Below are 60,932 nucleotides of genomic sequence, written 5' to 3'. Positions count from 1 at the left end.
TCTTAGGTGGTTAAATCCAAAAAAGTCTTAACACTATAAACTGTATTATAATATCTTAATATATGTAACGTGTGATCAAAGACCATATAAACGTAAACGTGGCTTAGTCACCATAGATGAGACAGTGCAGCTGTATTTACAGATGACAGTCCATGAAAGCATCGGAGAAATGACTGATGATCCAGAGACGCGTAGAGACTCAAATCAAGTCAAAAACAGACACTCGATGTTCCGTAATCGCGCTCGGTGTCACGCGGAACACGCGTCCTCTGTCAGCCTTCATCACCGGAACAGACGACTAACGTCAGAGCCCCGAGAGCCGCCGCTACAGGCGCATCACAGCGCGATTCGGTGAGAAATGCCTCAGATTCTCCGGTGAGCGCGTGATGAGATGAAGATAAAAGGAGGCGATGCCGCGAAACCTGCAGCGCGGGAGTGAACCATCATCTCTCACTGGAGGGGTGCTTCAGTCACCGGAACGCGCTCCACACTAAACAGCACATGACTGGAACATGCTAAGTCGAGAAAAAGAACAGCAATCTGTAGAATATAATGTTTCCGGGATATTGTCCGTGTCGCTGATCAGATTAGAGAGCGGCGAAGCGGGTCTGTGCGCGCGCGCCCCTGTCACCAACCACAGATCCATCGATGAACCACAGCCTCGCAGTGATGAGCTCTCATGCGAATATGCATTTCAGGAATGTTTTTCTATTGGATGTGTGTGTGTGTGTGTGTGTGTGTGTGGTGTGTGTGTGTGTGTGTGTGTGTGTGGGCATGTTTTTGTGTCATATCAGGACACAACTCTGTAAATGACATGGGTATGACACAGGTATTACAAGGAGAGGGTGACTTATGAGGACATAACCCATGTCCCCATTTTTCAAAACACTTATAAATCATACAGAATGAGTTTTTTTGAGAAAGTAAAAATGCGCAAAGTTTCCTGTGAGGGTTAGGGTTAGGGTGTAGGGTTGGTGAAGGGACATAGAATATACAGTTTCTACAGAATAAAAAACCATTACACCTATGGATGAACACACTTTACACAGAAACAAACATGTGTGTGTGTGTGTGTGTTGTGTGTGTGTGTGTGTGTGTGTGTATGTGTATGTGTGTGTGTGTGTTTTGGGACAATTTATATATATATAATATATATATATATATATATTATATATATATATATATATACATATTCAGTAGACAAGATTATAATGGTATTACTACTTTTTCAGAATAACTTAATTACTGAATTTCACTGGAAAGGTTTATATTTTTATATAAATAAAGAACTGTATTTCTTTGTCAATTATTAAAGTATTACATGTTACATTGCATTTGGGATTTCAAGAACAAGTGGAATGTGCTGAATGTTCATTTAATCCAAGAGAAATTAGCAAGCCAATTAGACTGAATTTACAAATCTTTTTTAAACGCGGAGCCAGGCGCGAGCTGACGCGTGCGGTGCGTCGAGCCTCATCATACTGCCAGATGCGTATGGGGTGTGGTTTATGCATTTGATTTGCAAACTAAGCAATCATCGTGTCAATCGTCGCGTACCTTGCCGTGACCAAAGACGTGTGATAAGAAGCGCGACACTTTCGTCGCCCCCCTTCTCGCGTGAGAAGCTACGTGACGTCAAGCGCCTTGTCATTTTTAATATCTTTTTTTTTTCCATTTGTGTGTGTGATTTTGTCAAATGTCTTAAGTGCTGTAGTTAAGTGTTTTTTTTTTCGTTTTTTTTTTTTGTTCGGAGCAAAAAGAAAGAAAAACTTGCATGTTATAACAATTAGCTCCTCCAAATCCCCAAATATTTCATAATCTTCATAATGCTGACGAAAATATGATGAGTAAAATTTAATTTACACTGCAGTATATCTAATCAATGAACTTACAATGTTATTTAGAAGTGCACATGTAAAACAACAACCAGGAACAACCAATTCACAGCTTTCTTGTAAGCATCATATATAACTAATGGCACCAAGATAAGGACAGTATAAACCAAAAAGACAACATTTGTATAGGTTTAAGTGTTTTGTCCACCAGAAAACATAAATTGAAAAATGGCTTAATGCATTAATAGTTAAATCCAAAGGCCAAATTTGAAATTAACAATGGACCATGGGCCATGAGTAAACACTTCAATCATGTAATGTTTTAATAATTTTGTAGTTTAGAAATTATAAAATTCTATAATATTCATATATAATTCATATATACACACATTACAATTTTTTTTAATGATTTCTCCAAAGTCTCATTCATAAAACACAAACACATCAAATAGTTAACTCTATTGTCACAGTGTGAACTCAAATAACACACAATTATCCATAAGCAAGCATTCAGTAGCATCTCAGGAAATTATGAACAGGAGCACAGGTGACTGCTTTAAAAATGCATCCTAGCACTGGAGAGAGAGCTGAAAGAATCACACAGTGTAGTACAGTATAGTTACAGTACTTTATTACAATTACAGTGTTTTGAATTTATCTCACTAGTGTGCACTGGGCAGGGAGCTTGTCTGCACTGTAAATTATAATGAGTAAACCTTATTTTAAAAAAAGCATGCAAACCGATTGCCTTGAAAAAAACAAGTAAAGTGAAATAAGAATAGTAATTTGTACTAACAAAGGTTTATTTATAAGTGTTGTAAACGTGTAACTCAGAATTACTATTTTCAACAACTAAATTAAGTACATTATACTATGTACGTATTTCAAACAACTCATTTAAATTTAGCTAAATCAAGAAACATTTCCTGCAACTTGGAATTTCTAAGTTGTATTTACTTGAACAGAAATCTAGTTTTGACCAATTGCCTTTAAAAAAAAAAGTTACCATTAATCTAGTAACTTAATTACTTCAAAAATCTATTACAAATTCATGACAACAATGTTCTATTCTTCACACACATAATTACCCTAAATCAAATGTAGTGACAGTTCAAAGTTAAAGATGATATATTTTTTTCAATGTAGTTTTAACTCGTATTACAAAAATTTTGAAACAAAGCAAAAACAATCTGCTTTTAGTTATGTTAAACAATGGAGGTAGCGGTACAATGATTTTAAATACGGCAATGAGTTGGCCACACAAGTTGCCAATGTTTTTTTTTTCTGTCCCAAGTCAAGCATCATATTGTAGGTTTTCTTCACAGTATCAGGGTAACCCACATGTAGTGATGCAAACGTAGCACATGGTGGTCGGGAAGCAAATGTTGGAGGCAGACCCTGGAGACTATTCTTTGCAGTACTACCCTGAACAATGATGGCAGAAGACACTGGGTCAAGATTTGGAGAAGTACTTCATCGTCAGTGATAGTCAGCAAGCCAACAGATACTAGTGCCCAGACTGCATCAGCATCAGACACCTGTATAAAACCAAATAAAAACAATATTAGCATGGAAATGTGGATGATCAGTTTTCAGTGTTTTCTGTCTTGCCTACACTGCCATAACATTGGGTTAGTTCACCCAAACTTGAAATTCATGTCATCATTTACTCACCCATGACTTTAAGTTATTTTCAGAACACAAATAAAGACATTTTCAGTGAAATAAATTTCTGTCCTTTAACTGAATGTCTATTTACCCAAAATTTTAGACACTTGATCATATAGCAATTACGTCTCTTTCAAGATTTGAGCCTCTTTTCCACTGTCAGGCCAAACCATTCTTAATTCTCAATGCTTAACCATTCCATTCTGTGCTAATACGGATATGGTTTAATTTTTCACTGTTGGGCTGTCAACAGAGCTCTTTTGAATGCAACATAAATGTGTCAGTCGTTGCCTTAGTAATGCAATAGTTAAGATATCGAACCTGATGTAAAAAGCACCCACGTTACGAAAGATTAAATATTACTTTTAATTTTAATATTACCTAGTTTACTTAACTCAAATAGCATGTTGCCCAGCTGCAGAGAAACTGGTGGCTAGGCAAAAACAAACGACCAACCCTGAGCAGTGACTACCATCTAGGCTTTCTACAGCACGTTCAGTGTGTTCAGCTAAGAGTTCTGGATCAAGAACAGTTCACCAGTCCATGCCTAACAGAGTTCAAGTGGAAATATAACTGAAACTGCTCCTTACAATTCATTGAACAGTTTGGCCCAAAAAGTAGATTAATCGGCTCCATTCAAATGGATTGATTTGATGGTTTCTTGGGTGTCAGAGATTTGGGTTAAATGTCTTCATTCGTGTCAGGAAGATGCACAGTTTTTTATGGAATAGATTGACAGGAGGGAGATTAAATGGCACATTTTTCATTTTTATTGAACTAGGTATGTAATCAACATTAATCTTTATAAAGGTATCTCAGTAATATACCAGCAAATACACAGGCATTTTTTTTCTAAAATGGTGTTACTAACTATGAGAATTACCAAGCAGGTTAGTTGAACAGGTTACTAACAGGTTAGTTATCCGGGGTGATCATGAATTAAAACAGGTAGGCCTCAGATGGGTGTGTAGTTCTGTCAAATCTTTTCTAAGTGTCAATAAAGAAGTCATTGAAGTCAATAAGCGCTGTTATTTTAATATTATTAATAAATATAATAAAACTATTAACATTTAAGGTAGCATCATACATTTTATGGGTTCTAGGATGTGAATGTCCTCTTAGATATGTGAAAAGAAACACAGTTACAAATACGGAAATCTGGAACTGCAATAAATTATTTGAAATTGCAAATAAAGCATAGCACATGATTGAGTCAAAAACTGCTCTTACTGCTGTTGAAATATCTCTCACCTTTATTATACTGAGACCCGGTGAATCACAAGACCGCTGCTCAGAGAAGACAGCTGACACAAGCTTTTTTCCTAAATATGAAAAATAATTCTTCATATAAAATTCAAGTTCCACTAAATGTTGTGAATTGTAGAACAAGGACACCATTCATTTCTTGATATTGCATTTTTAAACAATAGAAATAATTTTTCTATACATCTCTATTTGAGGCATCAGTAATAAAACCAATTCAAAGGCAGCATTTCTTCTGTTACAGTACTCGGTGTTTTTAACACAGCAAATAATTAATTACTGCAAAATAACGAGCTCATTCAGTTTAAACCTTTTAGTCTGGTTACGCAATGACTATGATTGTATTAAAATGATGAAAATACATTTGTAAACTGAAAAATGACTTTAACCTAAAAAGTGGCCAAAGCCTCACAGTGTTATAAAATTATAGAGGAAATTTTGCAAAAGATTTACTGTTAACAATTAATACTATAAGTGGCACATAAAGATCATATTGACGACTTCTTGCATGTTCTTGAATTGTTTCTCGGAATTTACATGCTTTCATTTTTAACTAGTAAAACATTTTTCAATTTGAGAAATGAAATAAAAAAAAAAAAGTCTCTAAAAGTTTTACCTTTACCAAATGTGCCACAAGTTGTGTATTTCTATAGTTTTGTTCTAATAGCAGAATAGCAAAGATCGTTGCTCCTGTTAGCTGACACTGGGTGCTGACAAGGAGCAAATGTTAGTCAGTTCAAATTAGCAGCACACAGAAAGATACATCCACACACTATTTTTTTTTTTTTTTACTTACCTTATTATTATTGTGTAGAAGTAATCAATCATTCTTTGTCCAGAGGTGAAATGTAAACAGTCTTTCTACTTAGTTTAAGCAAATTCAATGCAGCTTCAAAACTTTGCTTGCTGTGCATGCTCACCGTCCTTATTTCTTCTTCTGTTGTTTTGTTCCTGTTGCACATTAGCGCACTGCTGCCTCTCACTGGTGAATTAATGTCATCGGTTTTGTTGTAGCTACTTGAATATTTTAAGAAAGAATTACTCATTGCAGCATGTTGTTCTATTCGCCTTAAAATTAGCAAATTGTGTAACTTAATAAAACCTAGTAAGTATAACAACTAAGTAAAGATAACTTATTATATTTAAGGAAGCTAAACAATTGTAGTGTGTGTATTTGTACTGTAGGTTTTGTCATCTGAGGCCAAAGTTTTGATAATGATAGATGTAAGGGTTTTTGACTGGAGAATTTGATTTTGACGTGGAAGTTTGCACAAGTTTGTGGCCTAATGGTTAGAGACTTGGACTACTTACAAGAAGGTATCAGGTTCAAGTCTCTGTGCTGGCAGGAGTTGTAGGTGGGAGTGAGTGAATGAACAGCACTCTCTTCCACCCTCAATACCCATGGACTGAACTCAATACCCTGGCACTGAAGCCCCAGTTGCTCCCCAGCGCTGGATCTGTAGCTGCCCACTGCTCCGGGTGTGTGTTCACTTCTCACTGCTGTGTGTGTGCACTTGGATGGGTTAAATGCAGAGCAGCAGTTCCGAGGATGGGTTACTTGGTAAATGTCAGGACTTTCACTTTCAAAAAGGCCTAATCCATATAATTTGGCTCTCTCTAGTGGACAAAATGTATATCACAGCTTTTAGTCTCAGGTTATGTCATCACATAGGGTCTAGGCTTTGATAATAAAATAAACTGCATGACATAGTTTTTTTTTTGCGCTCATTATGAATCACTTTTCAAGCAATATCACCTGAAAATCAATTTTAAATCATGTAAGTCTAATCAGTGACTAACATGGAGTGTCCAAATATATTCACAGTTACATCTTAAATAAAATAATACAATAGTAATATAGGCTAATTTTAATCTGAGCACATATGAACTTACACGTCTCTAAAGAAAAAAACGATCACTTTACATTAGACCTTATTTCTGAAAACTAGATAATTGTATGATCAGCAGATGTCTATTATTTTACAGTTCAGTTCATGTCATAAAGCGGCTTATTACAAGAGCAGTTTCTTGTAGGCTACTCTACATGTTCAAATTAATAGCCTATATATTGATAATTAATTAATACGTTTATATATGCCTATTTGAAATTTTTTTAAACTGTTTTGACACATTTTCATTTTCAAGTATTATGTCTATTAAAATAAGTCGGTACTATATAGTAGCCTACTTTTGTGTTGATGTTTACTGAAGCCTTATGATCACAGGCAGTCTGTCTTAGCGAGTCAGTTCAGGTGGTCAGTTCCGGACATATATGCAAAAAACTACGTACCAACAATAAACGTCTTTTTTACGCTTTTTATGCTTAATTTAGTGAGATAATTTGGTAACTGCATATGAATCAATTATATTTTCCTCTTCAATATTTGCAGCACGAAATAAACATTACTATTTGAATGAATGTTGAAAAAAAACTGGGCTGAGTTTCCCAAAAGCTTCGTAAGCCTAAGAAGTTCATAAAAACGATCATACTACTGATCTTAATATCACGGTCTGTTTCCCAAAAGCATCGTAACTTAAGTAGCACTTGAAAATCATCGATCTATGGGTGCTCTGGAGTAATGGTTAAGCCCTAAGTGTATTTAAGAAAACAGATTTATGCGGTCACCTGCAGGACAATCAGCAGATTACACCTTTAACTTGATTCAAGCGAAATGTGATTATATTTACATTTACATTATTCATTTAGCAGACGCTTTTATCCAAAGCGACTTACAAACGAGGACAGTGGAAGCAATCAAAAACAACAAAAGAGCAATGATAAGTGCTATAACTCAGTTAGGTTAACAAAGTATAGCTACGTAGCATAGGTTTTTAAATGATATAATAAATAAAAAGAAGTGTTAGAGGTAGTGTTAGAGGTCTTTATATCTTTATACATACATACATACATATAATTGCATAATACATGAAAAGATAAGATGGAAGAGATGGATTTTAAGACGATTCTTGAAGATGGCTAAGGACTCAGCTGCTGGGATTGAGTTGAGCAGGTCATTCCACCAGGAGGGAACATTTAATTTAAAAGTCCAATAAAGTGACTTTGTGCTTCTTTGGGATGGCACAATCAAGCGATGTTCACTTGTAGAACTCAAGCTTCTAGAGGGCACATAAGTCTGAAGTAACAGATTTAGGTAAATGGGTGCAGAGCCAGTGGTAGTTTTGTAGGCAAACATCAATGCCTTGAATTTTATGTGAGCAGCTATTGGAAGCCAGTGCAAACTGATAAACAGAGGTGTGACGTGTATTCTTTTCGGCTCATTAAAAATTATAATTATAAGGATTTGATTATGCTTTACTGTACACTTTATGACTCGTTTTCTTAATTTTTTTATACATTTAGAAATTAATTAATTAAAAGGGGGAGGAAAAAATAGAAGCACATCTAAATTAAATGACTGAAAATAGTAATAAAAAAACGAATAAAATAAATAATGTGGGAAATGCTTCAAAGACTCGGGGGGGGGGGGGGGGGGGGAGGACTTCATAAAACCAATAACGTCTCTCTCTCTCTCTCTCTCTCTCTCTCTCTATACTGTATATAAAGTACATTATATATGATTATGTAAAGTATAATACACTATAATATAATATAATAGTGTACTGTATTATAATTAATTATAATTATTATATCCAAGTTGTCTGTCTGGAACGCAGCATTAGGTTAACATCAATAAGCAATCGTGCACTACTGTTACGAGCCATTCTAAGGTGAGATTTCAGCACTTGACAAACGGATAGCAACTCCTAAGTAACACTTAAAGCACGGCTACGTGAGATTGCTTTACGTGCATATTTGGGAAATGCACGTGAAACAATAACGAACGATCGTAAAATTACTCGTAGAAAACGCTCTTAAGCGATAAGATCAATCGTTAACGGGAAACCCGGCCCAGAACAGTTTAATACAAACGAATGTCTCGTGAATCGATCAGAGTTAGTTAAAAAAAGTTAAAAGAATGATGGATGCCACAGACTTTTTTTTACTTCACAATATAACATAATTTTATTATCGTAAGCTTGACTTTATTCTTAAATTATGACGTTAATCTTATTTATTCAGTTATATTTGAACGTGGGCAAAAAATGCTGCCTTAGGCTGCTGAATGAAAACACAATTTTGGCACAGCGAAAAAAAAACGAGAAATGTAAAACCAGTGGCGATATATTTGTATTATTTATTAATAAAATAATGTCTTCAGAGTCAATGTTGCAAAAATGAATTTGACGAACCTGACTTGCCATCTCCTCATTGTACATGCCTTTATAGAGAAATGCATCTTTAGAATTACATGATGAAAGAGATTTTGTTTTCGATTTGAATTATTACGTTTTAAAATAGTAATTTAAAACGCAAAAAGCATTCTATAGATATATTTATCATGTCGGTGAAGCGCTCCTGCTAAAGACCAAGAAGAAATCGCATCCTGTTTGTTTTCCTTATTTTACAAAAGCATAAGGTTTTGTTGATATTGTGAGTGCACACATATACAAGTAGACACTTCGGAGTTCCAGATGATGCATACTCTTATCTTTATGAGCAAAAATGACGGCGCATTTTTAATTTTGTACTGTCATTAAAACAAAAAAGCAAGCTGGCTCCTCCATGTCCTGCAAAGCGCTCACTCTCCGCACAAACGATTGGATATGCGCCTGTGCTCATTTTCCTAAGTTAAATGTTTAAATTAATAGGCCTACTGTGAAATGCATGAAGTGTAGGCCTATTATGTCTGTTTTTTTTAGGCAAGTCTTGTTGGTTTGAGAAGGCTAAATTGATCAAACATCTAATGCTCAACTTACTGTCTGAACGAGCTGCAGCTTGCTCGTTCCTTTAAAAATCAAAAACTCGAATTTACCAAACGCAAAATTTTCCAAACATATTTCAAAATTAACTTAATAAAGAAACAAATAGAAATGACAACTTTTCTATTAAAAATCAAAAGTGAACTATTTTAATAGCTGTGTAATAAGGAAGAGAGAGAGAAAAAAAGTCACGGTATCCAGTCGACTCCGGCAAAGAATTCACACAAGCTGTTGGATAAAGGCCGGGCCCATTCATGGCTCTATTCGTTCCCTTGTTTTAATTAGAAGTTCTCCCCCAGCTATGTCCCAAAACTGCCAGGGCTCATATGCACCTGCATATCCTGGACCCAGACTATTCCACTGAGGAGACAGATGTGTACTTTAGGTGCTGTTATCATGATTATTACCTTAAAGCCTTACTTAGAGCAAAATAGGACAACGCCAAATTATTATTAATGTACTTATTCACACGTACGTCACCCATGCGTACGTTATCCAGACGCTTATCCACACGTACGTTATCCAGACGCTTACCCAGACGCTTATCTACGCGTACGTTATCCAGACGCTTATCCACACGTACGTTATCCAGACGCTTATCCACACGTACGTTATCCAGACGCAAAGTAAAAAAAATCATTTTTTTGCTACGCCGCCGCCACGCCGCCGCCACGCCGCCGCGCAGTTTGAGCGCAGCTCCAACACGTGACCGTGACGTCTGACGTCTCATATCTTACGTCTGACGCCTGAATACTATGGGATTTTGGCCAGACGGCTGGCGAGCGTATACACGTTAGTTCTCCTCTCAGTTTGCTTAGTGAGTAGCAGATTTTGCACAAGATACACCTCATAGATGCGAGCGTTAACCGAGCGTTCCTAAACAGGCTGCGTGAGCGCGGAGAGTGTGAACGCGGGATTCGCGCCGCGTGGGGAAGAGAGGAGCGAGTATGAGAAGCGTTCAGAGACACAGGCTGTGTGTGCGATCTTCTGAACCGGAAATAGCGAACATAGGAATAACGGATGCTCTTGATATGCAATGTGACGCAGCTCTTGCAAATTATCTTTTTTGTTTGTTGTCGGTCTTTTCTAAACTTAATTTACATAACTTTTTTCTTTTGTTTTAATTTGCCTAACTATTGACCTGACCCTGTAGACGCCATAATCCCACTCGGTCTCTCTCGGTCTGTTTTTTTTATGGTGGGCATTTACACAGTTGGTTAGAGCAGAGCTGATTGAGGAAAACGGAGGTGCGCTCACTCTATTGGTCAGTAAAACTGTCACTCAAGGCTGCAGTCAATTTGAACAGAGTAATATCGCGTCCACATCGCAGGCTAATAGCAACGTCTGAAATCGCAATTTCGATTCGATTTCGACAGCCCTATTGAGAGAGAGAGAGAGAGAGAGAGAGAGAGTGTGTGTGTGTGTTTTCACCCTGAGGGTTTCATTCTCACTCAACAGGTTCCAGCGACTCTGATCTTGTGTTTCTGCGTAACTTTGTGTGTGTGTTTGCTCTACTGCTGTTGTTGTTTATGCAAACACACATTAAGACTGGTGATCCTGATCTATTTGAGGAACAAAACATCAGTTCATCACACACACAATAGTGACCACATCTGAAGTCTCTCCCTGTTTGCTCGTGTATCTGAGAGACACAGACCACATGAAACCCTGATGTCTGATTCTCTGAGGAAGGAGTGTATGGTTTGTTTGTGACTCATGCTATTTAATATGTAATTGTGTGTAACAGTGCGCTGTGATCTCAGGTAAAACACATTATGTTAGGACAAACAGAACTAAAAACAGCATTCAATAGTTCAGCCCTTTTTGTATTGTAGATGTGTGCCTCTATTATTCCCACAGTGCACCTGTCCTGTTACCACGGGAACAATGATTGTGATTTTGAAAGATGGTCCTCACGGTTACAGAAGACATCAAAGATTTTTCAAAACAATGCAGTAAAATAACTTAAAGTAATCATACTCTGATTTGTGACAAATCATTCAGTGTCAATCCAGTGGATTCAGCTTCATTACATTTGGAATTCAGTTCTAATTCTGTGGAGGAATGTGCAGAAAGTTTCTATACGTTCATGTTCCTTTAAAAGTGCTCTAGAGGTCAGATTTCGCTCACAAAGCTCAGATCCTGAGTCAAGACATTTAGATTTCCATGAACATCTGTATAAGACAAAATGTGTCGTGGATCATGACAAAGACACAAGCTGCTGTGATGAAACGAAGTAAAATAACAATAAAAACGAGTGGTTTTCAATCCTAATGCAAGGATGTGTTCACTCTAAAATGAAAATGGTGGACCGGTGGGGGGGGGGGGGGGGGGGTAAATAAAAAAATAAACCACACACACACACACACACACACACACAACAACAACCCAAAAAATAAATAAATAAACAAAAGAAAAACAGCTGTTCAAGTTTTGGACCATTTGAGAATGTCTAACACTCCAGCTAAGTTCATCCACTGTTTAAGACTGCAGCACAGACGATCATTCGGTGATCAAACACTGGAGTAGTTTTTAAGAATGATCGCACACGCGCACAGTTCTCAAATTCTCATGAGGAACAATGTCACTCATCTGTGTTATTTTTTAAATGGAAAAATGACTTCTGACACAGAGGAAGCTTCTGTTCCAATCTGATCAACAAACTACTTCACACTCTTATTAGAGTCTCTCTTCACCTCATCATTCATCACTGACTGTAAGAGCACCAGAGAAACACATACCTGCATCTCTTGCTGCACACGGAGCCTCTCGTGGCCCAACTCCTCCTGATAAAACTACACAGAGAAAGATTCATTACAGCTACACAATAACAATAAACCACTTCAATACATCTGTGGGTCCAAATTAGATTTCATAGTGTTTTTCCATTTAAGATCATTTCTGATCAGCAGATACTGAGTTAAGTCTGTTGATCAGTGCAGACAGACCTGTGTGTGTGTGTGTGTGTGTGTCTCTTTGTGTGTGTGTGTGTGTGCGTGAGTAAGTGTGTGAGTAAGGGTATGTGTGTGTAGACAGACCTGCGCGTCTCTCTCTCTCTGCAGCAGAGACACAGACAGCTGCTCCAGCTGCTCCTCCATGTGTCTCACTCTCTGTCTCAGGTCTGTCCTCTCCTCTGTCAGCTCTCTGATCACTTGCTCCTTAAGGCACAGCGCCACGCTCAGCTGCTCAATCCTGCTCAACACACACACACACACACACACACACACAACACAACACAATCAACACCACCCATGTGAGACAGAGAGAGAGAGAGTGTGTGTGTGTGTGCTTTTGTTTTTGTGTCATATCAGGACACAACTCTGTATAATGACATGGGTATGACACAGGTATTACAAGGAGAGGGTGACTTATGAGGACATAACCCATGTCCCCATTTTTCAAAACACTTATAAATCATACAGAATGAGTTTTTTTGAGAAAGTAAAAATGCACAAAGTTTCCTGTGAGGGTTAGGGTTAGGTGTAGGGTTGGTGAAGGGACATAGAATATACAGTTTCTACAGTATAAAAACCATTACACCTATGGGATGAACACACTTTACACAGAAACAAACATGTGTGTGTGTGTGTGTGAGAGAGAGAGAGAGAGAGAGAGAGAGAGGGAGAGAGAGGGGAGGAGAGGTTCAGAAGATCAACTGATCATCTCACTTCTTTCTGTCTGCATCTTCATCAGGCCATGTGCTCGTGTCACCTGATGTCTCCTTGAGGACCGTTTCCATGGTGACAGAGGGATCTTGCAAGTGAGATTCAGTCGTGTTGACTCTCAGCTCTGCCTTGTCCAGCGCTAACTGAGCCTCCTACCACACAGAGAGTTCATCACCATCATCACCACACTCATGCACTCTATATGTGTGTGTGTGTGTGTGTGTGTGTGTGTGTGTTGTACCTCCTGCAGTATCTGTATCTTGGTCTCCAGCACCTGCTGCATGTGATCGATCTCTTGTTGTCTCTCTTCACACCGGCGCTGCAGTTCTGCTTCATTGTGATTGGTCAGACTCTCTGCTGCTGTCCTGTCAAATATTAAGTCAAAAGTTTTTGCAGTTCTAGCTGGATTTCACGTGAGTCTGTCTGCTGAGAAACATCTAGCAGTACATCTGCACACACACTCACTCACTCACTCACACTCTTTCACACACACACACAAACACTAAAAACTCTGCTTGTAATAACCTAGAACACTGTCTAAGACTTGATAGCTGCTCTGTCAATTCTTCGTCATCAGTTAGGAACCTAGGTGTGCTACTTGATCGCAATCTTTCCTTAGAAAGCCACGTTTCTAGCATTTGTAAAACTGCAATTGATCCATCTCAAAAATATATCTAAATTACGGCCTATGCTCTCAATGTCAAATGCAGAACATTATTCGGGAGGCAGACACACTCTTGCAGTTTAAATCTAGATTAAAGACCCATCTCTTTAACCTGGCATACACATAACATACTAATATGCTTTTAATATCCAAATCCGTTAAAGGATTTTTAGGCTGCATTAATTAGGTAAACCGGAACCGGAAACACTTCACATAACACCGTACTTTCTACATCATTAGAAGAATGGCATCTACACTAATATTTGTCTGTTTCTCTCTTGTTCCGAGGTCACCGTAGCCACCAGATCCAGTCTGTGTCCAGATCAGAGGGTCACTGCAGTCGCCCGGATCCAGTACGTATCCAGACCAGATGGTGGATCAGCACCTAGAAAGGACCTCTACATCCCTGAAAGACAGCGGAGACCAGGACAACTAGAGCCCCAGATACAGATCCCCTGTAAAGACCTTGTCTCAGAGGAGCACCAGGACAAGACCACAGGAAACAGATGATTCTTCTGCACAATCTGACTTTGCTGCAGTCTGGAATTGAACTACTGGTTTCGTCTGGTCAGAGGAGAACTGACCCCAACTGAGCCTGGTTTCTCCCAAGGTTTTTTTCTCCATTCTGTCACCGATGGAGTTTCGGTTCCTTGCCGCTGTCGCCTCTGGCTTGCTTAGTTGGGGTCACTTCATCTACAGCGATATCATTGACTTGATTTCACAGACACTAACTGAGCTGGATGATGACATCACTGAATTCAATTATGAACTGCCTTTAACAGAAAATTTAGTGTTTACTATTGTCCTTTTGCATTATTGACACTATTTTCCTTTTTACTGTAAAGTGCTTTGACAAGTTGTATTGTTAAAAACACTATATAAATAAAGGTGACTTGATTTGGCTTGACAAACACACTCACACTCTCTCACACATACACTCACACCTCTCTTTCTCTCTCTCTCTCTCTCTCTCACACACACACACACACACACACACACACATTCATGTTTGTGCTGTGGCTTAGAATAGTTAATGTCTCTGTGTCCGTAAGCATTTTCATCTGCAGGCTACTTTTAAACTGGAATGAGGATCGGATCATATAACCAACTTTTAAACCAGTCACACCCATCTCTCTCTCTCTCTCTCTCTCTCTCTCTCTCCAGCGCTCTAACTCATCAGCACAGAGACAGGAGGAGGATATATGAGGGCAGATAAGAGACAAACAGATGTACGTACAGCGCTTTATCCAGCAGTTGCTGTTTTTCCTGAAGCTCCTGTTTCAGACTCTCCACCTCCACCTTCAGCTCGATGTTCTGGAACAAACCAAACATCTATAAATGTGTCTGTTTACATGAGAGCAGAAGATGACCGTTCTTCATGTCAGTTTGTTACAATTGCATCAACCACACAGTTCTTGCTGTTACAATTTACAGAGTAATTTTATTCTGTATACATATTTTGTATGTCTTCCCAACCACTAGGTGGCAGTAGTGGTTTTCGTTTGAAACCAATTGTGGAAACTTATTTTCTGTTTTCAAAGTATATATTATATACATACCAAGGGAGTGGGTGCACTCTTTTTTATTTTTGAAATTCTGTGCTAGGGACAGTATGGATTTTGATCTTATATCATTTACACTTAGCCCTACAACAGAAGAATTTAATCATTGTAGAAAGAAAGATTTATTGTTGATAGCTGATTTCTTTAACATTGAAATACCTAGAGAAGCGATTAAGCAGGTTATCAAAGATGAACTGTTTGAGAAGCTAGTTAGTGAGGGTATTTTGCCAAATACAAATTATGACAGCTTCTTTGACTCTAAAAGTGTTGCATCTTGTGATGATCTAAAGATGGCACTTAAACTAAAGGAATTAGATCTATCAATAAGGAAACAAGAGTGTGAGGCTCAAAGAATCCGGCTTCGGGCTTTTGAGGTAAAAGCTGATCGTGATATTAGCGGCAGCTAGATTTACAGGCTCAGCAAATGCAGAGTAAGTCTGTTCCAGTGCCACAACCTAGAGCTCCCTCTGGCACTTCTCCTGTGCAAAGTCCTAATCGTTCAATGTTAGATTCACAGTCATGCTTTGATGTTAGTAAAAACATTGCGTTAGTGCTAAAATTTCGTGAGAGATAAGTTGACGCTTACTTCACCGCATTTGAATGAGTGGCTGCTAATTTGAAGTGGCCAAAGGAGACGTGGGCCTTGTTACTGCAATGCAGTTTAGTAGGGAAGGCCCAGGAGGTTTCTTCAGCTTTGCCAATAAAGCAGTCTTTAGACTATGACATTGTTAAATCTGCAGTACTTCGAACCTATGAGCTTGTGCTTGAGGCCTATCGCCAGAAGTTTCGAAATTTGTCAAAAGCAGTCAATCAGACATTTGTAGAATTTGCTAGAGAAAAGAAGAAATACTTTGAAAATGGTGTTTATCTAGCAAAGTTAATAGTTTTGAACAGCTGCAAGAATTGCTTTTGTTGGAAGATATCAAGAGAAAAATCCCAGAGAAAATTGTTGTTCCCCTGCAGGTCTCTCCACTAATTTCACTTGTTTCCACACTCCTCGTACCACTGGGAGGGGTGGAGGTACGGGTCTCCTTATATCCAAAGAATAGAAATTTGATCTTCAGCCATCACCTACAGGTACTGGTTCGTTTGAATCACATGCCATTACTGTAACCCAGCCTGTTAAAATCCACTTTGTGGTCATTTATCGTCCCCCAGGTCAACTGGGAAACTTCTTGGAGGAGTTGGATGTGCTGCTATCAAACTTTCCTGAAGATGGTACTCCTCTGGTACTGCTTGGTGACTTCAACATCCACTTAGATAAACCCCAGGCTGCTGACTTCAAAACTCTGCTCAACTCATTTGATCTCAAGCTATTGTCTACTATAGCGACTCACAAATCGGGCAACCAACTTGACCTCATCTACACGCGTGGTTGCTCTGTGGACACCTCTTCAGTTGCTCCACTGCACACCTCTGATCACTTCCTCATTACTGCTAACCTAGCACTTACTCCTGAAGTGGCACACACTCCAACGCAGGTCACCTTTCGACGGAACCTAGGCTCACTCTCTCCATCTCTCCTATCTGTTGTGGTTTCATCCTCTCTTCCACCATTCTCTCAGTTTTCTGCTCTGGACACGAACAGTGCTACGGACACTCTTTGCTCCACTTTAACATCTTGCTTGGACAACTTTTGCCGACTGTTGTCTAGACCAGCACGCACTGCCCCTTCTGCCCCCTGGCTGTCTGAGGCTCTCCGTGAACATCGCTCTAAACTCAGGGCTGCAGAGAGGAAATGGCTGAAATCAAAAAACTCTACGGACCTCAGTGTATATCAATCTCTCCTCTCTTCCTTCTCTGAAAATGTCTTCACAGCTAAAACATCCTACTACCACAACAAAATTAACAGCTGCTGTGACGCTCGGACACTATTCAAGACTTTCTCTTCTCTTCTTAATCCGCCGCCTCCACCTCCTCCATCGACTCTTACAGCGGACGACTTTGCAGCTTTCTTCACAAATAAGACGAGATCCATCAGTGACCAATTCTCCACACCGCAGACTGAGGAAAACTTCACAATGACTGATGCACACTCTTTATCCTCCTTCTCCCCACTCTCAGAGATGGACGTCTCCAAACTTATCCTGTCCAGTCATCCTACTACTTGTCCACTTGATCCTATCCCCACTCACCTCCTTCAAGCGATCTCTTCTTCAGTCATACCTTCACTTACTCACATTATCAACTCCTCTCTTCACTCTGGAACATTTCCCTTAGCATTCAAGCAGGCTCGGGTAAGCCCACTGCTCAAGAAACCATCTCTAAATCCAGCGCTTCTTGAAAACTACAGACCGGTATCCCTTCTTCAATTCATTGCAAAGACACTTGAGTGAGCTGTGTTCAACCAGCTTTCTATGTTCCTTGGACAGAACAACCTCCTGGACAGCAACCAATCTGGCTTCAAAAGTGGCCACTCAACTGAGACTGCTCTGCTCTCGGTTACTGAAGCCCTGCGACTAGCAAGAGCAGCTTCAAAATCCTCGGTACTCATCTAACTGGACCTGTCTGCTGCTTTTGACACTGTTAATCACCAGATTCTCCTGTCCACCCTCAGAAAGATGGGCATCTCTGGAACTGCTCTCCTGTGGGTTAAGTCCTACCTCTTTGACAGATCCTTCAGTGTGTCTTGGAGGGGTGATGTTTCTAAGTCTCTCACTCTCACGGACCTTTTCCTGGACTGTGCCCAGCTGGTGGAATGACCTCCCAATCTCAATTCGTACAGCTGAGTCTTTACTCATTTTCAAGAAACATCTAAAGACTCATCTTTTTCGCCTGCACTTAACCTACTAACACCAGCACTTTTCCTTTTCTTGTCTTTTTCATTTAATAAAAAAAATATATATAATAATAATAATAAAAAAAAACCTGGCTATGCGTTCTATACTAGACTGAGACTTGTCATGGCACTTGTATACTGTTGTTGTTGTTGTTCTCTTGTTGACCTGACTGCTTCTATTGTTCTTATTTGTAAGTCACTTTGGATAAAAGCGTCTGCTAAATGATTAGATGTAAAAGTAAATGTAATGTTGAAAGCCTACGTGACAAGGTCGGTATGCCCAGAGTCAATACCAAAACCTGTATCTGTTTTGTCCACTAGTGTCAGGCAAGCTGTATATAATCCTGTAAATGATGGCTTGGCCAATAGTGACGTTCATGTCCTTACAATGCGCGTAAATAATTCCTCCATTTTGAGTGATTTGAAATCATATCTCTGGTATCTTCCTAAAGCACAATGTGAGGACATGGTAAATCTGATCCACAAGTATTCTACTTTGTTTTCTGATCTGCCAATGCAGACTACAGTGTTGAAACACAATATCGATGTGGGTGAGTGTAGACCAATTAAGCAACATCCATATCGGCTCAACCCAAAGAAGCGTGAAGCCCATGGAGTTCACTCTGTATTTTAGTTCCAAAACCTGACTCAATGGTAAGATAGATTTTGACCTGACTACCGTAGGGTTAATAATGTAATGAAACCAGACTTCTTCCCCCTGCCACGTATGGAGGATTGTGTAGATCGAGTAGGTGCTGCTCGTTACATTACCAAGCTTGATCTCCTTAAGGGGTATTGGCAGGTGCCTCTGACCCCACGGGCATCTGAGATCTCCGTATTTGTCACCCCTGATAACTTCTTGCAATATTCTATTATGGCATTCGGGATGAGAAATGCCTCAGCAACTTTTCAACACCTCATGCAGAGAGTTTTGTCAGGGGTGCCCAATTGTGAGGTATATCTGGATAACTTGGTTATTTACTCAGTGTCTTGGGAGGATCACGTAAATAGCTTGGAACTAGTTTTCAAAAGGTTGGCTGAATCATCAATGACCATTGACCTCAATGTTGATTTTCCCACCCCAACCAACAACAAATTTTCTGGGGATGACTGGATATTACTGTGGGTTCTATAGGAATTTTTAATCGGTGGTATCCCCACTGACAGATCTGCAAAGTATGGCCAGAAAATTGTTGTGGGGACCTGAATGTGAACAGGCCTTTAATTCTGCAAAGATACTCCTTTGTAATGCACCAGTGCTGTCTGCTCCTAACTTCTCACTTCCTTTTAAGTGGAAGCCAGTGCCTGTGGAGGATGACTCTGGTGTTGAACACCCTGTAGCTTACTTCTCTAAAAAGTTTACGAAGAGTCAAAGAAAATCTAGTACTATCGAGAAAGAAGCAATCTCTGTTCTGAGATTGTATCTCTGTATCTCTGTTGCTGGCACTTCAGCATTTTGAAGTATATGTTGGTGGAAGCTGCAATCCCATTAGGGTGTATACGGACCACAATCCCTTAGTTTTTTGTCACAGATGTCCAACTCAAACCAGCGCTTGATGAGGTGGCCGCTCATTGTAAAGGAGTTCAATTTACATTCATTATAAGAAAAGAGTTGAAAATGTTGTTGCTGATGATCTGTCTCATGTTTATGATGGTGAAATTTAAGGAAATACTGTCTTGTATTATATACAACCCTCTGGTTTGTAATTTAAGGGTGGGGGTGTTACGTTCTACAGAGTAATTTTATTCTGTATACATATTTTGTATTCTTTCCCAACCACTAGGTGGCAGTAGTGGTTTGCAGCTGTTAACTTGTGACTGAGTGTTAAATCTTTCTAATTAATTCTTTGCCTTGCTTTTAACGTCTAAATATTGCTACATTGGTAAAGACACTTGTTTCTTTCTGTATTTATTTTGAAACTTATTATGAAAATTGTGGAAACTTATTCTCTGTTTTCAATGTATATATTATAACATACCTAAACGGGAAGTTCTAAGGAGTGGGTGCCCTCTTTTTGTATTTTTGAATTATTTTCAAAAGTAAGGGAATAAGGGAATTATATTGTTTATTTCCTTTTTATTTCTGTAAGGTAAGTGTAGACTTGATCACGATAGTTAGAGACATTTTTAACTGTATTTTCTTTGGGATTTTCATCCACTCCTGAAGTCTTAATACTTCCTTGTTTGTTTTACAATAAATAAATTGTTGTATCACAGTTATGTTGTTTACTTTAATGTTGCTTTACCCTATCCTAGACTGGATGGAACGTCACATTGCACACAGACAAGAACGGTCTATCTGACTTACATTCCTAGATCAAAAACTTTTGCTTAAAACATACTATGCCTTAAAATAATACAGAGACAAATACACACACAGAATTAACTAGAAACATACCCAGCCCTAATACAGTAACACTATGAACATAAACTACAAAATACCCCAAAATCCACAGTTATTGTGCATAAAAGCGCCGGATGGCAGCAGATGAGAGAGTCTGAGTGAGTGAGTGAGTGAGTGAGTTTGTGAGTGAGTGTGTGTGTGTGTGTGTGTGTGCGTGTGTGTGTGATTAATCAGTCTATCCTTTAACAGGCTGTTCTGGCATCTCACAGGTTATTTTTAGCGACTGGAATGCAGCGCTGAAACTAAACCACAAGTGAAGGGAACAGCTGTCGACTGTTTACCTGCTGAAGCACACACATGACTAGCAATAGTGTGTTATGTTCTGAACATTCAGAAGGGTTTTTAGGGCTTCTGTTTGTAAACTGGCTAAAGTGATTCCTCATGTTAAGACCTGTTTCGTGACCTCTCAGACATTTTCAAGAAAACAACTGAAGGAAAAGATGTAGTGGGTATTTTTAGTAACATTGGTTTGTTGTTGCTGCAGAAATCTGATCAGAGATGCGTCACAAGCATAAAAACATCTTCTGCCCCAGTGTGACTGAGATTAAATCACATGAACACGTTCACTCCACAGCACAGAGACCTTCACAACATCATCTAAACTACGTGCTGTGACAGATTCAGCAGAATAGATTTCTGTACTGGAATACACACAAAATGTAGATTCACATAAATACAAATCATCTACTTTAATACAGACACATTTTAAAGTGTATTAGTCTGAATTTCAGCATCCTGCAGCATGTTTGGATGGGTTTATACATGGTTTAGTGAGTTTTTATTCAATTGTTATTTTCCATCAAATATTTTTTTTTTCTTCAGAAAATTTTTATACAAAAAGAAAATTAAAAACAAGCCTAACTACCTCAAACCCTAACCCTAACGAGAAAAAGACGACACACAGACAATTACTGATCAACTGCCCTTATGAAACAAAAATATATTGCAGTATATTGAAAATATCATGTAATATATTACGCATATATTCTTATATATGGGATTTAATATTTATTTTTTCCAATATATTGCAATATATTGAAAGCGGCAATCATGTGTATATTTTGCAATATATATTATATAATATATGTATCATCAATATATTATTAAATGTATTCAAATATATAATATCTTAGAAAATAAAAAGGGAAAATAATATATTACAATATACCACAATATATTTTAAGAAATATATTGGTAAATATATTTTCCTCTCGTAAGGGTGAACATCTTTGATGCTTCTACAACTAAGTAATTCTTGTGATTTAAAAAAAACCTCATTAATATGGTCAGCTAGATAACATTAGACTGCTCAAATCAGCAGAACTCAACAATAACAATGCAGAACACCTCAAATAAAAAGATGTTGAAGGTTTTTCTATGGCAGTGAAACCAAAATGCTTGCGGACCATCACGGCTACAGAAATTAAAATGTATACATTCTTTTTTAATGTAGAAAGAACCTATGAAAATGATATGATATTGTTATTCTCTTATTGTTAAAGGTTATATATAGCATGTGAATGAATCATGCGCTGACGGTCACGTTCATCACTTCCATCGCTACACAGACAGAAGATCTCACCGTCCTGTAGATCTCATCGCTGCTGTCCTCAAACTTCTGCTGGATCCGCTCCTCCAGGAAGTAGATGCGCAGCTTGAGGCTGAAGTTCTCCTTCTTCAGGTCATTGAGGTGCTGCGAGAGAGTTCGGTAAGTGTTAGACATGTCCGGTGTGAGTGTGTGTGTGTGTGTGTTTGTGTGTGTGGATCATCACACAGTCCATCTGCCGCCACTCACACACATCACGCGGTGAAAACAAAACTACAAACACGAAAACAACTAAAAGATCCTCATCTACATGACTGATCATATGTACACGCCATCTTCATGCTCAGACACACACACAGAGAACGAGGGCCTCTAGGGCCCGGGGCCACCGAGCCATGACTCCATGAAGAGCTTTAGAACATAGATACAGATGCAGAGCAGTTTTTACTCTGGAAGAAATGCCAGGAATCCCTGACAGTCCAGAGACGGACCAACCAGAGGACAGGGTGCAGTCATACGAAAAATGATCACCAACCAGAGAAAGAGAGAAAGAGAGAGAGAGAGAGAGAGAGAGAGACAGAGAGAGACAGAGAGAGACAGAGAGAGTGAGAGTGAGTGAGAGAGAGAGAGAGAGAGTGAGAGAGTGAGAGAGAGAGTGAGAGAGAGAGACAGAGAGAGAGAGAGAGAGAGAGAGAGAGAGAGAGAGAGAGAGAGAGACAGAGAGAGACAGAGAGAGAGAGAGTGAGTGAGAGAGAGAGAGAGAGAGAGAGAGAGAGACAGAGAGAGAGAGAGAGAGAGAGAGAGACAGAGAGAGACAGAGAGAGAGAGTGAGTGAGAGAGAGAGAGAGAGAGAGAGTGAGAGAGAGAGAGAGAGAGACAGACAGACAGAGAGAGAGATAGAAAAAACATCTACATTAGAAGTACCATCAATGTTTATGAAAATGTATATAGATTTATTTTGCATGTATTTTATTCTATTTTTTTTTTTTTTTTTTTTTTTTTTTTTTTTCTTATGGATATATATGAATTTTTGTTTTGTTTGTTCCTATTCTGCTATGTACAATGCTTTGGCAATATGTACCTTTGTATGTCATGCCAATAAAGCAATATGAATTGAATTGAATTGAATTGATAGAGATAGGGTAGAGATGGAGCCGAGATCATATGTGAACATGAATATGAACTGGACTCGGTCCATCTCCTCAAGCTTGGAGACGACGCTCTTAAACTGACTTACTAATAATAACACAGCAGCTTACGTGTGATTATCCCAGACTGGAATCAGACATTAGGAGTCTCTGTGAGCACTGGTCTGACTGTGTTACATTACTCAAGAAATACATGAAGCAGTCAGATGCTTGGACGCACATGCTGTCATTCATGGCAGAATAATACTGATGATGATGTTGATGAAGACTAATGTAAGTCTGGGAATGATCAAAACACGAGGCACAAATGAAAACTTTCTTATATCTGAGCTTGTATCTTTAGCCTGTTTTGCCAATGATAACTGAAATCACACATACTGCGATATAAGGCTCATTTAGTTTACCAAAAATGATTTAATTGAGTAAAAATAGTGAAATATCATAATTTAAAATAACTGGTTTCTATGTGAATCTGTGTTAAAGTGTAATGTATTTCTGTGATGCTCCGCTGTATTTTCAGCATCATTCCTCCAGTCTTCAGTGTCACATGATCTTCAGAAATCAGAATAATATGATGATTTACTGCTCAAGAAACATTTCTGATTATTATCAGTGTTGAACACAGTTGTGCCTATGTGAACAAGAGACGTTTGATTGGTCATGTACAGGCACAATATCAAGCATTTAATCAAACAGAAGATTTTCTGCCTTACGTTCATCATTCACTTTTGTCTGGAGTATACAAAGCATTTTCCTAAAGAATGAGCTCAGAATCCATCAGCAGAGAGAAAAGAGTGACAACTATTAAGTATTTCTCAGAGACGGCGGCATCGTTCTGGAGTTATATTGTCTAACGGTTCGACAGCCAGCAGCCGGACACTACTTTGAGACGGTCGTCCCACATGGTCATCCAACAATAGTAGGGGCACGAGGAACATGAAATAAAGAGAACCGGGGTGAATAACGCACTCACACAAACTTTTCTTCTGCTTCTCTGTATCTCATTCACTAACACAAGAGATATAGCACACAGCGCAGGGTGGCGCTAGAGAGCAGCACATTACTCTACATGCAGATGTTCTCCTTTTCTGTACTGTGGATGTATGTGTCTCCCTGCTTCTGAAATTCAGCAGGCCACATGGAAATGGATAAGTGTATCAGACCACCGATGGAAATCAAATTATACAACTGCTGCAGAAAAAGACAGAAAATCTCACCTGCTCAAATTCTCTCAGCGGGTGCGTTTGAAGAGGAACTTTGTCAGTGTCTTCATTTAGACAATCTACAAACACACAAACACTTCGTAAATGCACTTATTTAGATATAGACACACACACACCAGAAAAAAGAAAAACATTTATTTAGACACTTGAGACACACTAAAAAACTGCATTACATTTTTTAACAATAATTTTTGCTCCAAAAACTGAAACTTCATGTCATTTTTCAAAATTCTAGACACATTATTCACAACCAATGATCAAAATGCAATTTTTTAAAAGCACTTAACCCTTTTTTCAAATGCTTCAATACATATGACAAAGATAATTTCTTCATTGATTTAAAATCACCAGTTCAATATGACACAACTTAACATCAAAGTATTACTATTTCAAAATGTTACTCACATTACATCTGAGTTGAGTGTCTATTCATTTCATTACAAAGATCTAACAACTGTTCAAAATAGAGGTCGACCGATATATATTTGTCATTTTTTAATATATCGACATCGGCCGATATCCGTGTTTAGTAGCACTGATTTAAAGTCAGGCACGTCGTCGGGCAGCCCCGTGTTATTGGTGCGGTGGAAAGTGCTGCTACCGCCTGTGAAGCACCCCAAGCCAAAACTTTTGGAAGATTCAACAACAGTCCTTGGGAGATAAAGGAAGTCAGAGAATTTCACTCTGTAAATGGTGTGGAGAAGTTGTCAGATCTCACAAACACTGCAGCGTGATCGAGGGCTCCGTTACTCCGCCGCTCACAGACAGCACCGCGCTCGGAGAGACAGCTGTCCTGGAGCTGCCCAGAACGGTGAATCACATGTGTTCGGAAGCATGGTTTGATGCAGACAATAAACAGTTTTCCATCCAACTAGGGTTGCCACCCGTCCCTTAAAATACGGAATCCCGAACGGATCAATATCTTCGGTTCGGCACACACGTGACCCGGTCATGGCGAGCGGAGGAACGGAGGAGCTTGAACGCCCCGCGCATTTTGTCTTCCCTGTCAGATATAATGATGAAGGAAAGAGGTTAGAGTGAAAAGATTGTGCCAGATCTTTATGAACAGGAGAAGAAAAAAGTTGTGGATGAGCTATCCCGAGCATCCTCTGTTGCGCTCACGACAGACGGGTGGACGTCCAGGGGAACGATAACTGCCCTCTTCATCACAGCAGACTGAGAGATGAGAAGTCGGGCTATTATGTTAGAAAGAAGATATTATGCCATGTGCACTTTAAGTTTATTTCATATATTTTAATTTAATAATTTAATGTTAATTTAAAAAAGACAAAACGTATTGTCTTTTTTTTGCTGATCCGAAAAATGACGAGCGAACACGGGTTTGACGAGACGTATTTGGAGGTTATTGCTCACGTCTCGTTCTGCAAATATCCAAATGTTTCCATATTCGCAATGTATCTGAATGTTAAACTACACTATTATAATTTTTTTATGTAAACTAGACGGAAAATATCATCCTCTTCACATGAACATAGACGTCCTTGGCATAACAGCAGAGAGGACCGGTATACTACGGTCTCTTTAAACTGACCAGTGTAACCTTTTATATGTTTGGTTGACTGTACTTTATTTTAATAATGAACAGACTGCGATGTAAGTTTGAAATTAGAATGCACTTTAGGTGTTCTGTGTCATTTATACCAAACACAAATGTTGCTGGTTGCTAGTGTGTTTGCAGCACTACTGTTATTTATTTTTTATATATTTAATTTTTTTTAATTTATGTTCCAACAAGCTTGAAAAATTCTACTTGATAAATGCTCTAAACTTATGTAAATGACTGATTTATATATATATATATATATATATATATATATATATATTGTATATATATATACTGTATATATATATATATATATATATATATATATATATATATATATACTGTATATATATATATATATATATATTAGTGCTGTCAAAATTAGCGCGTTAACGCATTCGATTAATTTGAAATATTTAACGCGTTAAAAAAAAATAACGCAATTAACGCGGTTGCAGTTTTTTTTATTTCCAGTTGTGGCCTATGTGTGTTCAACGTGCAAAGAAATATGGATAAGACCAAGGAAGGACTTTTAGACGGAAAGTTTCAGTATAAAACTCTGCCGGATTACTCTTCAGTCTGCCACAAGAAACATTACTCTTCATTCAGTCTGCCACAAGAAACAGCAACATTAAAATCATGAACTCAAATGTCATTGTTTTAAAAAAAAAAAAAAACAATGACTGTAACAGTGCGTAAATCAGACCTTTCTGTAACGCTAACGTTAATAAGCTTAGACGAAAATAACGAAATAATTGTGTAGCGGAGTATTTTTTGTACACAGTGCCGCGAACTGTCAATCACTCCTGTGCGCGTGCATCACTGTCCTCCTCAGCTGCAGCAACTTGCGCTCTCTCTCTTCATCAAGCTTTAAAACAAAAAGGGGACAAAAAGAGCATATTGTCTTTGTGCATAGGCTATAGATTAATTCGATAAATTAATATCTAAATTTGTGCCTTGCTGTCTACGGTATTTTTTTAGAACTTAGAAAAAAGATGCTGCAGCCAATGAGCAGCCAGCGGGGGCTGCAGGACGACTCAACCTCCGCAGACAGTTTGTAATGTTTATCAGACAATAAATACTCAAGATTTTGCTTTAGTATAACTCACAACGAGTTTCACACACCTTCTCCGGCCACGTTGAGTTGTTGACACTTAACAGTGGGAAAAGCGACACATGCGCTATTCACTTGTATAACTTAAGGGTGAATGGGTAATGTAGTTTCTGCTCTGGGTGGGATGAATTAGGAAGCTTGCATTGTGAAGGGCGCTCTGAAAATCGGCAGTGCAGGTAAAAGATTAAAACCTCTATTAAAACAGATGTCCAAATGAGCGTACCGGTACGCTACAAGCACGTTCTGGGCGCACGGAGAGGTGGCGGTACGCTCAAGAGCTATATTTGGAAGTGGCGGTACCCAGTATCAGTGCATACTGGCCCACTTAAAGCACTGGCAATGACTATACTTTGGAATTTTTTTGCAGTCCACTTAGAATTCAACATGGAAATCATTTTTGTTTTTTATTGGCATTGATTGTTTTGAAATTCAAATGGTACTTACATGCCTGTGTTTTTATTTCTGTAATAAATATGGCATTCAAGCCAACAGTTAATTTGGAGGATATTGATGGTTTATTGCAGGTATGTTGTTTACATGAGAAAATCTGTGTTACAAGTTAAACAAAAATTCCAATAAACAATCATATTTTGAATTTAAATAGTTTCTTTGTCTTGAGTTTACATTAATTATTTACATTTTACATTTACATATCCAAAAAGTTTCAGTCTTTTAATTGCGATTAATCGCGATTAATCGCGATTAATTTTAAAAAATTGTGCGATTAATTAGTTAATTTTTTTTAATCGATTGACAGCACTAATATATATATATATATATATATATATATATATATATATATATATATATATATATATATATATATATATATACAGTATTGTTCAAAATAATAGCAGTACAATGTGACTAACCAGAATAATCAAGGTTTTTCATATATTTTTTTATTGCTACGTGGCAAACAAGTTACCAGTAGGTTCAGTAGATTCTCAGAAAACAAATGAGACCCAGCATTCATGATATGCACGCTCTTAAGGCTGTGCAATTGGGCAATTAGTTGAATTAGTTGAAAGGGGTGTGTTCAAAAAAATAGCAGTGTGGCATTCAATCACTGAGGTCATCAATTTTGTGAAGAAACAGGTGTGAATCAGGTGGCCCCTATTTAAGGATGAAGCCAACACTTGTTGAACATGCATTTGAAAGCTGAGGAAAATGGGTCGTTCAAGACATTGTTCAGAAGAACAGCGTACTTTGATTAAAAAGTTGATTAGAGAGGGGAAAACCTATAAAGAGGTGCAAAAAATGATAGGCTGTTCAGCTAAAATGATCTCCAATGCTTTAAAATGGAGAGCAAAACCAGAGAGACGTGGAAGAAAACGGAAGACAACCATCAAAATGGATAGAAGAATAACCAGAATGGCAAAGGCTCAGCCAATGATCACCTCCAGGATGATCAAAGACAGTCTGGAGTTACCTGTAAGTACTGTGACAGTTAGAAGACGTCTGTGTGAAGCTAATCTATTTTCAAGAATCCCCCGCAAAGTCCCTCTGTTAAAAAAAAGGCATGTGCAGAAGAGGTTACAATTTGCCAAAGAACACATCAACTGGCCTAAAGAGAAATGGAGGAACATTTTGTGGACTGATGAGAGTAAAATTGTTCTTTTTGGGTCCAAGGGCCACAGGCAGTTTGTGAGACGACCCCAAACTCTGAATTCAAGCCACAGTACACAGTGAAGACAGTGAAGCATGGAGGTGCAAGCATCATGATATGGGCATGTTTCTCCTACTATGGTGTTGGGCCTATTTATCGCATACCAGGGATCATGGATCAGTTTGCATATGTTAAAATACTTGAAGAGGTCATGTTGCCCTATGCTGAAGAGGACATGCCCTTGAAATGGTTGTTTCAACAAGACAATGACCCAAAACACACTAGTAAACGGGCAAAGTCTTGGTTCCAAACCAACAAAATTAATGTTATGGAGTGGCCAGCCCAATCTCCAGACCTTAATCCAATTGAGAACTTGTGGGGTGATATCAAAAATGCTGTTTCTGAAGCAAAACGAAGAAATGTGAATGAATTGTGGAATGTTGTTAAAGAATCATGGAGTGGAATAACAGCTGAGAGGTGCCACAAGTTGGTTGACTCCATGCCACACAGATGTCAAGCAGTTTTAAAAAACTGTGGTCATACAACTAAATATTAGTTTAGTGATTCACAGGATTGCTAAATCCCAGAAAAAAAAAAATGTTTGTACAAAATAGTTTTGAGTTTGTACAGTCAAAGGTAGACACTGCTATTTTTTTGAACACACCCCTTTCAACTAATTGCCCAATTGCACAGCCTTAAGAGCGTGCATATCATGAATGCTGGGTCTTGTTTGTTTTCTGACAATCTACTGAACCTACTGGTAACTTGTTTGCCACGTAGCAATAAAAAATATACTAAAAACCTTGATTATTCTGGTTAGTCACATTGTACTGCTATTATTTTGAACAATACTGTGTGTGTATATATATATATATATATATATATATATATATATATATATAAAACCTGTTTTATATATTTAATACTTGATCAGTTTATTGAATTTGTTTGGTTAACTTTGGATCCATTTTTTATTTTAATACTATGCATTGCACAAAATTAAGATTCGAGAGATGGTTCTTTCTTTCTTTCTTTCTTTTCTTTTAAACGCCATACCAGCTTCTAAGGCTATATTCATGGCGAGAATAAAATACAACCAATCAAAGGAAGGCTATAAAAGATGTTTAACATTTATTTCCTCTAGAAATCTTAGGATCATGTTCGGATTCACTTGATTAAAAATTTTTCCAAAAGTATCAACGGAATAAAAAAGGTTTCTCACAGGGGCAGATGTAATACAATCTAGAAGGATATGTTTAATGGACAATGAATTCTGACAAAATGAACATTTTGGAGGATTTTCTCCTAAGAGTAAAAATGTATGTGTAATTTTTGAATGTCCTATTCTGCATCGTGTATAGATGACTTGATTCCAACGATTCTCAAAACAGAGGTTAAGTTTTTTCTTCACATCAGGATTTATTTCATGCAACTTATTATTTAGACATTGATCCCATTCTGATTGCCATTTATTTCTGATGTATTCATTTATCGTTTGTTTTAAGTCTGTAAAAGGTATAAAACTATTTACTAATTCTGTGGATAGTGCTTCTTTTGCTGCACTGTCTGCTTTCTCATTTCCAGCAATTCCTGAGTGTCCAGGTACCCAGCAAAAGTAGATGCTAAAAGCCTTTGATTTGAGCATTGATAATTTTACGAAGATCTTGACTACTGTTGGATGATCAGTTTTCAAACTTTCCAGTGAATCCAGGCATGATTTTGAGTCAGTCATTATTAAGAATTTCTTTTGTGAAGAAGTTTCAATAAATTTTAATGCCAGCAATAAAGCATTTGCTTCTGCAGTGAAGATTGAACTTTGATCTGGAATACGTATACCTTGATGTACTTCATTCGTTGCAAAAGCTGCCGCTACCTGGTTTCCAGATTTGGATCCATCTGTGTATATTAGAGTATACTGAGGATACATATCTCTTATTTCTAAAAATTGTAGCTGATAATCATTTGGATGTGTTTCCGATTTTTGATTCTTTGATAAATCCAACAAAATAAAGGGTTTTTTGATATCCCAAGGGGGAATTTTGCAAAAGTGGGTTTGTTCCAAGATGTTTAAATCTACTTTGAGATTTTCCAGATGAGGTTTTATACGTAGACCAAATGGACGAATATGATTTGGTTTTCTTTCATACATTATTGAATACTGGACTGTAAAAACTGCCGGATATGCTGGATTTCCTTTATTTGTTTTTAATTTGATTGCATATTGTAAGGCCAACTTTAATCGTCTGTTTTCCAAGGAAGGTTCATTGGCTTCTACATATAAACTTTGAATTGGTGATGTTCTATATGCTCCCAAAGCTAATCGTATGCCTTGATGATGTATAGTATCCAATGCTTGTATATATGATTTCCTGGCAGATCCATAAACAATACTCCCATAGTCCAGCTTCGATCGGATCAAAGTTCTATATAAGTTCATAAGTGATGTCATATCTGCTCCCAGTTTTGGACAAAACCTTTAAGATGTTCAGGCCTTTAGAACACTTCTTTTTAAGCATTTTGATATGTGGAATAAATGACAGCTTATTGTCAAAGATTATGCCAAGGAATTTAGTCTCCTTTGCGACTTCAATGGGAATACCATCCAAAAATAATTCTGGTTCATTATGCAATGAACGAAGTTGACAAAAATGCATACAGACAGTTTTTGTTTGTGAAAATTTAAAGCCATTCTGTACTGACCATGAGAGCATTTTATTTATTTTTAGTTGGATTTTTCTTCAATAGTGTTTATATGCTTGCTTCTATAGCAAATGCAGATGTCATCTACATATAAACTGCAAAGAACATCTGAACCAATAACCTGAGCAATACTGTCTATTTTTATACTAAAAAGAGTAACTGATAAAATACTTCCTTGAGGTACTCCAAGTTCTTGTTTATGCGGGTCGGACACAGTATTGTCAACCTTGACTCTAAAGATTCTATTTGAAAGAAATCTTTCAATAAAAATTGGCAAACGACCTCTAAAATTTAGTCGATACAGATCCTTTAAGATTCCATACTTCCAAGTAGTATCATAGGCTTTTTCCAAGTCGAAAAAAACAGCCACAGCATGTTCTTTCTTAATAAACGCATCACGGATATAACTTTCAAGATTGACAAGGTGATCTGTTGTACTTCGACCTTTCCTAAAACCACATTGAGCCTTACTTATAAGATATTTGGATTCCAGGCACCAGACTAGACGATCATTTACCATCCTCTCCATAGTTTTACATAGACAACTGGTTAAAGCTATAGGTCGATAATTTATAGGATCACTATGGTCTTTTCCTGGTTTTGGGATAGGAATAATTTCAGCTTCAAGCCAAGAAGATGGGATATTTCCTGATATCCAAATAGAGTTAAAAGTTCCCAGAAGCTTCTTCAGAAAGAGGTGAGGTAAGTTCTTTATAAACTGATAATGAACTTTATCTGGTCCAACCGCTGTATCATGGGATTTCCTAATGGCTCGTTGTAGCTCTTCCATGGAAAAATTCTGATTGTATGGCTCCAAATTATTTGAAATAAAATTTATTTTCTCTTTCTCTTGTTGAATTTGGAATGTTCTAAAAGCAGGAGAACAGTTCTCAAAAGATGAATTCTTTTCAAAAGTTCTTGCTAGAATATTTGCAATATCTTGTTTTGAAGTCAAGAGTAAACCATGTTGCTTGATGTGTTGTATTTGCGAACCAATGGTTTCACCCTTCATTTTCCGTATCAAGTTCCAGATTTTGGTTGAAGGAGTATTAGGTGATATACTGGCAACAAAATTTCTCCAGCTTTCCTTCTTAACTTCATTGATAGTTCTTCTTGCTTTTGCTCTAGCAATTTTGAGTTTAATAAGATTTTCAGTTGATGGACGTTTGTAGAAATATCTTTCAGCTTTTTTCCTTTCTTTAATAACTTCTTTACATTTATCATCAAACCATGGGAGTTGTTTAGATTTTTTGTTTAATGATGTTTTTGGGACTGTATCATTTGCAATAGACATTAGTGTATCTGTAAAATTTTCCAAGGCATCTGGCCTGTTCTCCACAAAATGTGTAAATCTCTCATAACATAGAGCTTGAAATTGATACCAGTTAGCTTTTTTGATTTTCCATCTTTGTGTTTTTTCTTCTTCTTCTTTTCCTTTAAAAGTAATGATTATTGGAAAATGGTCACTTCCACAAAAGTCATCCAATACTTTCCATGATAAATCTAAAAAAACTTCTGGTTGACATATTGTTAGATCAATTGCAGAATAAGTTCCATGCCCTGGATGTAAATAAGTATTTGACCCATTATTTAAAAGACATAAGGTGTTATTATTTATAAAGTCTTCAATCTTCTTTCCTTTTGTATTGCAATGATCACTGCCCCACAGCAAATTATGACTATTAAAATCTCCCATGAGTATAAAAGGAGATGGAAGTTGATTTACCAGATCATCCAAGTCTGTGCGCATCAAGTTTAAGTCTGGAGGAATATAAATGGAGCATATAGTAATGGTTTTATGCAAAGTTAATCGTACTGCTGTCACTTGTAGTCTGCTATTAATACTGATAGGACTATGAATTACATTGTTTCTTACTAGTATTGCCGTACCACCAGAAGCTCGCTTGTCATTGGGACCAAAGGTGGCAAATACTGTAAAATTTTTAAAAGAAAAGTTATAATCAGTTGAGAGTTGTATCTCCTGAAGACATATTGCAAGGGGGTCAACAGTTGTAGTTAAACGCTGTAATTCTGTGAAGTTCGCTCTGATCCCACGACAATTCCATTGAATGATAGACTCTTTCATTACCTATTAGGAAGAATAGGAACATTTGTCCTAACTTTTCCTTTTGGAGATGGGCTTCTACTATGATGCTCACTCTCTTTCATTTCCACATCTTTTATTTGTCTTGTCTTTGATGTTTCTTCTTGAGATACTTTGGACTGAGAGTTTGATTTCCTGTTGCTTTTACTTGTCCTCTGATTTTCTGTTTCTGAAATTTGGCTGAGGTTCGTGTCATTTGAGGGGACTTCGTTTTGTTTTTCTGTAGTTTTTGCCCTTGAGGGAGTATTACTTAGGTTAACTGTTTGAGGTTTATCTTTGCACATCCAAGTGATGTCTGTCTGGCAATCTACTGATCTCACAGATTTTCTTGCAGCAGAAGCAAATGTTTTATTCAGAGTAAAAATAGGTGTTATAGTCACTTGTTTCTTTGCTTCAATGTAACTGATCCTTTTTGTACATCTGATTTTTTGTATTTCCTTTTCTTTGATCCACATGGGACATTGTTTTGATGCAGCTGAATGATCACCTGTGCAGTTACAACATTTAGTTGGTTTCTCACAACTACCCTTGTCATGGCCTTCTTCTCCACAGTTACAACAGATGTGCTTGTTTTTACAACTATTAAATCCGTGTCCATATTTTTGACAATTGAAACACCTCAAAGGATTGGGTATATATAGGTCTACCGGAACACTTAGATACCCAATCTGAATTCTTTCTGGTAGGAGTGGTTTATTAAAAATGATGATGTATGTATTGGTTTTAATCATTCTTTCTTCTCTTTTGATTATAATTCGTTTCACATTTGTTACTCCTTGAGTTTTAAGCTCATTTGTTATTTCTTCTTCATCTACATCATCCAGTTCTCTAGTACGAATTATTCCTTTACTATAGTTCAAAGTTGGGTGAGGGTATGTCTTTATCTGAACTCCTGCCAGCATATTAGCATGTAACAGGTTTTCAGCATTTGCCTTTTTACAGCATTCAACAAGAATTTGTCCCGAACGTAATTTTTTCACTTCTTTAACAGTTCCTGCTATTCCTGCAATACCCTTTTGTATGGCAAAAGGGGAGAGCTTGATAATTGGGATATCTGAAGAAATAGATTCAATAGTAATAAACTTTGGCCAATCATCATTACTCGACAGAGAAAAGCCTCTGTTTGGTGCACTGTTATCCGTATCTGGTTCCAAGAAACGTTTTTTTGAGTTGTGTTTTGTAGCCATATTTAAATGTTTAAATTTCATCATCTTTACTCCCCACCCACCTCGGAGCCCCAAAAAAAGGGGATGCACAGCGCCGCGGATCTCCAGCAGATTATGCATCAGGGATATAAAAATGGTATACTCAAGCAAAGTAAGCTACCATTTGCTCAAATCACTTGATTGACCCTAAGCCAACGCCTTCTGGGGATATACATAACGAAAAGTCTTTCCCAGGGCATGCCTTGACCAGCCGATTGATTGGATCGAGCCATTCCAACCTCCCGTCTAGGTGAAGTAGGAGCCAAAGTACCGTGTTGAAATAATGGAAACCTCAGTAAACCACATTTCTCAGGGACCAGGATCTCTTCCTCCACCAACACGGGTCGCAACTCACGGCAAACGAGTTGTCCCATTTGGGATATTTAGGATCTGTTTACTTACAACTTCTTTCAGCGTGATAATAGAAAAGATCCACACAAGAATATAATTATAATTAAAAATAACTGTAACCCTAGTAAGGGGGGCTAAAGGGTTGTTCTCTCTTGCCCAAGGAGAAGACCCTAGCACTACGGAGGGAAGGAGCGTGCCACTGTTCCTTTCACGGGCTACCAAAAAAAATGGGTCCCGTGCCGTACCCGGGAGAGATGGTTCAAGTCAGTGCTCAATAAATGATGATAAGTTTAGAAATGTTGTGCATCCACTTACTATTAGTGTGACATTTAAGCATGCAAATGAAGGGGAAAACTTCAAGATATCGGCCCTAAAAATCAGCAGCACATATGGGCAATCGGCTGACCCTGACCTCTAAACATCGGCATTGGCAATAGAAAAACCCATATCGGTCGATCTCTAGTTCAAAATGATGAGAAGAAGATAGAAGTTCTATTTATATATAGTACCTTTCCATAGCTCAAGGTCACTTTAACATAGTGCTATACGAGACAGAGATCATTTGTACATAGTACAGACACAGAAGGCCACATATAGCCATATTACCCAAAATACATATTAAAAAGATATGTTTTTAGCAGAGTCTTGAAGGTTGACAAAAAAGATATATTACGAAGTGTAAGGGGTAGTGAATTTTATAATTTAAGAATATTAACACTAAATTACCTACCACCTACAATGGACAGCCAAAAACGATGAATTGACAAAAGACAATAGGTCAGACAGATCTGTTTAAGAGATCATTTAATGCTTTGAAGGTTAGAAGCAATATCTTAAAGTGGATACATGATGCCAGAGGTAGCCAGTGAAGATCATGCAGTAGATGAGTAATGAGAACAGAACGCCTGGTGGAGCGGAGATCTCTTGCTGCAGAGGTTTGAACATACTGTAACCTTGCAATACGTTTTTAGGCAGACAACGAAATAGAGAATCCAGATAGGAAGAGATTAATGCATGAATTAAGATTTCAGTATCAGCTAGAGTTGGAGAAGATCGAAGATGTGCAATATTACGAAGATAGAAAAAAATAAGTTTTAACAACAGAAGAAATGTGAGAGGCAAAAGATAGAGATGAGACAAATTACACACCAAGATTACGGATGAAGAAGGCTTAACATGAACCCCATTAATTTCTCAGGACAGAATCCTTCTGACTGATGTAACCAATTATTAGTATTTCCCTTTCGTTATTATTTAGTTTAAGTGAGTCAGGCAATGATGGCCTATCAAAGCTGGTGGTTAGGTAAATTTGAATGTAATCAGCATTCAGAAACTGAAGTCCATGCATGCATATGATGTCACCATTCAATGCATTTATGACTTCAAGGTTAGATTATTGTAATGCTTTATTGGGTGGTTGTTCTGCACGCTTAGTAAACAAACTACAGCTAGTCCAAAATGCAGCAGCAAGAGTTCTTACTAGAACCAGGAAGTATGACCATATTAGCCCGGTCCTGTCCACACTGCACTGGCTCCCTATCAAACATCGTATAGATTTTAAAATATTGCTTATTACTTATAAAGCCCTGAATGGTTTAGCACCTCAGTATTTGAATGAGCTCCTTTTACATTATACTCCTCTACGTCCGCTACGTTCTCAAAACTCAGGCAATTTGATAATACCTAGAATATCAAAATCAACTGCGGGCGGCAGATCCTTTTCCTATTTGGCTCCTAAACTCTGGAATAACCTACCTAACATTGTTCGGGAGGCAGACACACTCTTGCAGTTTAAATCTAGATTAAAGACCAACTCTTTAACCTGGCATACACATAACATACTAATATGCTTTTAATATCCAAATCCGTTAAAGGATTTTTAGGCTGCATTGATTAGGTAAACCGGAACCGGGAACACTTCCCATAACACCCGATGTACTTATTACATCATTAGAAGAATGGCATCTACGCTAATATTAGTCTGTTTCTCTCTTGTTCCGAGGTCACCGTAGCCACCAGATCCAGTCTGTGTCCAGATCAGAGGGTCACTGCAGTCACCCGGATCCAGTACGTATCCAGACCAGATGGTGGATCAGCACCTAGAAAGGACCTCTACATCCCTGAAAGACAGCGGAGACCAGGACAACTAGAGCCCAGATACAGATCCCCTGTAAAGACCTTGTCTCAGAGGAGCACCAGGACAAGACCACAGGAAACAGATGATTCTTCTGCACAATCTGACTTTGCTGCAGCCTGGAATTGAACTACTGGTTTCGTCTGGTCAGAGGAGAACTGACCCCCAACTGAGCTTGGTTTCTCCCAAGGTTTTTTTCTCCATTCTGTCACCGATGGAGTTTCGGTTCCTTGCCGCTGTCTCCTCTGGCTTGCTTAGTTGGGGTCACTTCATCTACAGCGATATCATTGACTTGATTGCAAATAAAAACAGACACTATTTAAATGAACAGAGATGACATCACTGAATTCAATGATGAACTGCCTTTAACTATCATTCTGCATTATTGAGACACTGTTTTCCAAATGAATGTTGTTCAGTGCTTTGACGCAATGTATTTTGTTTAAAGCGCTTTATAAATAAAGGTGACTTGACTTGACTGGGAGATAAGCCAGGAAAGAGCTAAACCAGTGATGCATTACTCTTGAAGCTTTTATGGAAACTGATATTCCATGTTTAGATCAAGAATGTCAGATAAGGTAGATTAAGGATAGATTAATTGACACCATTTACCACAGGATATGACCCAGATGGACTACATTATCTATGGGTGTCATATTTCATTCTTTATCAGATATGATTTCTATGGTCTCATGTACCACTTTTACAGAACACATTTTCATATTAAACATTACTGTGTGTAAGATTACTTTTATGTAATTGCTTTTGTGGTTTTAATGAGTTAATAGCTACTCATTACTGCTCATTGATTTCACATATTTGCACACATATATAAATAAGATAAGTGGAATTATAGTATCCTACTCAACACAATGAGGACATGGAGTCAGAAGAAGAAGGTGAAAGGCAAGGATTACATGGTGGTCAGAGGAATATAAGGGGACAAGCAGCCCTTTAAGGAGGTATGTGGATGATCACTGACGAGTCCTCAGACCTAGACACCAGCAGGAACAGCAAAGAGCGTCAAATAAAAATCAGAGCTATAGTTGTAGACTATATCAGAAATCATGACACACTGTAAAAAATATTACATGCTATCTGCTTAAGAAAATTATGGTAACAACATTACACATATTATATTTGAGTAGATTTTAAGGTTGTTGTTTTTTTGTGAAATTTACCCAAATAAATTAAGTAAAAATTCCTAAATTATTTAGTCTATGGCACAATAAATTTAATATAATTAGGCAAATGTGCTCATTTATTTGAAGTTTATTCTCAAAAGTCGGTGATTTTAAAAGAGATCTGTTTGTATTTTGTTATTTTATACATTTACAAGACTGTATACAGCCAATCAGCTCAAATAGGAAAATACTTGAGAAATACTGGAAAGTACTGCTCATTAATGCCTTAGAAGAGTAGTATCCATAACTACAAGCTCTACTCTTCTGCACAGTAACGATTGCACTGTGCAATGGAAACTTCGATGTTACAGAAACTCTTAAAAATGTCAAATGTAACTGAACATTAAACATTAATAGATGCCTCCCTTCACTCAAAAACAAAGTAGCATTTAATTTCAAAATTTACTCTCCATATCAAGCCATATGCAAAGCATGCTGGGAACTAACAATCACCTCTAAAATAAAACTGCTAAATTTAGCTAATTCACTTAAATTAAATAGGCAGCCTTCTTTCCTTAATTATTTTAGTTTAATCAGTTCCCCAGTTCAAGCACCAAAACTGCTTAAGTCTCCTAAAACAAAATGAGGAAAACGCATCTCTTAGTTTTATTAGTAAAAAGTCCTTATTATTTTCTATACAACACTGAATCACAATTTCTTTAACGAAATCCACACATTATTTTTAATTATCACTTTAATTTTTTTGATGAAAATTACAAGATCCATGATTCATTTTTTACAGTGCATGACAATGAGTGCAGCAGCTACAATGTTTCAGCCAAATCTCAGAAGATCATCTCAATCATCAGAACTTTCTGCAATGAGAACCGGCAGGTCTTCAGAATCCACTAAAGTTTAAGCTAACCCTTTTGCCAAGACATGTTCCTGGATCAACATCTTTTGATGATCCTTGATCAATATTATTGTCCAAAAATAGACTTAATCCAATCCCTACTGCTAAACCTAACCTTACCCATAATTTATTCCTAAAATCAGAGGGAAAGGATAGCTGATTAACAAGGGTGTAGAAGAACCTAACCCTGATTATAAGACTAAAACAGATATTTCCTTTTCTGTCCAGAAATTATATTCATCAATCTTGGACAATGACAATGTTTTTGGAAGCCATAAGTGTGCCAATTACTGCACAGGTGCTGAAAAGACATCAGGTGTCTTCAAACAACTATACCATGTGCATTTTGAAAGACATACAGATAGAGTGAAGCAACCGAAGACAGTTTTTGGCAAATATTTTACATTATTGTAATTTGTAATCGTCTTTGTCTTTTTAGAGGGTGATGGACCTGGATGCTGATGAAAATGATCACAAATTCATATTTTTGGATATTTTTTTAACCTGGCCAAGACAAGGAGGAGAGGTCAGAATTTAATTGACCAACGGGCAACCATTCAAGTATCTGGACAATGTGGAACCAATATCACCATGTGTGCAGCTATATCAGAAGATGGAGTGTCATATAATGCAGCTCACCTCATAGCCTTCCTTGATGAGCTAAATCAGGTCTGTAGAACTGATGGTGTGACCTACATAATAGTTTGGGATGATCTTTAGTTTCATCATGCTCAAATGATCCAAGTATGGTTTCAGGCCCATCCACAATTCCTCACCCTGTATTTATCTCCATACTCCCCTTTCCTTAATCCCACTGAGGAGTTTTTCTCCACATGGAGGTGAAAGGTCTATGTAAGGCAACTCATAAACAAGTCACTCTGCTCCAGGCCATGGATGATGCATGCAATGACATCTTTATTTGACTCTCTAACTCTAGCACTCTTTATTCTAATTCTATTCTAAAAAAAAAAAAAAAAAAAGTCCCCTTTTTTAACTTGTAATCTATTGATTTGCTAATTGTTTTCTAAAGAAAAACTAATACTAAATTATTTTTGTATTTCATCCGTTTTCTTTTCATTTCACCTAACAATAGATCTATTCTTTCTCTATTCTATCAGTTTTCCTTTTATGTTTTTTTTTTAAACCTTGCTTCATTAGACTTGTTCTAGCACTTGTATATCATTGCTGTTTTGATTGCTTCTATTATCCTTATTTGTAAGTTGCTTTAGATAAAAGCATCTGCTAAATCTAAATGCATAGTACAGTGTGGACTGCCTCAGTCTACAGTACTTTATTTTGTGTTTTTTTTTTATCAGATTTTTTTCTATTGGAAAATCTATGTTGTGATTTTTATTTCATCACATGAACCAATGTTTCTCCAAATGCAAGGCTTCTTTAAAGATATGAAGGCAATATGCATAGTTTGAACATTAGAGAGCCTGTTACAAATAATGATAATTTTAAAGGCCCCGATATACTTCAAACGAAATCGAAGAACGAACTGATATGACATCAATTTGAACAAAATCAGGCCAAAACAAAGTTCGTTTTGAGTTTGTTTCAGCAGTTTGAAATGGCTCACCAATCGAACTTTCTGGGGGAGTTCGTTTCCGTTCCTAAACGCCTTTGAGTTTCTATTGGTCCGTGATGGTTACGCAATCGGTGTGTGTTCTGAAACTCCACATTCTTTGAAGTCCTTTTTTTTGGTTCCTATTCTAATTCAGCGTAGGTCAGACAAGAGAGAACAATATCTCTGGCCTAGTCTTTAGCAACATGAATACACTGGAGTGTCGGATATAGCCGAGCTAGCACAAATATATCTGCAAGTGTACGATCAGTCATCAGAGAAAGCATTTAATTCCTAGAATGAAATCACAATGAAGCCAGAGTTATGCAAAAAGAAACCCAGAGAAACACCCAAGACAAGTTTTCCAAAGCCATAAAAAGAATGAAAGGAAACAGCAAAGATATAAGGCAGCAAGTACCAAGTACATGTGTTTCATTTAAATGTTACACCATACTGCTGCTGTTGTTCTTTCAATGAGCCAATTTAAAGGGTATACAATAAATGCCAAACGAACATACAATAATAAACCTTTGTTTTTATCAAAAATAAATCATGGCACCACATAAAATATAAAAGGGTGTAACAATTTATCCAGTTTAATAAAATAAATGAACACTAATAAAATAAAAGAACAAACTGACTCCAATATTTTTTATCCACATCATGCTAAAGTTTTCAGACTAGGAGACATTCACACTTCCCATAGAGGACTGATTATGGTTCTTATGTATTGCAAACATGATACTTGACTCTGAACTGCTGCTAAACATTATTCTTTTGTCTATAATATTCTGATAGTTGGTGTCCGTCTCACACCTAGATTGCCTACACTTCATTTCATCGTAGTTGTGTTTAGGGGACATGCACAAGTGTCTGGTTTACATTAATCTACACCCCGCCTCCAGCAGCGCAGGGGTGTCTCAATGTTCGGAAACAGTATACCGTCACTCAGCCTTTTCAAAATAATTTTTGCCCCCAAACACAGAACAAAAACTAACTTTGTTTGAAGTATACCAGGGCCTTAAGTTTTGTGTCTAGAGTTTTGAAAAATGACATGAAGGTTCTGTTATCAGTGCAAAAATGATTGTAAAAAAAAAAACCTGTAATATATTTGCATTTGTGTGTGTGTGTGTGTGTGTGTGTGTGTGTGTGTTACCTGTAATGTAACTAGTAGATCCGCATTCATTTATCTCTCCATCCACAACAAAATCTCTGAAAAATCAGAACAAGAATCCATAAATCATGCGTTCATTCACACACAAACACATTACTGAATGGCTTTTGCTGAATGCTTCAGCATGAATGAATTAACTGTTCACTGGAATGACATCATATATATATACTGACATTAACTGTCTTTTATTTCACTTCAAATCAGTCCACATCACAATAACACAAAGTAGGGCTGGATGATTAATCGTGATTGTCCTGCACATTTACTCATTAAAGCCAGTTCTGTGATTAGCAGTAAATCTCCATCACCTGCTTCAGGTGGAGCAGCATTCACTTCACAGAGCCCTAGTTCTCTAACAAGCTATGAAAAATCGCATTCATAATCACAGACGATATAATTGTAAGATTATCAAATGGACTAAATCGTTGGCGATAATGACAGCTGTGAACTACAGCTCTGTGTAATAAATGCTGCTTCATCTGAGAGCACGTGAAAATACCACATTTAATAATGTTTGAACTCCAAACTCACTTCATAACGTCAGTTGAATGTTTGAATTAAATCCTTGTGAGATGATGTGGATTCTAAGATTAATTAAGGCACACTCAATTTTTCATTATATTCTAAGCAGAGATAATGGCTATGTTGATTAGCATTTCATTATAGCTATACTTTATAATTATAATAAGAACTCAGATAGTAGTCATAGCCCTGTGTTTATTAATCACTTTGAATCAATGAAAGCAGTTAAATCTGTTTATTCATAGACAGTAAAAGAAATGCACACAGCGACCCCATTGGATTCAACGGAGAAAAATGAAGTCGATTAGAAGCACGCACTTGCTGGGGGTCAGGCGTACTGCGCAGACTCAAACTGAGCTCGATGACGTAGGTGTCACATGAGCAAGCTGTAAATCTTATAATCTTCTAATCGCTGTGCCAAGAGAAATCTGAATCACCCACCGAATCTTCCAGAGAAGCCAATGGCGGCTTCCAGGGCTGCTTCAAAAAAATATGAAACACTGCCCCCCTGGGTTTATTCAAGGGGCAAGGAACTCGACCGGAAGTTGAAGTCGGGTGGGGGCTGCCATCTTTTAGCAGAACTTCACTTGCGTTAGCATTCCCATTGACTCCCATTCATTTTGGCGTCACTTTGACAGCGAATAACTTTACATCTGAGGCGTTTAAAGACTCTGTTTGTCCATTATTTATTTCTTAAGAAACACGAAAATGTATAAAAGGCTCCATTACCTTGTATCTATGTTTTTGTAAAAAATAGGCTAACGATTGCGTCATAACCACTCGTCTCTCTGTCGCATTACCGTACAGACAGGAGGAGAAGCTCGCGGGCAATTAACTTAATATGGCGTACTGGCGTTACATTTTAAAATACTATACAAAATAATTAATCAGAATACTTACTCCTGCTCACTCACGACAAAGAACTCCCCGCTCAAGCTCGCCGTCTCTGCAAGATTAACGATGGCAGTTTGCACGCACAGCTACTAGAAGATTTACATCTGGCAGACAGGTTGCTGACGTCATCAAGCTTCGTTTGAGTCTGCGCGTCAGAAACGGAAGTGCTAAAAAACGCTAAAACTGGGCTTCATTTGTCTCAATTGAGTTCCAATGGGGTCGCTGTGTCCATTTCTTTTACTGTCTATGGGTTTATTCAACTGCAGTGTGAGGCATTTCCTGGATTCCTTCTTCGGGGCATATTTGTATGTTCAGCGCGAGAGCGCCCTCTGGCCTTCAGATGGAGATTTACCGCGGATCACAGAACTGCGCTTCACTGAAAGAGACACGTGACAATCGCAGCTTCTGCCTAATCACGATTTATTGCCTTTGTGATTTAATTTCGATTGATTGTGCAGCCCTTACACAAAGATTAATAAACTGTAATTAAAGAGCAAAGACACACCACATTTGGACATTAAATTAAACACTAGACGGCATTCATCTAAAATCTGAGCTAATCCCGTAAAATAAAGACAAATAAAAACAATTTTAAACTGAATTAGTACAATAAGGCAATAGTAAGTCTTTTTATTTTATTTATATAGCTTTATATTTTAAAATTCACTTTCAAAACCAAAATGAGCATGGCATATAACTGACCCCATTAATATAACATATTCCACAACATGCAGAGGATGAGCATCACATCAGCTGAGCGTGATATTTCATGTCAATAAATAATCCACTGTTAAATCATGAATCCAATAAATCCAAAAAGCATGACAAATACGCACACAATTGAATCAGGTGCTTTAATTAGGAGACATGTGAGTAAATGTGAGCCTCACATTCGACGCACTGACCGTCTCACACACACACACACACACACACACACCCTTCAGCACAAATATACGAGACGCTCTTTGTTCTCACATTTCTCTTATTAAAAACACCTGCGTAATCTCACAAGTGTCTCCTAACAGACAGATCTCAGTCTCAAACTGTGCTCAGATCAGCTGCCAAGGAAACAAAGCCTGCGATCACAAGATCTCAGTCTGAATTTCTCCTCTGCTTTATATCATACTGAGACACAAATACTGTCAGGATCATCTGAGGCGAAGACATGCAGCTGTTAAAGCAGAGGATGACAGACAGATGCTGTGTGATTCTGCTTATGAGATGAAGATGGAGGACAGTGATCATCTGATGAACGGGTGTAGCTTGACTGATCAGCTGATCGTGTTTCATATAAATACAGCGCATGCAGGTATGCACTGCTCTCATCTAAACCCTCGAGAGAAACGGGAATATCAGTCGTGATCATATGAACACAAGACTGGTGCAGCTGTGAAGTGAAGGCCCGTGTGTGTGACGTGATGAGCGGATTCATGTGAATGGAAGCCCTGATCGATGGCGGAGATCCTCACCGCTCGGCCGCAGCCCTCGCGCTCTCCGCCCCGCTCCGGTTCATCATCAAACACCGGGACGCTCCATCGAGCAGCGCGTCGTTATTCCTCACAGACAAAGGATCCTGAAGGAGTCCGGTCTGCTCCGGCTCGGTTGTGCTACATCCACGGGCTCGTGTGAAGCTGCTTCTGGACTCATTCAGGCTACATCTGACCTACATCAGCAGAAGCACATCAGAGCATCGGCTGTAACGCGCATGCGTCTCTCCGCGCGCATCAACGTGACGCGCTCACTGCTTCAATTAATCTCGTTTACATTTACTAACCGTGAGATAACCCAGTGAGTAGATCTAGAAGCATTTATATGAAATCTACATTTGTTAATAAGTGCTAATTTAATTAATCAAATAACGATATATATATGTGCGTCTGCTAAATGATTAAATGTAAATATATAAACTACACACATCGCTAAATGCGTCTTGAAATAATGTGTGTATAATGACAGCTTTAACTCGTTTTAGGAAGAAAGATGATGCTACATTTGAATCTCTTTGATTTTTTTATTTCTACTTCTTTAATACAGTTCTGCATCCTATTTGGCTGCAAAAAGTGCAAAAAGGCATAAAAAAATTAGGGTTAGGTCTATTAGCATGAATCAGTGGTTCCTCAGTACCTGAACCTAAAACACTTTCACCACAATCACAATATTTTCTCATTCATTTTTCAGACCATTTGAATATTTTGGAAAACCAGGTTAAAGCATTAATATCTAATCGATAAACACTTATGTTGGAAGAGAGTAATTGTTAAACTTCATGATCCATAAGATGCTCCAATCTGAGCCAATCCACAGTTTCGGAGTTAAAGCCTCACTTTTGTTCAAGTCACCTTTATTTCTTTAGTGCTTCATGGGTTGTGTCCGTGTTAAACAAGAAAAATAATGTATCGATGAAAGCGGACAAACAGTGATGTGTTTTTGGTTAGAGTCAGATCATCATTGATTCAGTGATAATAGCTTCGTCCTGCTCAGTTCAGTTCTCTTCAAGCATGTCTGTTCAAGATTGGTGTGCGTGTACACATACTGATTCAAATAAAAGGCCCTTTTTATGAAATGTATGTTTTATTGTTTCAATCATGTAGAATGATGAATGAGAGTCAGAAAGCTGTGCATTTTGCATTACACCTGATTTATAAACTCAATCCCTTAAGAAAATTAACTATTTTTTTCTACAAATACAACCAAAACACCACAGTAGCCACACACTAACCATAGTTCAACAATATTTATTGTATAACTGTGGATGTAAAAATGGTAATCAATATGCCAAAAAAAAAAGGTTACTACACTTTTACTATGATACAACCATGTCTATTTTTCATAAGGGATGAGCTCAGTCATCAGGAAGGACAGACACACTAAATAAGGGTCTATTAGAGACCCGGCGTCTCCTCGTACAGACACACTGTCATCTGAGTCTGACCTCTGCTCTACTCTCATCATGTTATAAAGAAGTATTAAGGTCTTCAGACTGACTAGAAACATCCAAAGGTAAGTTGAGCTGAGGTCTGGTCCCCCTGCTCTATACGTTCTTGCCGAACACGACCCGGGGCCCGGTGCGAGGTGCTCTGGGCTCGGTCCCATCAGAGATGATCCAGATGGCCGGGGTGTATCTGTTACCCTCCATCACCACCCGGATCTCCTCAGCTCGGGCCATCTCCTCCAGCTCCGGGCTGGTCTCAGGACACCAGTCGGCCATGAATTTGTCTTTGGCCTCGCACAGATTGAGCTGCACCTCCTCTGGCTGCTGACCGAACAGAGAGTCTGCAGGAGACCAGGAGAAGATGCTCTTAATGACCGGCGATGGAGTTAACATCAGTCACGTATCAGATCAGATCACATCTATGAAGATTTATTAAGTGGGGTGTAAACTGGATATTTTCCAAAGTTATGTGACATAATCAATACATTTATTGATAGAGCTGCACGATTAATCTCGATTAAACACTTATGCAATTTTATTTCTAAATGACATCCAGAGACGGCCCTAGCATTTTGTGGGCCTTAATCAGATAAAAAAAAATATATATATATATAATCACTGATGGCTATGTTAGCGATCAAATGAGAGCAAATCACCTTGAAAGTAATTGGCGCTTCAAATAACGTTTGTGTCGATTGCGTTGTTTCTCCACTAGGCGGCGACAAGGGACTTAAAAAATATTTGTCCCTCATTCATTAATTCCAGAGATTCCAGACACCGACTCATCCAGTAATGAAACAAGCGAAGTATTTACAAGGAACTAAATGAACAATTCGTTCAAATAAAAGAAATAATAATAATATTAATTGATTCAAATAAATTAAACATTTTGAAATAGCAGCAATAACAAAATATTTTTTGTCACTGCCTCCAGTACATGACGTTATTTTGTTTAATTCAGAATCGTGGTAGAATCGTGATCTTTGAGAAAAAAACAAATAACTAAATCCCGATTCTCAGTTTATCTAACCCTATATGCTCCGGGTGTGTGTGTGTGTGTGTGTGTGTTCACTGCTCCGCGCGCGCGCGCGTGTGTGTGTGTGTGTGTGTGTGTGTATTTGGATGTGTTAAATGCAGAGTATCTATTCCGAGTATGGGTCACCATACAGAACTTGGCAAATGTCACAACTTTCACTTTCAGTTAAACTAGTATTTGAGGAGTGTAGCCGTCATTGATCATGTTTAAGCGTCTCATCTCACCTGCCAGGTCGTGGATCAGGTCTTTGATGAGGTGGCCGATGATGGCGTAGAGCGTCAACACTATGATGATGGAGGCGAGGATGATGTAGAAGACGTGAATGGGCAGATGGATGGCGTCTCGAGCAGGTGGGATGTAATTCTTGAAGAACACCTCCTCCTCACCAGATGGGGGCAGCAGAGGGGGCACACTCCCCGTCATCACACTCTTATCCAGAACACTTCCTCACAGTTAACACCAATACAAGAGCAACTGACCCTAACCTGACCCTGCTGCTGAACGATCAATGACCTGTTCACAGCACACCGTGTTCATTTATTACAGACATTTTCTTCATGTCCTGTAAATGCTATTCTCAAGCACACATTAAACATGTCGTTAGGTCGTGCAAGTGTGGATCAGAAGCTCAATACATACGTCCAGATGAGAGTTTGTTCACAGGCCGTGATGAAGGTCAGATGTTATGCGTCTGGAGAAATCACAGAGTTATACGTCCATGTCCTTCCCTTCCTCTGGATCTCCAGCAGTGAATGAAGAATAAAGCAGGAGACGCTGATGCACACATGTGAGCCGCTGTGATTGGCTGAGACGCTCAAGGTCACAGGCTTTATCAGATATTATCCAGCTTTCAGACGGCTTACAGTTATAGTTAATCATAACTGAGAGAACACACTGTGCTTAGCTTTATTAATAAAAGATAAAACCTCGTTAACGATGTTCTGGCATGTGTAAAACTAATGCAACAATTTATTTCTCTCTGAACAGCAGATCATTTAAAGCAGTACAAGATAAAAATAATGAATCTAGGTCAGTGTTAGTTTAGCATGACGTATTTCATTGTTTTGATTTTGGGCTCATGACAGGCCTCATGTGTTTCATGTGGTGTTTTAGAGCTGAACATCTCACATGTTTCTGTGCTTATTGACCCAGACAGGCATTAGAATAATCTAGAAGCTCATGAAGATGAATCAGACACAACAAGCTGTTGGTTCCTAATGAGGAGAGGCTTTAATTCTGTATCTCACTTGCATCCTTTATGCCTTCTGTTATATGTATATATACAGGGCCAGAATTAATTTTCATGGCATCACAGAAGCAGCAGTTACAATGATGACATCACAACGATCACATGACCACGTCCTCTTTCCTGCTATCTATGCTTCGCTGTTCTACAGCAGCTAAAAGAGCATCTGGTGTGTTAAAAACACGTTAAAAACGAAGTGACAGACTCGAGCCAGAATAGTGAGAGCTGGCACAGACTGTGTGTAGACTCATAGTGAAGTGATGTAATGAAGGTGTTCGGTGATGATGAATCCCGGCAGCACACCGGCTCGCTCTTCCTCCATCTGAACCCTCTCCTCTTCATCGCCGCGCTCAGCATCACCAGCTTCAGTTTTAGGGCCAAAGACCCAATCTGAGGAGAGACGACAAAAACACTCAGTTCTTATATTAGGAGACACTGTCTTATTCAAGCTTTCAGCGTCTGTGTTCACTGGGAGTCAAAGTCTTGCTCTACCAGGAATATATAGATAAGCTAAATAACAACCATTTAAAATATCAAACCATTTCTTTGTCGCCACACTCATCTAAATGCATGAGTGATTAGATGATTCTGTTCTATTAAACGCACAGGAAATGTAAACTTGGATCTTCTGTGCAGTATTTGTGCAGCAATGAAAGCCCTTCCTCTCACTTTATAGATGTGATCTTACACACGTAAAGAGCAGTGTGTTTCCTTCTTGAGCAGCAGTGAACGTTCGTAGCTTTTGTAATAGTTGCATTTGAGTCCCTTAATCCTCTTCATTGTGAAAAGAAGGATCTCAAAATCAGTGTTGTGAAGAGCTCAAACGTGCAGAAGATGCTGGAAGAGGATATTCCTGGAGAACAGCAGACGTTCTGACTGATCACAACACACAGAGACTCATGAACAACATCACAAACAGATAACATCCACATCAGTTCAGTTATCAGTGCACCTTTGTGTCAATGTCTGTGACGTGAAAGAGCTTCTTCAGGACAGGACTATGTAAAAACAATGGTTTATTTTTACATGGCAGAACCGTCCATCTACACGAGCCACTCTGAGCACAGACTGACAGTCCAAAACACATCTGAACCCAATCAAACAGGATCACAACAAAACAAAGGCTCACATGAGAAAGCAGCAGAATCACGGCACTGGGGATGAAGGAACAACACGCCACCGAACACGGCTCATCTGGTACCTGCCAGGTCATGGATCAGGTCATGGATCAGGTGACCCACTATCGCATACGTGGCCAGCACCACCAGCACGAGTCCCACGGTGATGTACAGCACATGTGGAGGAACAGAGACGGCGTCACGCGCAGGAGGCCTGTACTCCACCAGCTGAGACACGTCTGATCCGTGAGACGTCAGCACACGCCGAGACCAGAGCCTGTCTTCTGCAGAACCAGACCACGAGGTCTCCATGATCACTCACACTCACTTCTCTGCACTTAACCAACAAATCTGCTGTTCAGAAGATGAGAACGAGAGAAAGAGACATAAAGGACAGCGCACGTAATAACAGCTCACTGTATAAAGTAATAAAGAAGGTAAAGAAGATTGTAAAGTTTTCTAATCACAAACAATATCTGCCTGGATTACAGGGAAATGATTGAGTCGCAGAGAACGAGAAGATTAAACTGTTTTAATCAAATCCTGAATCCAGCAGACAGAACATTCCCAAGATTATGAGAACAACCTCCAGAGATTCCCATATAATCCACCGAAGGAGAGAAAAACAGAGAGGAAGAATGATTCATTCCAGATGAACGAGTGAAATCAGACCTGAAGCACCTCTTCACCTGACAGACTCGACGTATTGTCAGTTTCACACACCGACAGATTTATAAAAACCTGGAACTCTAACACAGTTCTTACCTTGACACTTAATTTCTAAAACTAAACTCCTCATGCTCCCGAGCCGTGCCGCTCTGTCTACTCCGAGCACACTTCATCTGGGTTTTCTGAATTTAACCTCATCAGCTCATATAAGAGAAACGTCCACTCCACGATTGTGATGGAGGTGTTGAACACGATGATCAAGATCAGGAGCCAGTGCAACATGCTGGTGTTCTGTCATGCAGCGGTGTTGTGTCTCTCAGAGACGCCTGTACTGCTATTATCCACTGATCGCATTTGAAAACGCTGTCATATGCATCTCCAAAACTAATCCAACTGTTTATCTAATAAGCCTTCAGCTCAGATCCCATACTGCCCTGCTTACAAGCCCCCCCCCGGACCCCAGATCTGCTCCTTCATGTGTGTCTCATCACAGTCTCCTCTGAATCACACACAACCGTCTCAGAACAGAACGCTTCATCAGTCATTTCATTTCTTCTCACAGGTGAAATAAAACTCTTTTTAAGAAACAGCGCCATTTGTGTATCCATTTCCAACATTATTTGACTCTTTTAATTTAAGATCGAAAGAAATTCATTCGATCACCAGACAAGTAGCAGGTCTCCATGAATAATATAAAAATGCTTTATATAAAGGTCGAACTGTGATAATGTCCTCAAATATCTCCCAAATATTATAAATATAACCGCTGCACAAAATATGTTTCTAAGAGAAGTGTTAAACATATTTTATAATGAAGCACTCAAGGATTAATAATGAAAGATAAGAGTTTGAGAAAAGCCTATGAAGAAGCCATATTTGTTGACTATAGTGAAATGACTGAAATAAGTCACTATTTCCTAAAAATCAAACAAACAATAAATATTCTATTCATACGTTAATGATTATTACTGTGAGGGAAAGATGTAATACATTGAACAGTTTTTCTCTTACCTGTACATGAACAAGTGCTCCACAATCTCAAGCGGTGCTTTTGTTACAGAACAAACAGGACAAAAGAAAAAAAGAAGGCTGACAGGAAACTTAACAATGTAAGAGAAAGCGTTCTGTAGCTGCAGAAGAGACTCTATAAAGATCTACATGACTCTACGCCGGAGACACTTCCTCTGTCTCTGCCTCTTTGAAGAAGACCTCCGACATCAAGAAGGTCCAGAAGATGATGCTCATGGAAATGTTGACGACGACCATGAAGATCAGGAGCGGATGCAACATGCTGCCGGCCGGAGGATAACCTTCCTCTGAACAGGAGCGTGTGAGCGAGCGTCAGTCTTCATCAAATCTCTCTCTCTCTGTGTGTGTGTTTCTCTCTCTCCCTCTCTTTCTCTCTCTCCCTCTCTCTCTTTCTCCCTCTCTCTCTCTGTGTGTATGTGTCTCTATCTCTCTCTCCAGAGACGCAGATAATCCTTCTTCCTAACAGACAGAGTTTCCACATTCAGCCACACACCATCACTAAAGTACAGGTCCTGTCTCTTTAAAACCTTTGAATGACCCTTGACCCTAATACATCCATATTCCCTGATTTTATCTCAAGACGACAGGAGGAATAATCCTCATCTTAATCTTGCGCCAGATTTCATCAGTTATTCTTCATCTAAACCTCACAGAGACAGATGGCATGTTATGAGGAGCACTGTTAGAGATTGTTCAGCAAGAAATTATCATTCTGTCATCGTTTATGGAGCTCAAACCTGTGTGACACAAGGAAGATGATTATATTTAGAAGAATGATGGAAAACTAGACAGCAGTGCAGCCCGTTGACTTTTATTGTATGAACAAAAACAAGACGTGTTACTGTACAAACATAACAGAATATGATCATAATGTTACACATATTCTTGAATGTAAGTATATGATTATAGCATATAAAGCACTTATACTGTATAATGATGTGCTGTTCACAGTCTTCATGGATCTTCAGGATCTCTTCACTGTGTTTGAATCAGCTGATGATTTTCACTGCAGGAATAAAGTCAGTTCTGCTCAGTTTCACACAGATCAGCTAGCTCCATCCTCCACTAACTCCGTCATCTGTCACATCTCTGTCTGATGCTCTCATTTCAGCTCTGATGAAAGAGAGAGAGACTGGACTCCAGGACTGACACACTACTGACGGACTTCATCAACACGACACACACGACTGGGATGTTCTGCATCTAACATTCAGACGTTTCTAAGAGTGAGTGAAGCGAACAGACGAGCTTCTGTGTTTGTGCACGAGTCACGCTCATCAGGTCAGCGTCCGCTGCTGCGTCTCCTGCTGCAGGAAGTACTGACAGAACAGAGCTCGGACTTCCTCTCCATCGCGGTCGTCTGCGGCGGGCGACACCTCGTCTGCGGGCTGTGGACTCTCCTCGGTCCTCACGGCCTCCTCCCAGCGCTCGATGAACTCGTCTCCGTGCACCTCGCACACGTTGTGCAGCACGCAGCAGGCCAGGATCATGGTGGGCACCACGTCCATGCGGCAGTCGTTCCTCTTCAGCAGACACTGCCAGCGCGCTCGGAGCCGCAGGAAGGCCTCGTCCACCACGCCCCGCGCCCGCTCCAGCTTACGGTTGAAGGCCCTCTGACCGGCGGAGAGCTCGCTGGACTCGGGGAAGCTCTTCAGCAGCCAGCTCTTCAGCGGGTATCCGGCGTCTCCCAGCATCAGGAAGCCCAGCGGCCGGCCCATGAAGTCCAGCGGTGGCTCGTGCAGCAGGAAGCCGTCGCAGCCGCGTGCCCACAGCGTGGAGTTCTGCAGGATGGCCGAGTGCTCGGTGCTGCCCGGGAACCCAGCGCACACATCCCAGAACTGCCCCAGACCGTTCACCGCGCCCTGCGTGACCACCGACAGCCAGCCGCGGCTGTTCCAGTAGTTGTCGGTGTTGCTGGACGGTGCGATGATGGGCACGTGGAGGCTGCCGACCGCTCCCACGCAGTGAGGGAAGCCCCAGCGGGTGGAGAAGAGTCTGGCAGCGTCCTCCAGCTCCTGCTCGCTCGGGGGTCGCAGGTACAGCGGTCGCAGCAGCAGCACAATGGCGTGACACACGTCTCTCACACACTTGCAGACGGTGGAGCGTCCCACGCCGAACAGAGCGCTGATGGTGCGGTACTCCACGTTAGAGGCCAGACGCCACAGAGCCACGGCCACACGCTTCTCCAGCGGCAGCGCCGGACGCAGACGAGTGTCCTGACGGCTCAGACGCGGCTTCAGCTTCCCACACAGCAGGAAGAACGTCTCTTTAGTCATGCGGAACTTCTCCAGCCAATCAGAGGGCTGGAACTCCCGCATGACCACACGCTCCCACCAATCGGTGCTCTCGATGCTGCTCCAGACCCGTGTGGGGCGCGCCGGCGGACCGCTGACCGGACGAGACGTCTGAGCGATCATCATCTGCGAGAGGAAGAATGTCTCATGTTTATACGATATGAAAAATGTAAAGTTGATGGATCTTTTGCAGGCATGGGTTAGGGTGAGGTGATTGAGCATGATTTTGTTCAAAATAAATTATTAATCAATATTTTTAAAAACAATCTGAAGCTTGTAGGTGTCAGAAATAAATGGAATACAGACACTTTTGTTTTCTTAACTTGTTTTAATTCACTATTTTAAACTGAAGACCCATTCACTGCAAACACTAGATTGTTTTAGTCACGCTCACCATGATCATCCTCTTATGCCTCTGGTGAAAATACTGTCTGTGCGCGACGCGCCGCTGAACCTCGCGTCTGCGCTGCGCGTCTGCGCTGGTGACGTCACGCCGCCGCTTCAACAGCACGTAACTGAGCGTAAACATCAACGAGCGCAGCGTCTCGTCGTTTGCCATGTTTCCGCCTTTGTTTTCGGATCGGAGCTCCAAAAGCCGCTACAGAAGAGCGATCTGTTCCTCGACGAGCCGCGATCGGTTCAGTTACTCCGCACAAATGAGATTATTTCATCATTATTAGTCCTGGCTCTGCAGACGCATTCCTCCTCACGCTTCTGCTGTGGCTGCTTCTCTGCTCGTGTGACGTCACGCCGCAGCGCCGCCTGCTGGCCTGAGTGACGTCATCACAATCATGTTTCACTGCGGCACTTCTCCAATAGTATCCAGACAAACATTTCCATTAATCTAATTATCTTAAATAAGTTGTATATTAATTGTTGTAAACAAACAATTGTATTATTGTTAATTCAAATCAGTTTCTTTAATAATTATCGTCTGAGATCAAAGTTTTTGTTAATAGTTGTATCATTAATATACAGAGTATATAATGGTCACTTCCTCCATCTTTTAATTACACTCTCATCAGGACCGCTCAAGACTTTATGGGGCCCTAAGCAGAATTTATTTTGAGGGTCCTTCGGTTTCGCCAATACAGCTAATTATTGTCAGATTATTTGATTATTAGAAGAGGTCAGGGATTAATTGCACTTTAACATTCACAGTCTTACAGGACTAACTCGCATTCTTAATAAATATAGATAAATAAACCTGCAGACAAGGCATTTACAGAACAGAATTTTATTTTAACAACACACATTATTAAACACACATCCAAAACAACAACTCTTGATCTATAACTAGCTATAATGCATATAATGATTCTGGAGTATAATAGCAAAGACCCTATAAGCTACGGTAAACATGTTAAGTTGTTATCAGCACCCAATTTATGAAACAGAAACTTATTGTTATTAATAAATATAAGTTATTTTTACAAAGAAGACAAAAGATAGTAAAATCTTCAAATATATTAAGTTGCAAGCGCAGCCGCTGTGGGTTATGTGCGGTGTTTGGGTCGTGATCTCTATCATGATCTATCATCTCTATCTATCTCTAGTCAGGAGCGCTTCTCTCCACAGGAATACACAGCTCTGATCTCATTCTGTCACGGACCAGGACTACGAGACACGGCTTTTATGACAGATCAACAAACAGAATCATAACTCAGACAGTCCATAGTTAGCTGAATTCGACTTAATGTGTTCAAAATCAGAGATCACCCTCAAAGTATGATTTAGATGCTTGACAAGGCAAGTAAAAATGACACTGACATTACAGGAACATCCAAGAAATCAGTCACATGAGCTTCCCATTTACTGTGGTGCTGTTTGAAAACAGGAAGTGATGGAGGACAGAACAGGAAGTAGGATGTTAGGAGACTGTCATGACTGCCAAATAACTGTGTGTGTCATTGGGGATTGTTTTATCTCACTGCTGTGCTTTTCTGGTTTTACATATTATTATTATTAGGGTTTTAAGTGCATAGTGCTATAACCATTTTGTAATTTTAAGGATTTTTATTATTATTATTCTACTGTAAATCTGATCGTGCAGACCAAACTGTAAGACCCAGAGACTTGAACCTTGGCCGGTTGGTGGAGCACACTATGGGGAGAGACTGGCCAGTAGGCGGCGCTACAGCGATTGAACACGCAACAGCACTCATAACTCCAGTACACCTGTCATAGACTCAAGTGTCTTATATCACTGGAACCCTTGGCTCAAACTCAGATATCGAATGAATACGAATGAAAATTAACATTTCTCTGCAATTTAGAATTTTGTCCAAAACCTACTTTTGCAAACCAGTCAAAGGTTTTTCGCTCGATCAAAACCAAACCAGTTTGAAAATATTATCTTATATTCTAAATATTAAATATTCTAAAACTCAAAAATTAGTCAATTCATGCATTATATGATTCTTATCAAGAGTGCAAAATATAATGGAGATTGGGTAAAAATTGGCACTAAACTAGTAATTACTAATATAATAGATACACTATATTCAGGGGCGGATCTACCAGGGTGGCATAGGGCATAGAGCCAATGCCACCCTAAAAGAAAGCCTTGCCACCCCTGCTGACACCCCAGTTGGCAGCAACGAATTAAGGGTTATGGCCAATTTGAAAATTTACTAGCGTGAATCTTTCGTGATTCGCGATCCCGCTCCGAACTCCCGAACTGATTCAAATGATTCGCGATCCCACTCCGAACTCCCGAACTGACTCAAATGATTCGTGATCCCGCTACGAACTCCCGAACTGATTCAAATGATTCGCGATCCCCATAACTGATTCAAATGATTCGCGATCCAGCTCCGAACTCCCAAACTGACATTATTCGCGATCCCCATAACTGACTCAAATGATTCGCGATCCAGCTCCGAACTCCCAAACTGACATTATTCGCGATCCCCATAACTGACTCAAATGATTCGCGATCCAGCTCCGAACTCCCAAACTGACATTATTCGCGATCCCCAAACTGACTCAAATGATTCGCGGTCCCGCTACGAACTCCCGAACTGATTCAAATGATTCGCGATCCCCAAACTGACTCAAATGATTCGCGATCCCACTCCGAACTCCCAAACTGACTCAAATGATTCGTGATCCCGCTACGAACTCCCGAACTGATTCAAATGATTCGCGATCCCCATAACTGATTCAAATGATTCGCGATCCAGCTCCGAACTCCCAAACTGACATTATTCGCGATCCCCATAACTGACTCAAATGATTCGCGATCCAGCTCCGAACTCCCAAACTGACATTATTCGCGATCCCCAAACTGACTCAAATGATTCGCGGTCCCGCTACGAACTCCCGAACTGATTCAAATGATTCGCGATCCCCAAACTGACTCAAATGATTCGCGATCCCACTCCGAACTCCCAAACTGACTCAAATGATTCGCGATCCCCAAACTGACTCAAATGATTCGCGATCCCCAAACTGACTCAAATGATTCGCGAACCCGCTTTGAACTCCCAAACTGACTCAAATGATTCCTGATCACCATAACTGACTTAAATGATTCGCGATCCCGCTACGAACTCCCGAACTGATTCAAATGATTTGCGATCCCCAAACTCTAATCATTTACAAATTATTAATATACTGTTATATTTTTGTTGTTGTTGTTGTTGTTGCTATAAAAACAGACTTAAGCCATCAATAGCCTTTAAAATGTCTTAAAATGCATTATATAAAAAAATAATGAGGCAATAATGATTGGTTAATAATAACACTGTTAAAATACATAATGTAGGCAAATACAAAATAAACTATTTATGTACATGTTATTACAAATGCCATGTGATTGCTGTTATACTTACAGGACAATCAAATGCTTGTTTAAGCTACTGACCAAAATTTCATTAAAATATTCACTTAATATTTCATTTTTGGACAACTTTTTTGCTATAGATGACACAGGCTTTATAATTTCTTCAACAAAAAACGTGCATATCACAACCCTTACAAAAATAAACCATGGTTTTATCATAGTAAAACTGCTTCATTTCATTTTGCATGATTTCTGAATGCTTGAGACTATAAAATAAATGAGAGTCATAATAAAGTTATAGCCACAGGTAAATGTGGAGAGCTACAATTGTGATTTGTAAATAATACAATTTATTCATTTAGTTTTTTTATTTTATTGCTCACACACACACACACACACACACACACACACACACACACTGAAGCACGCGTGGTGTTTTCAGCTCTTCACTAAATTGATGCATGATGTAGGCTACACATGTGTACGTCAGTGCGCTATGAGAGGATTTCACCATTCCATTTGATAAAACTATTTGTGCCTATAATGTTTATTTATTAATTATTATTGTCAGCTAATAAAAGCTATGCTTCAGGACCATATTCATATAACATCTAAGGCTAAATCTAGCTCTTGACTGGTTGAGTTAGATGATGATTAACACTAAACTTTAGAAAATCAGTTGAGTCTCCCCAGCTGGAAATGGCTGTTAAAATCTTGTGTTTCTTATAATAAATTGACATATTGATAACACTGAATCTTTTATAATGCTCTTAATGACATGTGGATGCATACTGTATGCATTAGTGAGTGTGTGGTGCTTATGGGGTATGGTCACTTATTCCTGATATGAACTGTTTCAAATGCAAGACATTGATTGCATGAGATTAAGTTTGTAAATGATAGCCTGTGTCCTTTTGTAGTGTGCACATATATTTATCATCAATCTGTGATAACTGTGACTAAATTCAGTATATACCCGTCTGCCATATGTTGCCACCCCTCAAAAATTCCTGCCCCCTTCTTGCCACCCCATCAATATTTTTCTAGATCCGCCCCTGACTATATTTCTTTGGTAAACTCTCTAAAATTGCAATTATAACCACTAGATGGAAGCAGAGGACCACTAATGAGCTCATTCAACTCACTAATATAGTACTTCTTACAGATTTTACTTTTGGATTCGCATCACATTTACTCAAAGTTTAGCACTTTATTATATAGTCTGCATCATGGATGTGTTTTAATGTCAGCCATTAATTTTGGGTTGGACCGACCCTGAAAGCGTAGAGCCTTAAATCGCTTGAACCCTGGTGATCACTGCTTGCAGCTTTATTCATCATCATTATTATTGTTGTTCTACAGATTATTATTTGTTTTATGATAATGCCTGTCTGCGTTCTGTGGAACAATGTTGAAGCCATATGTTATTATTATGGAGAGACCTTTTGGTTTATATTAAAGGAAAAGCAAACTTTTAACAAAAGTGTTTTTTTTTTTTCTAAATCATGTGACTGCACCGATTTCTTTGTCTTTGAAGCCACTGTAATTGTAGTTTCTCCAGAATCATTCACTCAGAGCCACAGACGGCTTCCACACATCCATCTTCAGGTGAGAAACATTGGACTTTTATTTGAGTTCAGCTGATTCTTTTCCTCCAGGTGTTTACATGTTTTACCAGCGATGGGGTTCTAATTATTTATCTGATGGGATGCTTGTTGGTGGAGTGTTTATTTATTGGTCTGGAGTCTATGTGTGTTGAATAAGTGTTTAGTGCCATGAACAGAAAAACAGCCTTCGAGAATGAAACTACTAAACAAAAGAACACAGCATGTACAAATACATTGATTTCATACAGTGGAAAATTAATAAAAAAGAACATTCCTCTAATAGAATGTGTGTGTGTGTGTTTATCATATGTGTGTCTGTGTTAATCGTGTGTGTGTTTATGTGTGTTTGTGTGTGTTTATCATTTATGTGTGTGTGTCTCTGTCTCTGTGTGAATCTGTGACCTCTGACCTCTGTAAGGCTCATTCAGTGTCTCAGTAGGAGTGCGGGATGCAGATGAAGGAAATAATTTAGGATTAGAGCAAACAATAACATGGTATCAGCGCATCATTTCAGATCTGGTGTGATCCGAGATGAATCTGTGCAGCAGGTGTGTGTTAATGAGACTCTGACACGAGTGTAATCCTGCTCTTCTCCCGCTGAGACACACAGAGACGCGCCGCTGCTGTAGTAATCCTCACGTCATGCAGAGACTGATGGAGAATCTGCTCATTGTGCGGCTCAGCTTCATCTGCAGTCTTAGTGTTCAAGTAAAGAACGGCCATTTACACATGAAAGAGATGACGGATGTTCAGCAGAATGTTCCTCGAGCGTCTCCTCTCTCTGATGTTACAGAAGGTCATGGGTTCGATTCCCAGTGAATGCATGAGCTTGAAAAAAACGTACAATTTGAATGCAATGTGATGAACGCAAATCCATACAGTGAAAGCAGGAGCATCAAACTCCAGAAGTGACAGAAACACCATTACAGCATCACAGAGCTGATGAACGGAGTAATATTCGTTCTCTCTCTCTCCAGTGGGACGTGAAAGGTTCAGCAGCTGCAGGGTTTAATGTGTCGGACTGAGGAATTACTTCCTGTTTCCTGCAGCTCCAGACATGAGAAGGTCATAGGTTTCTGTGAGTGTCATCGACTGCATCTTCACTGCAGCTCTGATGAGAACAGATCCATTACTAATCCAGATCCAGCAGTTGATAAGCAGGTTGGTTGTTGTTAGTGTGTTCATGTGGATGCTACAAGGTTCTGATGTTTCTGGGTTTTTCTTCCCATCTGGTGAGTCTCTGTGATCTTCTGGTCTGTGGGAGTTTTCCGGTCCAGCAGGTGAAAATTATCACATTTCCAAAATATTGACAATTTCAAAAGATTTGCAACACTTCATAATCATGATCATAAATAATATGAGCATCAGTCATCAAAAAGACACTAAGACTAAGACACTTGGCAGTGAAGCTCTTCTGAGTCTGAGTCTGTGGATCTGTAGAGCCTCCAGCAGAGGGCGCAGTGTGAGAGCCTGAGCTGGTAAACACTTCAGATTGCTCTTAATACAGTATTCCTGAAGAGTCACAGGGGTTCCTGAAGGATCATAAGAGCCTCCATCAGCTCTGGATCTCAGCATGGCGAGCCCGAGATCATGGCTTTCCTCAAACATCTTCAACAATACAGGCCAGCTGGTTGATTATTTATAGGTCTGGAGTATGATAT

General features: G+C 39.0%; 2 protein-coding genes across 3 annotated transcripts; both read right to left on the bottom strand.

The window, feature by feature from the left end:
• Positions 1-12,235: 12,235 nt before the first annotated feature.
• On the bottom strand, positions 12,236-45,264 carry LOC113111450 (myomegalin-like). Its single transcript, XM_026276207.1, has 9 exons — positions 45,023-45,264; positions 42,120-42,175; positions 24,573-24,637; positions 22,244-22,354; positions 15,154-15,230; positions 13,494-13,617; positions 13,256-13,404; positions 12,626-12,779; positions 12,236-12,382 (listed from the first exon to the last, which is right to left on the bottom strand). Exons 1-9 carry the CDS (start codon positions 45,067-45,069, stop codon positions 12,251-12,253), a joined length of 915 nt encoding a protein of 304 aa, XP_026131992.1. The 5' UTR covers positions 45,070-45,264; the 3' UTR covers positions 12,236-12,250.
• Positions 45,265-52,011: 6,747 nt separating this feature from the next.
• LOC113111440 (protein ANTAGONIST OF LIKE HETEROCHROMATIN PROTEIN 1-like) lies at positions 52,012-54,630 on the bottom strand. Of its 2 annotated transcripts, XR_003293321.1 has the most exons (3): positions 54,272-54,630; positions 52,511-54,003; positions 52,012-52,320 (listed from the first exon to the last, which is right to left on the bottom strand). XR_003293321.1 is itself a non-coding variant. In XM_026276167.1 (2 exons), exons 1-2 carry the CDS (start codon positions 54,434-54,436, stop codon positions 52,861-52,863), a joined length of 1,308 nt encoding a protein of 435 aa, XP_026131952.1. In that variant the 5' UTR covers positions 54,437-54,630; the 3' UTR covers positions 52,379-52,860. The 2 variants fall into 2 exon arrangements, 1 of the variants encoding a protein (XP_026131952.1); XM_026276167.1 differs by lacking the exon at positions 52,012-52,320 and having other exon boundaries at positions 52,379-54,003.
• Between the last annotated feature and the right edge of the window lie 6,302 nt (positions 54,631-60,932).

The sequence above is a fragment of the Carassius auratus genome, chromosome 2, assembly GCF_003368295.1.
Source record: "Carassius auratus strain Wakin chromosome 2, ASM336829v1, whole genome shotgun sequence".
Lineage (NCBI taxonomy): Eukaryota > Metazoa > Chordata > Actinopteri > Cypriniformes > Cyprinidae > Carassius > Carassius auratus.
The sequence above is the reverse complement of the archived record's forward strand: the minus strand, read 5'-3'. Positions and strand labels throughout refer to the sequence as shown.

What these genes read in the sequence shown, in the direction of transcription:
- LOC113111450 (XM_026276207.1), bottom strand. Translation starts at nt 45,069, where the DNA reads ATGATGAACCGGAGCGGGGCGGAGAGCGCGAGGGCTGCGGCCGAGCG. An exon ending in ATCTACTAGTTACATTACAG is followed by an intron (nt 24,638 to 42,119) that starts GTAACACACACA and finishes GTGTGTTTGTAG; the next exon opens with ATTGTCTAAATGAAGACACT. An exon ending in GAAGATGCAGACAGAAAGAA is followed by an intron (nt 12,780 to 13,255) that starts GTGAGATGATCA and finishes TGTGTTGAGCAG; the next exon opens with GATTGAGCAGCTGAGCGTGG.
- LOC113111440 (XM_026276167.1), bottom strand. Translation starts at nt 54,436, where the DNA reads ATGGCAAACGACGAGACGCTGCGCTCGTTGATGTTTACGCTCAGTTAC. An exon ending in GGCATAAGAGGATGATCATG is followed by an intron (nt 54,004 to 54,271) that starts GTGAGCGTGACT and finishes TTCCTCTCGCAG; the next exon opens with ATGATGATCGCTCAGACGTC.